The sequence below is a fragment of the Lynx rufus genome, unplaced genomic scaffold, assembly GCF_022079265.1.
Source record: "Lynx rufus isolate CCGP_SWC_20201006 ecotype Redwood Valley unplaced genomic scaffold, mLynRuf1.p SCAF_6, whole genome shotgun sequence".
NCBI classification, from domain to species: domain Eukaryota; kingdom Metazoa; phylum Chordata; class Mammalia; order Carnivora; family Felidae; genus Lynx; species Lynx rufus.
Genome location: NW_025814878.1, coordinates 134,553,830 through 134,625,918, shown reverse-complemented (window position 1 = coordinate 134,625,918; position 72,089 = coordinate 134,553,830). Strand labels below are relative to the sequence as shown.

General features: G+C 42.3%; 2 protein-coding genes across 2 annotated transcripts; one reads left to right on the top strand and one right to left on the bottom strand.

Annotated features, from left to right (window-relative positions):
• Nucleotides 1-23,017: 23,017 nt before the first annotated feature.
• On the top strand, nt 23,018-23,290 carry LOC124528909 (acyl-CoA-binding protein-like). The gene has a single exon (XM_047102770.1). It carries the CDS (start codon nt 23,043-23,045, stop codon nt 23,271-23,273), a length of 231 nt encoding a protein of 76 aa, XP_046958726.1. The 5' UTR covers nt 23,018-23,042; the 3' UTR covers nt 23,274-23,290.
• Nucleotides 23,291-33,296: 10,006 nt separating this feature from the next.
• RBM24 (RNA binding motif protein 24) lies at nt 33,297-45,474 on the bottom strand. Its single transcript, XM_047102854.1, has 4 exons — nt 45,166-45,474; nt 43,881-44,004; nt 42,412-42,466; nt 33,297-35,552 (listed from the first exon to the last, which is right to left on the bottom strand). Exons 1-4 carry the CDS (start codon nt 45,331-45,333, stop codon nt 35,189-35,191), a joined length of 711 nt encoding a protein of 236 aa, XP_046958810.1. The 5' UTR covers nt 45,334-45,474; the 3' UTR covers nt 33,297-35,188.
• Nucleotides 45,475-72,089: the final 26,615 nt, after the last annotated feature.

Here is a 72,089-nt window from a genome sequence, read left to right as displayed (position 1 = left end):
GCTTACTTATTTATTTTTGAGGGAGAGAGAGCTAGTGAGCGGGGGAGGGGCAGAGAGAGAGAGAGAGAGAGAGAGAGAGAAACCAAAGCAGACTCCGTGCCTGTCAGTGCAGAGCCCTACGTGGGGCTTGAACTCATGATCTGTGAGATCACGAGCTGAGCCAAAATCAAGAGTCTGATGCTTAACTAACTGAGCCAACCAGGCGACCCTCTCAGTACTTTTGATGTAGATGTAGACCTGTTAGATTCATTGATTCCAAATAGAGCAACAGTATACATTTGAGTTTTGAATGGTGAACATTCATCTTCTATTTGCAGAAGCAGAAGATTAGAATGGCCACTGAGAGCTCGAATTCCCTCTTGAAGTGTGCATCTCATGTGGTATTATAATGAGATCGTGCTAGATGGAAGGGGAGGCATCAGCCATGAGGGATGGAAATCAGGGCACGGCAGACTTTGAATTGTTGGTGATCCTAGCCTCCAGGGTTGTCGAATGAACTATCAAGAAGCAGCTCAAAGGTTTTCAATATTTCTGGAAATTTATTTGTAGATTATCCTAAATCTTGGGAAATGTTATCTTTTTTCTTTTCTCAGATCATCAAATTAATTTGTGTTTCCCAGATGAGCCATTCATTTTCTGAATTTTTCTCTTCTGACTGCCTGATCCAAGAGCTGCATAAACTCCCTCCCTTCATTGATAGTCCCTATAAATTTTTCATCCTGAAGTTCAAGTTGCCTTCTTACCACCAAGAGTAATGGTAAAGAAACTTCAGATGTAGCTCTCACATTCTGATCAAAGCTATTTCTCTCAAGGTGATTCATATTCTCAGAATTCCACAACTGTGCAAACATTTATGTCATTGCTAATATACCAGCAAAGCTTCAGCTGTACCAAAGGCCAGAAATAAAATTAGAGCAGTGAACTAATTAGCATTGTATGTACTAAGAGAGAGTGGCATTTAGCTTTTGTATTTACCACTTGAGAAAGGAAGGGTGGAGTGTGTCAAGTTTAAAACCCAAAGCATCGACAAGGTTCCCCTCAAATCTTTTGAGATTCAAATAGTATTACTACTGGGAACATGCAACATCGTCTTTAAGGAAGATGAAACTTGGCATCAGAGAACCAATTGTTCTGCATCTGGGGAAAAAAAACAACAACATGGAGTGCATTTTGGCTTTTGAGCTTTTCAGAGCAAGAAAATTGCTTTTCTTCTGACTGAGAGGCCGTAATTGTAGCTCTGATAAAAAGATGTCTCGAGACAAATTCTTCTTTTAAAAAGTCTTGATGACAGGTCACGATCTCGCGGTCCGTGAGTTCGAGCCCCGCGTCGGGCTCTGGGCTGACGGCTCGGAGCCTGGAGCCTGTTTCCGATTCTGTGTCTCCCTCTCTCTCTGCCCCTCCCCCGTTCATGCTCTGTCTCTCTCTGTCCCAAAAAAATAAATAAACGTTAAAAAAAAAAATTTTTTTTTTTAATAAAAAAAAAAAAAAGTCTTGATGAGATTGGTGACTGTTTACCCTTAACTTAAGATCGTCCACACCGACAAAGCTTTGCACAAAACTGTGTTGGTGTCCGTACTGTTTTTCTGCAGGATTTAAAGGCGAATGCTCTTTGGATGATGCTCCCACTCCTTTGATGTGTGTCTGGTTGAGGGGACTTCACGCCACAGAGGAATCTGTCACTTAAGAGGGTTTGTCTGTCTGCCTTTCAAAAAGCTTTGCAGAGGCCATCGAGGACGGGCATGGTAGAGTGGAATGGAAGTGGCTCTGGAGACTTTTGTCATCTATTTTTTCTCTTCTTTCTCATTTTTTTTTTCACATGCTAATGCTGGCTACTAAAAGCATCTTTCATTCCTTATGCCTAGCAACTGATTTGCTTCGGGAACAGACAATTGTGTTGTAGCGAAGGAGAAGAATTTTGCTTCCCATCAGAGGTTAGCAATTATTCTTGACTCAGAACAGCCTGGGTTTGAATCCAGCTCTGTCTTTAACAGCCACGTGACCTGGGACGAGCCATGCCACGCTGTTCTCAGTTTCCCCATCTGTAAGACAGGGATGATGACGTTAGTGCCTACCTCAGTGGGTTATTTCAGAGATTCAGTGAGCTGACTTTTGTAAAGTGCTTAGATCACAATTTGGCACTCGTACCTGTTATATATTTTGAATTAATTAATTAAGTTAAAATAATTGCTTTCAATTGTGAAGTCTAGAAACAAGCTAAATGTCCATCAGGAGGATGCTGGTTAAATCAGATACACTATGTTCATGTAGGAGTATTCCATGCAAGTATCAAGAACAGTGGCAAGTTCTCTTGTCTAATATGGGAAGATCTGGGGCGCCTGGGTGGCTCAGTCGGTTGGGTGTCAGACTTTGGCTTCGGTCATGATCTCGCAGCTCGTGGGTTCGAGCCCTGCGTCTGGCTCTGTGCTGGCAGCACAGAGCCTGGAGCCTGCTTCGGATTCTGTGTCTCCCTCTCTCTCTGCACACCCCCCTCCCCAATGCTCACACTCTCTCTTCTCACTCAAGAATAAATAGGTATTAAAAAATAATAATATGGGAAGATCTCCAAGGAAAAAAACCTCACATACATGTAATATGTGCATGGAAAATGTGAGGTCTAGAAGAACACACAGGTAACCATAATCAACAATTGTTTCTGAGTGGCAAAGAGAGACTTGGAGATCCAGAAGGCTTCTGTTTTGTTATATACCCTTTGTTCTACTAAACAAATTTAATCCAGTTTCAGTTATTACTTTTTCAATAAAAATGTAGTTAATTATGGTTTTATTCGGGAACAAAATAGTAATTGTGAAAGAACCTCACGTGAACTTCAATTTGTTACTTAAACAAATCAAGCCAAATACAAGAGGCTCTGGACTACTTTGCTGGTTTCATTTGCATTAAACACAATGTTAGTATTTTCTTTGGGAACTGAAAACTGGTACTGGAAATCCTCAACCCTTGTCCTCTTCTCCAAGGCATGATTTGGGGCTATGGCATAGTGAATAACTCACTATCATTGAGATGCATTTTATGACTTATAAGTATGGAATTGAACGTGCTTCAGTCTGTCTACGTTCCGTCAGGAGTTTCATTCATTTTTTGCAAGAGGTGGATCCTTGTTAAGAGGATGACGATAAACCAGAACATGAGTTGCTGCAAGGAAAACACAGAAAGCTAGTGATTCCTTACAAATGGATAGCTGGTTGCCCCAGACATTTTCCCAATCAGTCTACAGCGATGCCTATAATTTGCACCAATAGTCACCAATAGTTAAGGCATAGACTCTAGAGACAAGGGTGTTGATAAAGAGGAAACTATTATGTATGGAAGGCAAAAGGTGAGGAAATTGAAGTGAGGGAGAGTTGGGTAGCTACCATGAGTATTGATTTCATGGGTAACATCAAGCATTTATGCGGTCAAAATTAGGTTGGATCTTGGCTCTGACACTTATATGTTCATTGGGAGTTACTTCACACCTCTGAGATTCATTGTTCTACTCTGCAAAATGAGGGTAAGACCTGGATGTATGGTCATACACAACACCCTATTTTGCTGTATTTTCCCAGAGTCCAGAAGAGCACCTGGCATGTAGATGTTGAACAAATATTTGTTGAATAAACAAATGAGGTAATAGAAAGCTACTTGAATGTAGGAAGGGAAAAGTATATTATTAGTTTTCTTTTTTGGCTCCTGCAGGGCATTTGACAAGGTTCTTCATGGTATGCTCCCCATGAAGATAGAGGATTTGGGGCTGGAGACAAGGATTAGAATCTTCTTCACTGGCTATGATCAAGGGTACATAAATAGGTTATTGCCATTCTGGGGATGGGTTTCAAGACTTACCATGGGATTCTGCCCTTTCTACCCTATTTTTTTTTTAATTTATTTTAGAGAGAGAGAGAATGAGTGTGATTGGGGGGAGAGGGGCAAAGGGAGAGAAAGAGAGAATCTTAGGCGGACTCCATGCTCTATGCACAGCCCAATGCAGGGGTCAATCCCATGCCCCTGGGATCATGTCCTGAGCTGAAATCAAAAGTCTGTTGCTCAACTGACTGAGCCACCCAGGAGCCACATGCCCTTTCCACCCCATTAAACATCTTTGTCATTTACTTGAAGAAGAGTATAAATGGTATGGTTCATCATATATTTATATGACACCACGCTGAAAGACAGGCTATGTTGGAGAAAAGAATCAGAAGATTTTGATTGATTAACTTGAGGGACAGAATTAAATGAGGTTTGCCAAGATATGTTTAAAGTCTTGCATTTGGGTTCAAAAACTCTAAAACACATGAACGTGATGGGGGACACTGTGTTTAATCGCTGTGCACATGGGTAAGCCACAGAAGTTTTTGTCTTCAATAAAATTGATATGTATCAACTTCAAATATTGTGTATATCAAATAACTCGCTGAATCTTGAGTTGCATTGGTTGGAAGCATGGAATCAACTCAAGTTAGGGCATGGTCTCAATTCTTGGAGAGCCACATTCCACTCTCAGAATCCCAGTTCCAAAACAACATGTAAAAATTAGTTAGAGACTAGAGATGAGCGGTCAGATCGTGAAGGGACTTGGCACTCTGTGTGTGAGATTTGATTGAAGAAATGGAAAAGTTAGCCTGAAGGATAAACTTAGATGAAAACAAGGTATCACTAGACTATCACATAGGAAAGAAATTAGATTTTATCTACAAGGTCCCAACAGGTAAACTATCTTTAGTGGGGAGAATTAACAGAGAGGTTTTTGTCTCGGTAAAAAAAGGAATTTTGATGGGTGAAAACTGATGGGATAAGTAACAGTGGTTTTCTTCACTGTAAAAAAGAATGCGTGTCCTTTTAAAAAATCAGAAAGCAAAAAATGTTGAGATATAAACAGTGTTAATGTTTTTAAACCCCACCATCTGTTTAAACTCAAGCATGCTAGTACATTGTTGAAAAAAGTTTCAAGTTTAATAGTTCACCAAACTTGGCAGACGTTCATCCAGCGGTTGGTCCAGAGCTCCTCTGTGAAGTTACAGACAGGATGGCACTTAAATTAAATAACATTTTGGGTCCTTTCAAATTTGAGGGCCTTATATCTAATTATCCTACAAATGCAAGAAGCATCAATTCTATTGAGATCGTAGCTTCTATAACTGACCTTGGCTCGAGGCCGCCCGTGAATTTGTGTTAGCTCAATCCTTGGATTCTAACAGGCTTTATCCACTGCTGGTTAACTAGAATGGAAAGCCGATGTAGTTGCCAAGCAACCCAGATTTGGAGAAATATGCCTCCTTGTTCTAGTGTACCAGATAAGTGGATAAACAAGCATTCTTTTGAAATGACTCAATCTTCTCTTATGGGTATACTTATAAAATGAATGAGAGAACCAAGACAGATCTTTAGGTAATTCAAGGCAAAAATTTCTCTGAATAAATAATCTAGTAATTTAAAAGCCCAAATGGCTTGACCCATGTGAATAATTTCCTCAGTCTTTCATCTTAGTGTGTGAGTAGTACATCTCGGCAGCCGTTATGTTTCTCTGTGAGTGCACGGTGTATGGTGTAGCCACAGAGATGTAGAAAAGACGATAGACTCAGCGGCTAAGTGTGCAACTGTATTTATTCTATAATTTGGAGTGGACCTGTGAGTTGGAATATCTTTTTTTAGAATCTTGGACTACAGTCAGTAGCTGCTAACAAGACAATGAGGTCAGTTTCTGGCAGCAATGAAATGGCTGCTACCCCAACTAGACTGTGAGCTCTTTGAGGGCATTTATTTTTGTGTTTCACAATGTCCAGAAAGCATAGAATACTAGACATTAATTTATGATGATTACAGATCAAAGATGTCCTTGCCATAATGTATACTCATTTACATTTCCCAAATTTATGAGCACAAAATATACATATAATATTAAATAGGTAAAATAAAACACCTACCAATCAAGATACCCGACATAATGCAAGTGAATCCTCTGAATATATTTACTATTATTGTGCCACTGCAAAGCTTAAGCTGAGAAAAGAGCCTTTCATGAAACAGTGGTCAAATATTGATATTCATTTATCAAACCTTTTTCAACAACTCACTGCCATGCTTTAATTTAAAAGATGGTGGGGCTTCAAAATATTAAGTCCTTATAGCTCAACATTTTTCTTTTTCTGTTAACAATGACATGTATTCTTTTGCAATGAAGACAACCATCATGATTTTATAATGTAGAAAACCAAGTAATATTCCAACTATTCCCAGTAGAGAGATCGTCATTTGACTCAACTGTGCTACCCCAGCCCCTGTTGGTGCCCGCAGGGCAAGGCGTGAGACATATGGATGCAGCGGAAATCTTGAACACTGGGGCCGATGGCCCCTCCTTGTTCATCGCCTGCTCTAGAGTTGGCCTGGATTAAAGGGCTGGAAGCCTTGCTTCAGTCATGGCTAAAAACCGTGCGGTGGGTGTAGCTACAACTCCCCCCCCCCCCCCCCGCAAGCCACAAAACCTACTGAGCCCTCCCTACTCCCACCGCTAACCCACCCTCCACTCTTGTGATTTCTAGGGGTTCTGCATTGACAACAGCTTGGGGAGTCACCAGATCCAAAAGAAACAAGAGGAAGGAAATGAAGGACAGTTTTCTCGTAGCCTTGCAGGGCAAAGTGTTGGAGGGAGAAAAACTAAGTGGTCTCTTTAAGAGAAAGATCATGTCTCAGTCCCTTTTGTAGCCCTATCATCCTAGCCTGGTGCTTGAACTCAGCGGAGAGGTGAGGAATGTAGCCCATGGGGAGGGGACCATGGCTGCATTATCTCCATAAAAGGGTGTGAGGGATTTTTCAAGCTTATGAGGATCTGGGATGTAATTTTACTTCTGCCACTGGTTTATGGTCTTGGAGAAGTGAGCTAATCTGTGCTGTGATTCTTTGAGACACATAAGTAAGGTTGAGTTGCGTCCTCTTTACAGTGCCTTTGCCCTTAACCTTTTGGGTCCACATGAAGGCTTATGTTTCCAGAGAGACAGCAGCATTCTCCTGGAATGTTCGGTTCATATCATCAGTAGCACCTGTCAGCCCTTTCAAAGCTCAGATCCAAGATTCATAATTTCCCACTTCAGAGGCACCTCAGGTGCTCACAATAAGAAAGGAAGTAAGCACACAGAAAACAAAGCGCACCACTGACAAATGATCATGGGAACTCTGAAATCATCTTTTAGGCGAAAGTAGCTCTTTCCTATACTCTGGTGGAAGCCAGCCTGGAGGTATGCTAACAAGTATCCGATGCAACTCTGTAATATGTAAGAAGCAGCTTTCTCTTAGGAAGAAGATCCTTGATGGTGTTTAAAGGATTCTACTTACTAATGGAGGTGTGAAAACATTGACTTTCAAAATTTAAAGAGTATCTAGGTTTCTTTTAGGAAGATGTGCCAAGGCAAAATGAGAAGCACAGTACCATTAGGCTTTGTTTGTGTGCATATATCCAGGAGAATTTTAAAAATCCGATTAATTCTTAATTCAAGGCGTTGTCTTAGTAACTCCTATTCCAGGATGCTCCGTGCTTGCAACATAATTCATAGCTTCACCAAAGCAGGAGAAAAATAGAAAAAGACAGAACCTTAAAATACCTTTGCCAATTAAATTCTGAATTATTTTTGACTCAGAGAATAGTCAGTCATTTTATTTAAGCTGTTAAGGATGATAAAGAACACATTGATTCCTTATGTTTCCACTTATATTTCCATTACTTCAAAATCCTCAGTGTGTTTTGGATTTTCACTTAATCCCTTTTTACCGTCCAATCCAAGATGTTAAAAATAGATACAAAGACCAGCTTAGTATTGGATCTATACCCGGAAGGTTAATTCCAAAATAATGGAATTCATGACTTAAGTCACCAAATTCCCATAATCCCAGGGCGATCTCAAGAAATGTTTAAGATGCGAAGAGTAAATGGTACAGTGAACCCAGAAGTTACGTCCAAAACCAGCTAATACTTTCTCATTCATCCTTTGTAATGAGAAGTTCATTGCTGAGGGCAGAAAGATCACGATGATGGCACAGGTCCAGAGCAAACCTCAAAGATTTATTCAACATTCCAAAACCTGCCCTTGATTAAGCCTTTTCTTATATGGTAGGTTCTTATGGAAGGTTCTGTTCATTAGTAGTGAAAAGCTATTCCCAACTCACTTTTCCTCCATGTCCCCACTACAGAGGCTTCAAAGCCAAATACTCGCTTTTTGTAGCTTTTTGTCTAGCTTGGGATAATATGATAGCACAGGAACATGTGACAAGCAGAAGTCTGCTAGCGTTTCTTGGTAAACTTTCTGTCCCCATTAAAGGAATCCTAGCAAGACCTTTCTCCTCATTGCTGTCTTGAATGCAAGCATGACGTCTGGATCTTTGTCAGTTGTGTGGCCACCACGAAACCACAGTCCTAAGAAAAGACCGAGAAACATTCAACAACACATGTCACTGGATGAACACCAGCAGCCACCTGTTCCCAGAACTTTAATATGAAAACAAGGCCTTATTTGTTTAAGATACTATAGATCAGGTTTTGTGGTGTTTCCAACCCAAGCATCCTTAGCTAATAGAGTGTTATACATTCATCTTTTTGTAATTCCTACAACAACCTGCAAGGGAGCCATTATTACCCCTATTTTATAAATGAGGAAACTGAGGCACAAAGAGTTTACATTGCTTGTCCAAGGCTAGACAATGGTCTCACCACTTTGCTAGTGTTTCCAACTTTTTATGTAGGTTTCATTTCCTGACTAAACATTAATGCTTCATGCACTTATATCATTCTTCTACTCTTCCTCATATGTGTGTGTGTTTGTGTGTATGTGTGTGTGTGTTGTATTATTCCTACCAGGAAATTTAGGTTCTAGCCTAGTTTTACTACGGCCTGCCTGCAAGGCCTCTCCTCCACTCAGTTTCCTCTTCCATAACACGATGGGCTGGATTAAAGTTTGCAAGACTCTTCCAGACCTAAAGTCCTATGATGCTGTCATGTGCTCATAAGACTGTGAGCTTCACAGCACCAGGGATTATTTCTTTATTTGTTTTCAAGCTCATTGTTCTTCCCCTGGCAGATAGGCAGTCATTTTACTGAGTATGGATGGTCTAATTAACTTCCTCTCTAAGGACCTACAAAAGAAACATAAAAAGGATGGTCTAAAGTACCATGGGGAAACGTTATGAGGAAATATTAATTCAAGCTCATAAACTGGAGACTGGAAACAATGCTTCTTAGAAGAAAGATAACCTAGAAGTACAAGACTCGTTCATCTTCTCCAGGGATGTTTGTTGCGTATCTCTCAGGTGTCTGGTCTCTTTTGAGCATGGAGCTAGTTGGGATGTTATAAAAAGTTGGCATTACAGTCGGGAGGATGTGCATAAAAAGTTACTGTGCAGCACGGTGAGTGTGATGATAAAAGGACATTCGGGGGAAGAGAAAAGACCCAGGGAATTCAGCCTGACGAGAGGAGGGCAGCTCCACAGTGGAAGTGATAGAGAGCTGAGCTAACTTTTGAAGGATGATTATGGATTTCAACAGCAAGAAGATGGGGCAAGGATGACTCTTGCTAAGGAAATATGTCCAAATCCACTTAGGCACAGAAGAACATGTTTGAGAACCGAAGAATGCTGAAGTGTAAGAGCATGAGCGGGGGGTTTGGAGAAGAGTCTGGAGAACTAAGAATGGGCCTAGTTATAAGGGGTGGTAGCCAGGCTGAGGGGAATGGACTTATTTTGGTAGGCAATGTGGCCCAAGGAATATCGTCAGATTTCAAGCTTTAGAAAGATTACTTCATAATATGAATTTTGGAAAATGGCCAATGCACAGTAGCCTCCCTGGTCCTGGATATCCATAAAATGCTTCCCATTTATATTGTCTATGACTAAGAGTGATAGAAGGGTAGCAGAAGACCTAAAAGGAGAGTGTTGAAGGTTCCAGGGGTAAGATGATGAATTAAGACATGGTGATGGGGCACGAAAGGGACAATCATAAGTGATGTCGAGGAGACAGATGATAATGCTTGATAACTGATCAAATGATGAGGCAGGGATGCTGATGATCAAGAGTGTAACATTCGGGAACCAAGCACAGGGAGGAAGTTCTGTTGAGCCAGATGATGAGGTTTGCCTTGGACACATTAAATTTAGAATGCCACGCAGTGTCTGAGGGCGAGATATTTAGTAGAACACTGTACAAATATAGGTCTGGTGCTTAAAGTAGAGACAATCATGAGCACTTAGCACAGTGGTTCTCAGTCCTTTGAAAACCAGCATCCTCTTTACACAACAAACAGCAATGCCCCTGCAGTAAGTAAATAATATGCTTATATATATGTTTTTAAGAATCCAAACAACACCAGGTAAAGGAGAGGTAAAAAGGAAATCAGGGTTTTTTTGAAATAAAAACTTAATATCTAATAATCAGACATAACTACACTTACAGTGAATATAAAATATATATAAAATATGTATCTAAGATTATTTTCTGAAGGACACATTCATTTGCTCATTCCTTTAACAGCTGTTGGTTGTCATCTAGGGTACAAGTACAGTTTTAGGCATTGGGGAAACAGAAGTGAAATAAAGAGACCCAATCTCTGCTTTCCTGGAAAATTCTCTAACACGGCAAGACAGACAAGCAAATATAAAAGTAAATGATATCATGAGTTCTTACAGTGATGAGAGCTACAAGGAAATAATTTAGACTATTGGGATGGAGGGTGATTAGTGGGGGAGGGGGGTATCAGCAGTGACCTAAGATGGAGACAAGCTGGGTGTGTTTGAGGAGCAGAAAGAAGGCCAATGTAGGAAGAATGTCATATGTTAAGATGAAAACGTGGAAAGAAGTACAAGTCATATCATGAAGAGCCTTGAAGGTCAAAATAGGAAGTTGAAGTTTTGTCTTAAGTGCCATATGAAACCAATGGAAAATTTTAATCATCTGATTTACATTTTAAAAAGCGTGTTCTAGAGACTTCCAATTAGTGATAGCATGACAGACTAGATTTCCTAAATGAAATCTAATCTCATTAAAATGGGAAATGAATCCCTTCCATTAAAAACAACTCAAAATTCCAATGATTTTATATTTCTAATACTTTAAAAGTCTTGCAAACAAGTAAGGAATTTGCAGATGCCAAAATGAAATGAAAACAGGAATCCTAGGAGGTACATCCTTAGAACTGGCTTTTACACTAAGGATGTTTGCTCATCTGTAGTGATCTTTACTCTTTGTTTTGCTTGATGCTCAAGGCACACAGAAGGAGATGAAGGCTAGGGCCCACCCAAGCTGGGAGTATAATAAGAACCCTCCATATAAAGCTCAGTTCCCAAAAGGACGGATCTTAAAGAGTGAACAAGAAAAGAAACCACAGTGCAGAAAGACGAAGCAGGTGCTCCCATAGAATGTTGATGGGAATATAAAAGTTTTACCACTTTGAAAGATGGTCTGCAAGTTTCCTATAAAACTAAACATAATCCCACACTATGACCCAGCAATCCTATTCCTGAGGTCTTTACCCAGGAAGATGAAAACATACGTCCCCAAAATGACTTGTGTGGGAATATTGACAGAAGCTTTATTTATTGGAAACAGTTCAAGAGCTCACCAACACAAGAATGGATAAATAAATTGTGGTGTATGTATACAATAGAATACTAGCTAGCAATAAAGGAAGAACAAACTACAGATACACTTAACAGCATGAATACATTTCAAAAACGTTATGCTAAGTGAAAGAAACCTCACACAAAAGAGCACAAAATGTATGATTCTATTTACATGAAATTCTAGAATGCACTAAACTAATCGAAGGAGGAAAAAAGTCAGAACAATTGATGTTTCTAGGGTTAGGGATGGGGGACAGGTGCTCATTGCGGAGGGTAGGAGAAGACTTTCTGGTGTTATGTTAATGTTCTATATCTTGAGAAAACTGGAACTCATGAAACAGAAAATTCTAAATCCATCTATTTTGTGTAATTTAATTTTATTCTCCCAAAAGAAAGAACTATAAATAAATATTGACTCAATTAATAATCTACATGTATGCTGAAGTGCTTAGGGGGGCATGTACTTTCAAATGCATCCAAAACACTGTGGGTGATGGACAGATAAGGGAGTAGATGCGTAGGAAGATATGTAAATAAAACAGAGTGTAGTAAGTGTTCACAAGAAAATAATGGAAGAAGAAAAGAAAGTCTGAAAATGTGCCCATCTTGACTTTGAAGGTAGGTGGAAAGTAAAAAAGAATTCATAGTATCCCAAAGGAAGAGTTTAATTTAAATGGTCCTATGTTGGGCTCTTGGGTGGCTCAGTCGGTTAAGCATCTGACTTCGGCTCAGGTCATGATCCCGTGGTTTGTGGGTTTGAGTCCCACATCGGGCTCTGTGCTAATGGCTCAGAGCCTGGAGCCTGCTTCGATTCTGTGTCTCCCTCTCTCTCTGTCCCTCCCTTGCTCATGCTCTGTCTCTGTCTCTCAAAAATAAACATTAAAACATTGTAAAACTAAAAAAAAAAAAAAAAAAAAAGGTCCTTGGTTGTTAGTCCCCATAAGGCAACTGGGGACTTGCAAATGCAAGAAGAATGTAAGTTCAACCAGGGACTCAATGGACTCTCTTTGATAGAGTTTTAGAGATAATGAGCTCATAAACAAAAATCTCACAGAATGCAAGGAAACAGGAGGCTGTGAGAACCGGCAACCCCCCCCCAAAACAAAAACAAAAACAAAAACAAAATGCCCACAACAGATTGCCAAAACAGAGCATGTGAATGATCACATAGACTATGTTTAATATGTTTAAAGAAGTATGAGAGGCTTATACTTATGAGCAAAGAACAAGAAACTATAAGATTTTATCAAGTAGGTTACATAAAAGGATATCTAGAAATAAAAGGAAAAATAACATAAGGTTAAAACTCAGTGGATGGAGTGAAAGACACACAGACTAGGCACAACTGAAGACAGTGTGAGTTAACCAGAAGACATCTACACCACAGCTCAGAAAGAATGAGAGGCAGATAATATATAAAGATGTTAAGCACCAAGGCAGATAGAGAGGGAAGGTCCAACATATATGAAACTGGAGCTTTGTAAAAAGGCAGAGAGAGGAGAGGAGGAAGTTGTTTGAGATAAATGCTGAGAACTGAGAACAGAATTATTAAAATATATCAATCCTTAGACTCAGGCTACCCAAAGTATTAGCAGTACGATAAATAAAAAGAAATGCATAGCTCCACTATATCAAAGTAAAATTGCAAAAGGCAAAAAGAAAAGAATATTTTTAAAGCAGCCAAAGAGAAAAGGTAGATTACCACAAAGATATGGTGGTTAGATTTACAGGTGACTTCTCCACAGCAAGATTAGAAGCCAGAAGACAATGGAAACATATACTGAAGGTTTTTAGGACACAATTGTAAACCCAGATTAATACATATTGTGACACTATATTTCAGGATGAGTGTAAAATAAAGACATTTCCAGCCGTGTCTCTTCTGCTTACATTTCACCAACCAAATCAGTTTGGATGATTATGTCTAATATCAAGGTTTTGGGTGTGCAGAAGGAGAGGAAAACCAGAGACCTTGATGAGCATTAGTTACTATAGCATATAGGGCAAATTACATAGGTAGCAAGAACAGTAAAAAGCAGGGCAAATTAGAAACACAAAATTCAAGAGAGTAGCTACCTTTGGAGGAGAGAAGGGGACACGACTGAGGAAGGGCATACATGGAGCTTCAAATTTATTTATTTGTAATATTCTCTTTCCTAAGCTGTGTGATGGGTGCATTTGGTATTTGTTTTATTACATATACAATGTATAAATGCTATGTTAAGAATGACAGATATTTAACTAGACATAGTAAATATATAACTATATGACTAAAATATATATTGAAATAATACAAATGTTAAAATGTATGACTACCTAATATATAAAAACAAATATAGGGGCACCTGGTGGCTCAGTCAGTTAAGCATCCGAATTTAGCTCAGGTCGTGATCTCACAGTTCGTGAGTTTGAACCTCATGTTGGACTCTCTTCTGTCAGCATGGAGCCCGCTTTGGATCCTCTGTCCCCCCCCCCCCCCGGCTCTCTGCCCCTCCCCTGCTCATGGTCTCTCTCTCTCAAAAATAAATATACATTAAAAAAAATAAATACAGTTCAATTGTTAGTGTGTGTATATACATATACAGGTATTTGTGTGTGTATTCATTTATTTATATGGTTGATTGATAATAAAAAACGTCAGATCACTCTGGCTACTTTGCAGGGTGGAACTAGGGAAAGTAGTGAGAAGGCTGTTGCAATAAACCAAATGAAGCATGAGAAGAGCTTAGCCCGGAGCAATGGTAATGGAGATCAGAGAAAGTGGGTGAGTTCATGACACATTTTGGAGATGGAGACAAATGAGAAATTGGATTTGAAAGTGGAGGAAAAGACAGGAAATAAGAACTGCTAATATTTCAGCCTGTATTACTAGGTGGATGGAGATATCATTAATTGAGAACAGGATTAGGAAAGGAAAAGTTTGATGACTGCAGGCAAGAATTCTCTTTCTGCCTACTAAGGTTTGGATACCTACTAGATATTAAAAGTGAAGATACCAAGTAGACAGATAGCATTAACAGTTTGGGGGAGAGGTCAGGGCTTGAGATGTAAATTAGAGAGTCCTGGGCCTATAGTGATATTTCATCATTTGTAATATTAAAAGATATGAAATGTTTAAATGTATGTAATAGCTAGCTAGATACATAAATTATGATATTCATAATGGAACATCACATAGCCATTAAGCAAGGGCGTAGATTCACATAGACTGACACTAAAGGTGTTCAGAATATATTGTTAAACTTAAAAAGCACTTGGCGTGTGTATTGTATGATTTGTGTAAAAAGTAATCACATTATAATGTTTGCGTGTGGGTGGAAAATTTCCGGAAGATACATAACTAGGCATCAACAGTGGTTACTTGTCCAGAAGTGGGGTAGAGGCAGGATATGGGGAGAATGGATTTTGCTTACCCTTCTTTATTATTTTAAATTTAACTTTGAATATGTAATTTATAAGTAAATACCAAGTAAATACCTTGGTGATTTGTGGTGGTGGTTGTGTTTTTTCAAAAGGTAGTTCAGGGTAAGAGGGGAACAGAACCAAACTAGGGCCATGGAGTCCTGGTTTCCTCACTGGCTCTGTGTGTGACCTGGGACCACAGTCCTCTCTTCCACTTCGGCTTTAATTTTCTCATCAGTAAAGCATCATCATTGAGCAAACAGATCTCTGTATTCAAATTTGCACTGAGGTTAATTTTACCTTATGCTATACTCTATTCAGGCTTATTTGTTTATACACAAATCAACACGTGGATTCAAATATAGTAAAATCTTAAATTGTGAGTAACTTGTTCTGCGAGGGTTCCGCAAGGTGAGCAAACATTTCTAATCAATTTTAACTTGATCAACGAGTGATGTCTTGCCATACAAGTACTTTATGATGCTGAATGTCACATGATCAAAACTGAGCCAATGGTTCTTCTCTCTCTCTATTTGTTCTTCTCTCTCTCTTTCTTTCCCTGTGGGATTGTGGGTGATCATTTCCCATGCTCAGATGTTTGGTCTCAGGCTGCAGTCTTTGGCAGAAATCAATGATTTTCCAGAAAGTTGGAGGGTGCCCACAGCTGGGACTAGTGTATCTTTTGTCAGTTCAAAGCACCTATGGACAGTCCTTTGCTTTTCCTGACAAGAGGAAGCTTAGGAATGCTTTGCTTCATTCTAGGTCAGGCTGCCTGCCAATAGAGACCCTTTCCTCTGCTGCCTTATTGCCAGTTACATTAAATCCAGTGTATGACAAGAGTTTACTAATACTGTACTATAGTCAACATCCGTTAGTGATACTGAAAGTTGTCCCTCACAATAACCCTCCTCTTTCTTGTCTCCCTCACACCAGCCATGAAGGTTTTCAAGGGTAAATGCAGGTTAATTTGTTTATTTTTCTTTATATTTTGCATTTTACTTATTATTTTGTATTATATTACAGTATTGTAATCATCTTTATATGAATATTTTTGGGTTGTGGCACAAATCATCTGAGTTTCTATTATTTCTTATGGGGAAATTCGCTTTGATATACAAGTGCTTTGGATTACAAACATATTTCTGGAATGAATCAGGCTTGCAAACCAAGGTTTTACTCTACTCTGTTTTACATCATTCTGATCCAATCCATCCAATTCCATTCAATTCACCCTATATCATTCAATCAGCAGGGCATCTCCTACGTCCCAGACACTGTGTAGGTGACAAGACAATAATAAAAGGCTATCCTCACAAAGTGTCCTTGTAGTTGGGGAGGTAGTCATGCAAACAGTTGTAATACCCTGTGTAATAGTACAGAAGTTCTAGGGGCACCTGAGTGACTCAGTCGCTTAAGTGTCCAACTTTGGCTCAGGTCATGATCTCACAGTTCGTGGGTTCGAGCCCTGCATCAGGCTCTGTGCTGACAGCTCAGAGCCTGGATCCTGCTTTGGATCTGTGTCTCCCTCTCTGTCTCATTGCCTCTCCATCCCTCTCTCTCTCTCAAAAATAAATAAACATTAAAATTTTTTTTAAAAAAATGCAGAAGTTCTGGAGGTGAAACAAAGGAAGGAGTGATGAGCCTTTTCCGGGGAGACCAGACTCCATTGCAGTTTACCGATAATATCTGCTCGTCCTTCCTGAGAGAAAATTCTACTTTCCCAACTCACTGAAGGCATGGGTGGCTGTGAGACTTGCTTTTGCCACTGAAGTGCGAGAAGTGCAAAAGTTTACGAGCGAAAGTTTGAGAGCACTTTGTGCTTTGCCACATTTGTCTTCTGTCACTGACCAGCCACATTCCAGATGGCTTCCGCCATGTCATCCTGGAGTCAGCCAACCACGATGGCCTTGTAGCTTGAGTGGGATTCAAACTTGGTCATTCTCGGCCACTGAGATTTGAGGGTCCATTCGCACCGTCTGTGAGGGCTGACCGATGCTATTGGGCTGGGTCTTCCAAACAAATGTAAGGCAATAACTTAGTAAAACGTTAGGACCCAGGAGCACCAAAACCGTATCCTTTGTGGGCAGGGAGTCTCAAGATAATCCCAGGAAGGAGAGCACATCACACTGATAGTTCACTTTTGTTCCAGAGGATGGCGCATGTCTCCTTCAGCAAGTGATGAGAACACAATTTCTGTCATATTCCCCATTTTTAGTCAGTTGCCACGTAAACTTATACATAAATTAGCCATACTGTAAGCCATACTGTTCAGCCTTTTGAAAGGAGAGCAGGAAAAAGTCTGTTCCTTGGTCCAGACTGCTCCGTTGAATTTCCTAAAAAGAAAACACTACTGTCTGACAGGAGGTGGATGGCGGAGAAGTGGAAATGTATCTGGAAGCAAAGAACTTAACCAAGATATCAGGCTCTGGGGTTCTTGGAGCGCCTTCTGCAACTCCCAGATGGCAACCCAAAGCATTTCATTAGGGCTCTCATGACTTTTTGTTTTCTTACCTCTTTCTCTTTGCCCATGAAGCTGAATATTTTTCTAGGTAGAAAACAAGACAGCTGTTAATACTGGCATATTGAAGAAAAGACACAGCGTTTTAAATTCATGACCACTAACCTTTGCATTCCTTGAGAGCCACCTGGTAGTCCTAATCTGTTCCTGTCAACAATCCCACTCTCCTAGCCTTTTATTGTAGACCTTCTCCTCCCTCCTCAAAACATAAAGTCCTGGCACTCACGGAGCTTAAATTCTGGGGACACGGAGAGCCAGAAATGAATAAACAAGCAAATACATTTTTCAGATAGGTGATAGAGGTAATGACAAAGAATAAAGCAGGAAAAGGGACAGAGAATGATAGAGGTGGGCAGGAGGAGGTGGTGTTTTTGACTGGCTAGTTCGGGACGTTTCTCTGATAAGATGACATTTAAACAAAGAACAAGAGGATATAAGGGAGTTGGCCTTGTGGACACGCAAGGGAAGAGCATTCCAGGCACAGGGAACTGCATGTGCAAAGGTCCTGAGGCAGGAGCGTGCTTGCTGTGTTCGAGGAAGTGCAAGGAAGAAAGTGCAGCTAAAAGAAGTGGAGAAAGTAAGGGGAGAGTGGAGGGAGATGAGGTCAGAGGTGGCAGGAAGCAGCCAGAACACACAGAACTTTGTAGACCACGCTCACTTTCATCGCCCCCACCCTTAAGCAATGATTTTACTTCGTATTTCACTGAAAAATGGAACCAAATCAAAAGAGAACTTTTACGTCACCACCACACCTACTGGCCTATCTGTACCTTTATAGTTTGGCTTCTCTCCTCCTACCTTGGGAGACCGACCACATTCCAGCCTATTTGACCACCTGATCTCCATCTCTCCCTGTGGATGACATCGCTCCTGACGTTGTCCAGTGTCCTGTGTTGTTAATATTTTCCTCTCTACCACGCAATTCTTTCTTGCTATAATCTTCTAACTTAAAACATCCTCCTTTGACTCCTCCATTCTTTGCTTCTCCTAACAGAAACATTTCCTTTGTCTGTCTTGTCTATCTGTCTTCATTCCTTCTATCCCGCCCATTCCTGAACCCAGGACAGGCAGACGCTTGCTCCCACCCCCTTCACAAAATCTGTGTCAGGTCACCGGTAGCTGCCATGTTGCCAAACCCGTTGCTTATTTCCCAATTCTCGCCTTAGAAGCTGGTTGGTTTTACTTGACACAGTTCATCACTTCCTCCCTCTTGAGGCATTTTCTTCCTGGGATCTCTTAATTCCCCTTGGCAGCTGCTCCTTCTCAGTCTCCTTCGCTGGAACTTCCTTTCCTTCCCCACCTCTAAGTGTCAGGATGCTGTAGGGCTCAGCCCCTCAGTCCTCTTCTCATTACCCTTAACACTCATGCCTACATGGTCTTACCCAGTTCCTTGGTTTAATAACACTTTTAGTTTCGTACACGGTTCTCAGAGTAAGGAAGAATTTTCTACAAACTACCCTCAAGTCTCAAGGCTTCAGAACAATAAAGATTTTTTGTTCACTGTCAATTTCCATCCTGAGTCGGTAGAGGCATCAGTCATCCAGGGAGCCAGGGCAACAAATGTGTCCACAATCCCCTGGGCGGGAGAAGGAACCATGGTGAATTACACGCATACAGCTTAAAGCTTCCGCCCGAAGTGATGCAATCATTTCTGCCCTCAATTCATTGGCCGTATCGAGTCACATGGCTATGCTAAACTTTAAGGGGGTAGAAAGTACAGTCCTGTGACGGGCCTAGAAATATTGGTGAACAGCTCTAATGGTTACAATAATCCTCATGGTTTTCTCTTACACTCTGACTTCTCTGCTAAACTCTCGACTGGTGGATCAAAGTGCCTATTTGACATTTTCTCTCGGATACACAAGAGACAATTCAGACTTCGTTTTATCCAAATCAAAATTCTTGGTTTCTCTCTCACCCTCACCTAATATTGCCAGATTTGTTACTGCCTTTGGCTGACTTCTTGGGAAGTAGCAACCTCATTCTACCTGCTACTCAGGCCAAAACCTTAAAGTCCTCTGACTACTTTCTGTTCCCAGACCCACATTTTATCCATCTGCAAGTTTTGTTGGCTCTTTAATTAAAATATATACAGATTAGAATTTCTTCTCACCCATTTATTATGGCCATTCTAGTGCGGACTCCCATCATGTCTTGTGAGGATGATTGTATTAACTGTTTTCCCTATTTCCCTGGTTGCCTCACTGTATATATCCTATATTCTTCATGCAGAAGATAAAGTAATCCTCCTTAAACTTTGTCTTTTCTTGACTCTCCTGGCTCAGAACCTGTCAGTGGCTCCCTATCTCATCGCAGTAAAATCCAAAGTCATCATGGTCTATAAAGTCCTACAGCTGTTTTATAGAAGACACAATCAGGCTCTGGGCTGATGGCTCGGAGCCTGGAGCCTGTTTCCGATGCTGTGTCTCCCTCTCTCTCTGCCCCTCCCCCGTTCATGCTCTGTTTCTCTCTGTCCCAAAAAATAAATAAATAAATAAATAAATAAATAAATAAATAAAACGTTGAAAGAAGACACAATCAACATCTGACTCTCCTTCCAGCCAGCCTACTTTGTCAGGGTCAAAGTCTGCTCAGAAATACACTTGACCAATGTGTCAGTGATACCTGGATTTTAAAAAAAGGAAGGGAAGAAGAAAATAAGACAGGAAGGAAGGGAGGAAGGAAGGTCTATAATGTTCTGACTGCTTCCTGTCACTTCCCTGACCTCACCTCCTACTGCTATAGAAGGCTGAACTTTCTTCCTTACTCTTTTTTGAACACACCAAGCACATGCTTGCCTCAGGGCCTTTGCATATGCACTTTCTTATTCCCATAATGATCTTCCCTTAAATGTCCATATGGCTTCCACCCTCACATCCTCTTGTTCCCTGTTTAAATGTCATCTGATTAGAGAAACTGGTAATGTGCTACTATCCCCCTTCCCATCTCCATCACTCTTCTCTTTTTTTCTTTATGTTTTTTTTTTTTTTTTTTTTTTTTACCAAAAGTAAAAAGTATATTCACTTGATTCTTTATTTTTGGTCTCCCTTGCTTCCACAATGCCAAGTTTCATGAGTTATCAAAGCTGAGTATTCCTACATCCCTAGTGCCAAAAGCAATGCCTAGCACATATTAAACACTCAATAACTCTTTGTCAAATGAATAATTAAGAAAAACAACAACTAACGTATCTAGCTTTTATTGAATGTTTACTTCTTGTCTTACTTCATGCTTTACATTATTGTACTTTACGAGTATGATACTTATAGAGGAGGAAATAGAGACTTAGACAGGGCTTTAACTTCTTAAGGTCACTCAGCCGGCAAGTGGTGGTGGAGCCTGGTTTTAGCCCCAGGTCCGTCTGCTTCCAAGTCCATGCTCCTAGCCATCATACGCTAATGACCTTGTCCTGCTGTGATTCTGGCAAACTCCCTAGTGAACAATCTATTAATGGACTCTTAAATTAGAACCTCAAAGTAAGGCAGGATTAATAATTAAACGTCACCATAAAGAAGAACTAGACAGACCTAGAAGATTATGAGCTTTAAATGGAATCAAAAAACAGATTTGGAAATTCTGTTGTTTTTTAGTCCTCCATATTGGATGTAAAACCCAGATCACATTTTCATACTTAGTGACCTGATATAAAGCCCAACTCTCCAAAATAACTCAGTGCCCTTGACCAATCTTAAAGTCAAACAAGAGAATCCCTGGTCAAATATCTTCCTCCCTCCCTTCATTTTCTTTAAGGAGGTGTAATTGACAAACTGATAGTGTGCTTCTGACCAGACGTTGACCCCAACAAATTAGGATGGCCAAAAGGAGAGTCGTATGTTGAATGCATCTTCTAAAATTGCCTCTGATCTAAGCTATCTGGTGACGTAACTGGAAAGTTCAGAGAGTGCTGCGTCAGTCTGAGCATATTCTGTTTCCCTGGAACAAGGGCATCATTGGCTCTGTCTTCTACGAACAGCCAGCATTTCTTATTAATAGGGTTCTTTCTCCACAGGGCCATGGATTATTGATAGGGCTCATGGTTAGGCAAGGCCCCTGCCACCCTAGACAAACACGACACAGCTCCTTAAGCCTCAGTTCAACAGGCACAGATGTCCCCTCCCAGTGGCCCATGTGCATGCTTGCCCCAGGCACTGAGAGGTTGGCTGTTGTTCAACCTACCTATCAAAGGGAAAACACCTTTTCTCTGGCTAAATGAATAGAGAAGGAAGAGGGGAGGGACACTGGCAATTGTCATTGCCCTAGACAGACATCGTTACTGAACATCTCTCAAGTTGACCAGGAAGCTCTCTCTGGACCTCAAATTTTAATTGTAACCTATTTACACCTTCTCTTCAAGCTCTTTCTTATATCTTTCTTCTCTTAGTTTAGGCATTTTATTATGTGTAAAAATGCACTGAAACGTGCATGGAAAAATGCATGGAAAGTGCCTGTAAAAGAAAGTTGATTACCAAAGGAATGCTCATTCAATTATTTTTCCTAACTTCTTTTCATACATATTTTAAGAGCTGCTCTGTTAAGAGCACAGTAGGAGGGACTTGAAATAAAGTCAGAGCGTTACTAAAACTGGAAGGAAGCCATCCTGACGTTACCTAGCCAAACTCTTTATGGATGAAGAAACAAAATGACCAAGTCAAGTGGCTTGCTCAAGTACATCATAGTGACTTGGAAGGCATGGATTGAACTTGAAGCCTTTCACTTCTTAGTCCAGTGTCCTTCTAGCTCGATAGCCTGCTGGCTTCCTCTGGATGTGGGTTCCTGCCTGCTATTGTCAAGATACACTTTGTCTGTAGATCTAGCTTTTTTCCCTCTGGCTTCTATTTCAACTCTAGGAATTTGGATGCGCATCCTAACACCTGGCAAGTTGGTTATCAAGTTTAGGAAAAGTGTCAGTCTCCTAAAAAGTTGGGTTATAAATTACATGTGATAACTATTTCATATGTCCAATTGACATTTAAATTTTTATTTTAGGGGTGCCTTGGTGGCTCAGTTGGTTGAGCATCTGACTCTTGATCTCGGTTCAGGTCATGATCCCAGGGTCACTGGATCAAGCCCCACATTGGGCTCTGTGCTGACAGCATGGAGCCTGCTTGGGATTCTCTCTCTCCCTCTCTGCCTCTCCCCTGCCCATGCACACTTGCTCTCTCTCTCTCACAATAAACTTAAAAAACATTAAAAAAAATTTTTTTTTAAGTTGATTTATTTATTTTGAGAGAGACACAGAGAGAGTGAGCAGAGGAGAGGCAAAGAGAGAGGGAGAGAGAGAATCGTAAACAAGCTCCACACTGTCAGCAAGGAGCCTGACACATGGCTCAAACTCATGAACCACGAGTTCATGACCTGAGCAGAAACCAAGAAGGGGATGCTCAACTGACTGAGCCACCCAGGTGCCCCACTTAAAGAAAAAATTTTTTGACTACCGCTTCCTGTTCTTGGCCACCTCCGCGCACTCTCTGGAATCCTCACAATCCTGCCGGCACATCTTACGCTGAGTTTGACAAAGCTGCTGAGGATGTTTAAGCATCTCAAGACCAAGCCAGCAGATGATGAGATGTTGTTCATCTACGGCCACTACAAACAAGCAACTGTGGGGGGACATAAACACAGAACGGCCCGACTGCTAGATCTCAAAGGCAAGGCCAAGTGGGATGTCTGGAATCAGCTGAAAGGGACTTCCAAGGAAGATGCCATGAAAGCTTACATCAACAAAGTAGAAGAGCTAAAGAAAAAATATGGAATATAAGGAACTGGATTTGGCTGCCGGCAATGCCTTTCATATAAACCGATTAACAATGCCTTGTTTTTCTAATACTGTGGATGACGTGAAATGATGAAATTAGCCCATGAACCTAGATCCTGAAGACTCTACGGGACACGGCCCTAACAGAGTAAGGGCTGAAATGGTTACTGACGTGCTCTGAGTAGCTTTTATCTGTAGATCAGTTAAAAGTACATTTGTTACTTTAAAAAAAATTTTTTTTAAAGATTCTTTCTCCCTCTCCCCTGCTGTCTAAATAAAAAAATAAACAAATGTATTTTTACTTTATTTGAAAACTAATCAGTAATATATCAGAAGTCACCTCTTAACACAGCTATATCCCTAGGGTCCTGCCACTTATAACACACCAATTCCTACATTTCAAAAAAAAAAAAAAATGAGCAAATACAGCTGCAGAAAAAGAAGAGAACTTACTATTATTATTGTTATTAGATACCAGGATGAAAAAGGCATTAAATACAGATAAATGAATTCATATTGAAAATAAAAATTCTGTTAACGTGGCTGTTTTAAAGACGGCACCAAATACTTTTTATTTCTCCAAGAGGTGGGGTCTAAGTCCCCTGGCACTGAGTCTGCATGGGCCTTCCTGACTCACTTGGACTCCACGGAACGTGGCTAGGCCAGGAGAAGCCGGGCAGCTTGCACCTTGCTCCCTGCAGTCCTGGGCCATTGTGTAAGGGTGGACAACTCCAAGGCCGTCCCTCCGGAGGCACCACCTTGCCCCAGGCTCCAGCTGTTCCCGCCACCAGGCCTTCCAGTTGGCTTGGCCATTCTACTCACGGCTGCTCCTTGTAGAGCGACGAGGGCTTTTACCACTGTGCCCTTTTTGAATTTCTGACCCACAGGCAGCGAGCATAAGCAAGTTGCTGTTTTTTGTTGTATACTGCTAAGTTCTTGGCTGGTCCTATTATAGTGCCATGGACCCTGCAGCATTCATAGAGTTCAATGCTTCTTCTCTTCGTTCATATTTATAATTCTTCACACCTTGGTGCGCACTATGTTTATTCTACCACCCTTAGAGAATACTTGGTCTCATTCTTCTCGGCATTTGCATGTTTGTACGTTGTCTTATGCTTGGATTCGGGTCCGGATTAACGGGTATCTCCTCTGTGTCTGAAAAAAAATCTATAAACACGTCCTAGATATATCTAACTTGACATAAATGAAATCATGAAGATGATTAAAATGTCACGAGTGCCACTGCAAATGATTATTCTTTGGAATAATTACAAGAAAGACAACTGGTCTGTAAAACAGTGACAAGTTTCATTTTAAGAAACCGGTTCCCACCATTTTAGTTACTCCTACTTTATTCTATAAGAGATTTTAAAAAGTAACTTATTCAAAGATTTGGCAAAAATTAATAATGTCAAGGGAATGTTAGCTGCTACACCCTGGCTATCACATAGAAGCAAAAATCAGAGAAATATGTAGTGTCTGTAACAAGCCTTATGCATAAGAAATGCCCACAGGGGCACCTGGGTGGCTCAGTTGGTTGAGCGTCCGGCTTTGGCTCAGGTCATGATCTCACAGTTTTGTGGGTTCGAGCCCTGCATTGGGCTCTGTGCTGACAGCTCGGAGCCTGGAGCCTGCTTCAGATTCTGTGTCTCCCTCTCTCTCTGCCCCTCTTTCATTTGCACTCTGTCTCTCTGTCTCTCAAAAATGAGTAACCATTAAAAAAAAAAAAAACCTCACAGTTTGGGGGCACCTGGGTGGCTCAGTCAGTTAAGCATCCAACTTCAGTTCAGGTCATGGTCTCTCCGTTTGTGGGTTTGAGCCCCGCGTCGGGCTCTGTGCTGACAGCTCAGAGCCTGGAGCCTGCTTTGGATTCTGTGTCTCCCTCTCTCTCTGCCCCTCCCCCGCTCATGCTCTGTCTCTCTCTCTCTCTCTCTCTCTAAAATAAACATTAAAAAATTAAAAAAAAAAGAAATCTAATGCCTGATAAAGATTAGATTTTAGTGTTGATGTCATTGTAATAGAATAGGAAAATGGAATGCTATTACGACCAAAAAAAAAAAAAAAAGAGTAAGAACGATTCTGGAAATGAAAAATCATTACAACTTTAGTTTTTAAATTGTAATTGGTGGCATCCACTGGCTGCATGATTTGTCTGCCCGAGAGCTGAGGAGCACTGAGCTGATTCAGTTCAATTATACATTTTTGGAATGCCACAATCCCAATTCATCTTTCAGAGTTATAGAGCTTCTATCCTTTCAACACAAACTATTTCTATCGAGATCCGAACTATTACCTTATTAGCACTAGCTAGAAAGAGTTTGGTCTTTGTAATCTGGAGGTGTGTGTGTACACGGGGGTATCAGTTCAGCTGTTCTTTCTGGCAGACTATCATCGATGCAGATTTCTGCAGAATCCGTTTAGATACACCTATTGATTCTGATTGAGAAAGCAATCAAAATGAGTAAATCCAGCTTGGACAGACCTTGCCTATTGATTTTCCTCTCCTCCAAGAACCTGGACTTAATTAAGTATATAAAAAGTTCCCATTTGCTTCAGAGCACGGTTACCATTCTTTGGAATCATAATCTGAATAGCATACTAGCAACACAAAGACATTTGAACAAATTTGTCCGTATTTCCTGAGTTAACCTCAAAGGGAACTAGGGGATTACCCAAGACATCTGTACTTTTTGAGCCTTTTTTTGAGTGGGAATAAAGGAGTGACAATTGCCAGGCCAGAATCTTCTAGCTGTGCCTTAGCAGTGTGGGACCTGGAAGTTGTTTCTTTCTGCTTTGTAGAGGTCCTCAAGCCCTTATCATATAGTTTTTTTGTTTTTTGTTTTTTGAGAGAGCGAGAAAACATGAGTGGGGAGGGGCAGAGGGAGAGAAAGAGAATCCCAAGCAGGTTCCACACTCAGTACACAGCCAATGCAGGGCTCGATCCCATGACCCTGGGATCATGACCTGAGCCAAAATCAAGTGTTGGACACTTAACCGACTGAGCCACCCAGGCACCCCTTATCCTCTAGTTTTTAAAAAATCCTTTCCAAAGTAAGATTATTTTTCTCACTCAGAGTCCATCATGTTAAGAAAACCAGGTAACCCCATAGAACCACTAACATTCCCTTATCAGAGTTACCCGAGAAGAGACAATTACATGGATTATACAAGTTTGGAATCAACTAGAGGTGTTGGTAGTTGCAACAGAAGCCAAATAGTTTCCAACATGAAATGAAATTTCTCTCCAGCTTCTAGCATTTACATTTCTGTACGCAGTGGGGACGCCAGTTAACTTTTTATCCAACCGAGAGGGTGTTACATAAACTCTTCGGGGCTGCAGCCACAGAGAATCTGCATTTCTAAGGGGAGAAATTTCCTGTTTTGGATAATTAAGAGCCCTGTGGTTCTCTCTCGCTTTTCTTTGTGCAAGCCTCTGGGGCGTCTCATCTTTTCAGAAACGCACGGGTTGATTCATGGCGCGCAGGCTGTATGAAAGCCGAGGTGACATTTTTTTCCTGATAGATTGCAAGGCTAGTTTTGAAAATGCATTGTTACGACCGTTCCGTCCCTTCCCCACATCAGCATGCTGAAATGTCTCATTCTGAGAGAACCAAGAGACAACCACTGTGCCAGAAGTGGCAGCTGGGGAAGGTTTAAAAAAATACAGACAGATAAAGGAAGCAAGGGCTGAGAGGCAAGAAAGACAGCTGGGAGATTTAAGGGACCGTGGCCTCTAAGCAGCTGAAAGAGACAGCGGTCCAGAGAGAGACTGTTTGCGAGATAAGAGGCTTTGTGCAAGCTGAAGAAATATGCCAGAGATGATAAGAAATGCAGCTGTTATGAAAGCGTGAATTGTCAAGATTCTCAGTATGCCCAGATGGTAAGGACGGTCCACATGTGTGCTTCAGGGGACAAGCACAGTGACTTCTTCGGCCAGGCAGCTTCCCCTCTCAAACTCTGTCCAGCTGAGGACACAGTGCATTCCTCCTGCTCAGCCATTCCCAAGCTGCCGTGGCTCCTGTTTCTGGCATTACTTCTTCTCTTCCTCCTTCAGCTCTTCTCAGTTTTCACCGAGAGTCCAGCGAATAATGGCACAGGACTTGAACCACACACATTTAAGAACGACCTTCTGCAATTTAAATCCGATGTTGTTATCAAAATTGGCAGCGTTCGCTAAAAGTTTATAATCAATTGATATTCCTTGGCATATACCCTTCTTCAATTTTATAGTAGTTCATAACCATAAATCATACTATCTTTCCCATAAAAGCACAAGTGGATGGAGGTCACGATGATAAATAAACATTCTAATCCTTAGCAGTATGACAAACACATGACCGCAGAAATTAAATTTAAAATATGAGCACGGAGACACGTATGTTACACAATTCGTATTAAGGGTTTTAATTGTGCATGTAACTTGCCTTGGGATCCTTAGATTCGGTTTTGGTCCCTCAGTCTGTTGAACCCAAGGCATGTTTATTAAGCTTCCCTTGAAATTTCTCAGACAATTCCTGCAGACACGGAAAGAGATTAAAAAATAGCCCAATGGTGGTTGATCTTTGACATCATCCAGACCTGAGGTTCACCTCACATGTCAACCACCTTCAAGCGGTGCATTTGGAAGATTACAGTAGCTTCTCCGTTAAATGAAGATGGTTGTGCCGACCCCACGGCGAGGTGGTGAGGATTTAAGATATCGCATGCTGTACCTGGCTTAAATGGATGCCCAGCCAAAATGCAGCCATTTACAGTAAAGAAGTGAACAACGGGAGTAAAGAGAAGACTGTTCAATCTGAGGTTGACTATTACCGGTATTCCTTTTCCGATATGGAGCTACGGGATGGAAACGGCCACAGGGAACAGACCAAAGGATCCGTGAGGTTAAGGTTTTGTACTGACCCTCTGTGTTCTCGTGGGACTTCCGGCACTTAACTTTGGCTTCACATTGGCCGATCATGCTGTCCCAACACGTTCTCTTTCTACCGGGCAATGATATATGCCACGAGCAATGCCGAACACGGTCAATGACAGAGCATGTGGAGCGTTTTGAAAGTATTAGTGATGAAGTAGGTGTAGTGTGAAAATTGGCATCACAAGATTTTTTTTACACACGGTGCCCCGATTGTAAGCAGACACACGTTAGCACAGTTAGATGTCAGGCTAAAGGTCCACAGAGTGAATTCAGCTGTGATGGAGAATGAAATCAAATTTGTTCAAGGCAATCCTGAAGACTTTCTCAGCCTGTCTGATATCTTCTATCCCCGTTCTTTCCAGTAATTCATACTGATGTGCAGGAACGTCCCCCCCAACTAATTCAGTGGTTGCTTGCTCATATGTAACAGATGGAGGACAGGGAATCAGTGGTTCTGTCTTACGAACCCCAGGGGAAACGCAAAGCGTTCGCTAGGAAGGGAAGAGTCAGGAAGCAGCACAGTGAGGTGGCGTGCACACAGGATGTGGTTTCCGGCCACCCCACCTTGACATCCCGGTACAACCAGGTCCATGCTGACATGGTGACTTTGGCAAGCTGCTTACTGCCTTTGCACTCTTCCATCTGGAAAATGGGGATACCATCACCCGCCTTACATTGCTATGAGGATTAAATGTAAGTACCCGGTGCGTGCTATGTGGTTAGTGGTGCAGGCTTCTTCCTGGCGTCCCTTTGCAAACTTGGCATTATTTCTACAAAGGCCCATCAACAGGTATCTGCCAGCATCAGCACAGAAGCCGCACAGCACATGCAAATACCGATATTATGAGCTTGAGGCTCAGCCACCAATGACGTTTTACTTTTATTATTTATTTTTAAGTAACCTCTACACCCAACATGGGGCTCAAATTCACAACCCCAAGATCAAGGGTCGTACGCTGTAAAGACTGAGCCAGCCTGGAGCCCCACAAATGATGTTTGAATACACTGGAGGAAAGTATACTGGATAGCAAGGTAAATACACTTTCTCATCCTCCTTTTTTTCTGACTCACTTGTCTGCTTAAAACGGGGAGTGACGACAGATGAAGAATGCCAAGGTTCCATGTTCCTGGAGGGGCAAGGTCCATGGCGAAGCTTCATCTAATCCCACCATGTTTGCCTGTTTCTAAAAGTTTTCCACTACAAAGAGTAAACTCAAACTTTTTAACATCCAAACCTTTCCAAGTTCAAAAACTCAGCGCTTGTCCTAAATGCCTTTTAGCTAGAAAACAGAAACCCATATATCCAATTATGGTCTGTTTACCGACTGCCCCCTGCCCGTCCCCAGATGAATGTCCTCCATCCAGCAAAGTCACCTCTCCCCCTTCCCCATACGTGGTCCCTCTAGTGGCAAGTCCTCGCCTCACATGGTTCAATCCACATGACCCTCACTGCATCATCTCACCTCTTTTGGGAATGCTTTTAGGAGATGCTTTTGAACTTAGTGCCTTTTTTCTTCATTACTTTCTTCTACATCCTTTTTACATCCCTCTTTTCTCAAATGGTAAAATATACATATGTGAGTGTAGGGTGCAAATGCGTACTCTAAGACTCTCCAAAGGCACCTGCCATATCTCTTGTACCTCACACACCTGCAGTACAGGTGGCAGAGCCAGGAGTCAGAGTACGTACCCAGGAAGCAAGTTCATACTGGTTGGGACTGTTGGATGAACACAGTTGGTTTTTTTTTTAAATTTTTTTAATGTTTATTTATTTTTGACACACACACACACACACACACACACACACACACGGTGTGAGCGGGGGAGGGGCAGAAAGAGAGAGGGAGACACAGAACCCAAAGCAGGCCTGATGTGGGGCTTGAACTCACAGACCGCGAGATCATGACCTGAGCCCAAGTCGGATTCTTTTTTTTTAATTTTTTTTTTCAACGTTTATTTATTTTTGGGACAGAGAGAGACAGAGCATGAACGGGGGAGGGGCAGAGAGAGAGGGAGACACAGAATCGGAAACAGGCTCCAGGCTCCGAGCCATCAGCCCAGAGCCCGACGCGGGGCTCGAACTCACAGACCGCGAGATCGTGATCTGGCTGAAGTCGGACGCTTAACCGACTGCGCCACCCTGGCGCCCCCCAAGTCGGATTCTTAACCAACTGAGCCACCCAGGGGCCCTGAACACAGTTTTAAAGTAGAGAGAAAACACACTTTCTACTTGGCAAAACTAGATTTTTGTATTTTAAACTCCTTTTGGAAGTCAGTTCCAGGTATTTGCCCTTTTATGAACACGTTATCTAGAAAAAAGTAAGGTTTGGTACTCAATCCCTATGGTAATGTAATCTGAGTTACCTCCAACAGTGGCAGAATGGAAAACAAAGCACAGCCCCCAGCTCCCTTCAAGTATATTATAATAGCTCAATGGTAGCATCCTGGATCTAAAGATCTATGGCATCCATCTTCCAGGAGACAAGTGCCCGGAAAAAAGGGGACTTTATAGACTCTTTCTCTGAAGAAGCTGGTCAAGGGTCAAGGATGACCAAATTCTGCGCCATAAGACTTAACTAATTTATGTTATCAAAGCTGTGAATGTATATATATCACTTCCCTTATCTAAAATTCCTAAAGTGCTTACACATGCTTTGTCTGATTTCTTCCTCATTGCGATTTACGATTAGGGTTTCAGAGCCTGGAATTTAAAGGACTTGGCTAACATCATTATCGAACTTCTGAAATTCAACTCAGAACAAATACCCCAAATGAAACCTCTTCTGTACGAAGTGCTTAAGCAAAACAAGTTAGAATTTCCATGGAAACGGCCCGGAACTCTTGAAGGAGAAGAGAGGACAAAAGTAAGCATGAAAATGCATTTATTTATTTTTTGGTTCCTCTTCACCTCTGCCCCTCCAAACCTCAGGCTGTCATCTTAATGAACGCTTTCAAGCCTCAGAGGGAATTAAGAAGAACAATATTTGACAGGACTGAGGAAGGAGCTAAATATAGTTCCCCTGTGAGAGAAACGTATTCGAGACTCTTCTCTTCTCCCCTTCCTTCCCCTATCTGGGCAATCTTTCTATCTCTCAGCGTTATTTTTGTGCCGCTCCTGTGGCACAGCAGTTTTAGCTGTTACTTGGTTGGGACTGAATAAACATAACATCTTGAGATACAGTTTTGTCCTCCTTTGGAAGGGTCATTCAATACAAGACCTTGGAGATCAATTTCCAGATTCATATTGCATATACTCCTTCAGTATAATTTCCATTTGCCTACTACTTGAGAATTTTCAGAACGCTCTCATATAATTAATTCACTTAATTCACTGAACAGAGCCACCGTGTTGGGTACTATCAATTCACGTCTTACGAGGGTAAAGTGCTTCAAGCTCACCCCGCTAGTGAGTAAGGAAATCAGGACTCAGCTGGTTCTTTGTTTCTCAGACCCACTGGTTTCTGTGCCTCTACCAATACAACCAACCTGCCTGACCACGGTACACACTAGGTCATGGCTACTCTCCCCTCCTTATTAGACACCGAGAACTTGTATTTATTTTTAGAAATACACGCTGTGGGGTGCCTGGGTGGCTCAGTCCGTTAAGTGTCCGACTCCTGATTTTGGCTCAGGTCATGACCTCATGGTTTGTGGGATCAAGCCCCGTGTCAGGCTCTGTCCTGCACAGCGCGGATCCTGCTTGGGATTCTCTCTCTCCCTCTCTCTGCTCCTCCCCTGCTCTCTTTCCTGCTCTCTCAAAAAAAAAAAAAAACATTAAAAAAAGAGAAATATATGCTGTGGTATTACAAAGTAAAAACCTTACCCTGTCTCCAAGTGCTAATATTGATATTAGTATAGATCAGAAACACCCCCAAGGAAGGTACAACCAAGCATAGGTGGGCTTTTGGTTTTCTTGAGTACGGCTATTTTAGACAAGCTTTTTCCAGAACTGTCTGACGTATTCTTCACCGATAGGTCAAATAATGTTTCATTCTAAAATACAACAACCAACATATGGCTTATTGAGGACAAAAGTGACCTTTCATAAATCTGAAAAATTGAATGTAGAACATGTCTTTTGAGTAAAATAACCCTTGATGCACTGACTGAATTAAGTAGCTTAGAAATTATTTTACTGATCCAAGATAATACCTTGAAGTGCAATAATATCCCAGCCTGGGAATAAGTTGGTCTCTATTTTTCTTCGGAAAATTAAAAGCAATTAAAATTTGAGACTGTGTTGGCCCTAACTAGGATATTGGTTATCATAAAGTGGAAAGCACAATAGATTGTTATCACAACTTTCTACTGCTCGTAATTTTTGCAAAGTAATGGAATTCAAGAAAAGATATTACATCACAGATTTGGTAAGTACCGAGACCAACTGACCAACAACAATCTATTCCATAATTGAAGTACCATACACCCTTTAAGACAATCAATATGGCAGTCAAATGAATTTTGCCATCAAAATTATTACATGCTGCCACATCATTGTACACAGAAATTTAAAAATGAAAACATTCCAACAGGTGACTTCCTTTTTGGTTAGCTTTTACCATAGTGTATCACAACTACTACCAGTGACCATTTATCAAGAGCGTACTATAGATTTGGCCTTGGACCAAGCAGCTGATACACTTTATTTTAGTTAATATCTAAATAAGCATGTGAGACAGGTATTACTGTCCCATTATGGATGAGAAATCAATGAAAACCTCACCCAAAAAGTCGATTACAGAACACAACCCGCTCCATTCGTATTATTAGAAGATGGTAGAGTCTAACACCAAGCTTCAGTTTACCCAACTCCAGCTTCGGATGGACTGTCCCCCTGTGCAGCCCACTCTTTCAAGTGACCTTCATGTAAGCAATGTTCAGCGACACGAACAGTCCTTTAGGATTCAGTTGGGGGAGGACCTATACCGTTTGCTCAATGCAAGGAAGACCTGGGTTAATAAAATGTACTTAAAAGGTACGAACACAGGGCATCTGGGAAGCTTTCTGCTCACTGAAAATGTTACATGTAAACCATGGCCATGGGTGCTAGTTGGAAGGAGAAGCTGTTCTAACCTTTATGACAAAATTAGAAACGATCGATGCAACAGAAGTTTTTAAAAATTATATTTAATACAAGTGAATAGATTAGAAGATCTGAAATGTTATAAAGCAATATACACAATGAATAAATAATTTGCACAGGAGAGTCATGTCTACATTACATAACACTGTCTAGTATGGGAATACTTAAAGTAAATCCAGTGATAATGGAGAAAGTCCATAAAAATGCTAACCTGTCTTCCCTTGTATGAAATTGTTCAAGTATAAAAATCCAATACAGTGTAAAATAGTATTCAATTTAGTTTAAGAATAAAAATTGCAAGTATTGCAGTTTTGGAAGAAAAAAGTAAAGCAGCATTTAAAAACTACATAAACTACAGAAGAATAGTGTTAAACTAATGAAGTACCAATAAATGAGATCTACACGAGCAAAAATTAAGAGAAGGAAGCATGAAACTAGCAATATATCTGCTTTAAAATAAAACCTAAAAACTAAAATAAATTAAAATGTGTTAATGTCAGAGTACTCTCTTATACAGTGCACATACGAATTTAAATAAATCCAAGTCAACATCTTTAGCTGAATAGGTTAATATTTAATATGCTACATCTAGACCTACTAAATAATTTATGCCATGAGATGAATACATAATTTTACAGTGTCACATCTAAAGTTCCTTTCTTTAGAGTGCAGCATAGTAAAACTTAAAAATAAATATCTTAAATAGCGTTACTATTAAGGCACAGTATAAACCACATTATCGGTAACCTTTGAAGAACTATCATCTCAGTAACCTTGTTGTTTCGTGTACTGTGTTCACTAATAAATAGTTTTAAATATGACTCTGAAATAGATACTAAAAAGTGTAAAATTATTTAAAAAGGGGGAGGGGGTAGGAAATACGTGTCCTTAAGACAGTTCTTAAGGGTTTGGAGTCTGCAAACTTTGCCTGCCTTTAATCGTAAGCCACGAGTCAACACAATAAATAGAAAGAGAAGGCTGTTGTAGTAAAAGCCTGATCCTATTTCAGAATCAGAACTGCTGACACCAGCAGATACAAGTTTCCCAAAATTGAAACAGGATGGGGAGAGGGATTAGAATGTGACAAGCTCATCAAACAAGCACAAGTGATGTGTTCTTTCCAGAACTGTGTGTGTTATTGATTGTCTGTACAGCTGCTGCACCCATTAATTCCACATCACTTGCCCCACAGTCCCGCTCATCCACAGGATAGATGAGAAAATAGCTTTGGTGCCTGTCCACCATTTCACCCACTGCCACGCTCCTAGGTTGATTGTTCGATGCCCATGTTTTGAGACGGTAAGAACGTTATCTTCTTACCTGAAGAAGTTCTAGAGGCCCTCGTGACCGCTAAAAATGACAATCAGTGCGTTCACCGTTTTTGTGGTGTGTGTGTGTGTGTGTGTGTGTGTGTGTTTGAAATCTGCTCTTAAAGGTAATTCAAGCTACATATTGCTCACTCTGCATTCCCTGGTTCGACTAGATTCAAATAGCATCTCCTAAACTTGTAAAAGGCAGTTTGCTTCCCTGATACTATAAAAAGAGCAAAAAAATAAAAAATCCCGTTAGAAAAAGTGAAGTTCCATTGTTTTGCCCCTGCCACCGTCGCGTCGTCGCGGCCTTTCCTTTCCTCAGGCTCTTTGGGATCGATTTCCAAAACTGCGCCCACTCCCCTCTCTCTCTCAACTACGACACTTACTGGAGTAGGAAAAAAAAAAAAAAAAGAGGAGGAGGAGGAGGAGGAGGAAGAGGAGGAGGAGGATTCTGTTTCACAATAGCATAGCGCTTTTTTTGTTTTTTGTTTTTGTTTTGTTTTTCTTAAAGCTGGTAAGTCAACGTGAACTCGCCTTACCTACTACACGTCGGGCAACTGTGTGTGGGGGGGAGGGGACGCGAGGCGACCGCGACCAAGCGGCCGCGCTACTGCATGCGGTCGGTCTGCAGCTGCTGCGGCTGGTACTGGCCGAAGGCGGCGGCGGCGGCCGCGGCGGCGGCGGCGGCGGCGGCCGTGCCGGGGGCGGCGGCGGTGATTGGCTGCTGCACGGCGTAGCCGTAGCCCCCGGCGGTGACGTAGCCCGCGGCGGCCGGCGACGCCGCGTACGGGTACTGGTCGTAGGCGGCGGCGGCGGCGGCGGCGGCGGCGGCCGCCGAGTACTGGGCGTACGCGGCGCCCGTGTAGTCGATGTAGGGGGTGGTGGAGGCGGCGGCCGCGGTGGGCTGCACGTGCGGGATGACCACGCCGGGCTGCACGAAAGCCTGCGGGTACACGTAGTGGGCGGGGATCCTGCGGAGAAACGGGACACCGAGTCAGGCGCCGCTCGCGTCCCGCCCGCCAGCGCGGCTCGTTCAGAGATCAGACAGACTCCGATTTAGTGGTTATTACGAGCATAGGGTTGCCACAATATCTCCTTTCCAGTGGTCGGGGCGGAGCGCTCGGGCGGTAGCCCGGAGGCGCGGAGCGCCCCGAGAGGACTTGAGCGACAAAAATCGGATGACACCCCTCCCTGCTGCCAAGTTTGAGTTATGATCGTTTCGAGGGCCAATACTTCGATCATTCGGCAGAAGTTTGCAGACTAAATCGAGGTTCATGAGGGCTTACGCACATGAGAGGTATTTAACACCTGCTAAATTGAGGAAGGCTTTGGAGAATTTTGTGATCGGTTCATAAGACTGCGTAGCAAATAGGAAAATTCTCAGCTGTGAATATAGGACTCCAGAGGTAGTCTGTGATCGTCCAATTCCGTAGGTGGAGGGGCGGGGGGGGGGTTGGCCGAGTTCCCCACATTAAATTTCCACAAAATCCACATGTTTATTATCATGGCAACCCTACTTGAAATTGCTATGCAGACTCAGCACACATTAATCTCTCTGCAACCTCAGTCACCCTTATTAAAAATAATAATGATAAAAGAAGCAGGCGACAAAAATAAAAAAAAAAAGGAGTTTAAAAGTTCACAAGTGTGGTAAACACAGCAGAATCACACTTCTCAAACGAACTGTAGTGCAGCTCACTCTATCACAAGAGGCTGTTGTGGGAAGCTACAGAAATGCTATTAACATTCACGGCAGTGATTCCCAAAGAGATGTGCAGCACGCTTTTTGCCTTTCTTTCTCTCTTTCTCTCCGTAAAATTCATAAGGACACAAGGGTCAATCAAACCTGTTTGACTATCAGGCACCTGAAGGTCAGCCAGCTTGTTTATCTCTATGCAAGACAGACAGAAGGGGTTTTGGGGAAATGATGAGGTTGAGGGAAAAGGTAGGAATAGGGAAACACAACTAAATAGTTCCAAAATTCATACAAACTTAAAAGGTTCACATAATAAAATGAGTAAGGAAATATTTGTTTGTGTGCAAATACTCGTTTCATCTTCCAAATCAACCAATAGATTGGCGTATTTGTTTTACATCTGCCCCTACTCATACATAGTTGATCCGAATCAATTGTATTATGTATTATCCTGTAAAAGTTCAAGAAACAAAATCAAGTCCCTTTAAAAATTATACGTTCAGAGATCACATCAAGACACACTCCCAACGATCTTACTTAAAAGTTAATTTGGTTAAAAAAAATAAATCACAAGAGGTATTTAAAAAAACACCATGCATTTCAGCTCTCACTCTTGCGATTCATTACTGCCCCTTTCAAATGCTACCATGAATATCTGATTTATTTTCATCTTTCTTTAAAGCAATCTCCATCAAAACCCCCTATATTTCTAAAAATATGACACTATGATGCCATCTGGTTGTGGGCAAAGCCAACTTACAGGAAGTACAAGCAACAGTTAACAATCTTTAAAGAATTTTAAAGAACTCAACGCCGAAAACTTCACATCGAGATTTTCGAAAACAGACTTTGCTTTGCCTTTTCGGAGTTTTACTGAAAGTACTTATTAACGAACATCCATGGAAAAGATGAATTTATCGCAGAGGGTGGTGAACTCTGACCCCAATGATAAAAATACACTCAATTTTACTAGACTCGCAGCTCTTTCCCAGTGCCAGGAGAAACGACGTCATCAAGTGTTTCTGAGGACACTTAGACATGTTCTTAATTGCTTGTCAGAAACCAGACGCACGGTCATGCACATACTCAAAACTTGCCTGTAGGTCAGGTGACTGGCTCCCTCACAGCGACAGGTGTGGCTTTATGAAACCCTGTCCTTGGAGGCCTCCGTGTCCACAATGTGCAGACACGGCTAAGAGAGCCTACCCTCTCATGCCAGTTTACATGTGGTGATGGACAGCAGGGGCTGTGGCAGGGCTATTTTTGATCCTGTCATGCGACAAGGGTTTCCAGCGGGTAAAATGTCTTTATAAGGCCAAAGTAAAACATCTATCAGCAGCAGAGGCCAGCCAGTATGAACCTCACTGATACTGAAACATTAACCCCTGTACTCCCAAAGCTCTGAGGACAACATGATGGTGACCAGGGTCCTATCTTTGAATGAAGGTGGTGACGGAAAATAAGTTTAGCCTACAAACAGGCAAGATAAAAATGTGCGTGCGTGCGCGTGTGTGTTTAGAATGCACTAAAGATAAGCAGCGTTTCCTACGGGACTCTTGTCTCTGCACTGATTTCACATTAATAGCTTTCATTTGATAGTGCCAACCAATGAGAGTGTAGAGTTCCCAGGACTATCAGAATCCAACATGAAGTCTGGCAAGGGTTAGGAATATGTCTGGAAGGCACACCAAACCCCAGAATCGTTAGAGGCTTAGGAGAAGGAGAACCCAGAAGACCACGGAGAGCCTAAAATATCTCAATTCAGGAAGGAAAGCAGGAAAGGACTGAAGGGAAAGGTGATGCTTCTGAAAAGGATCTTGCATTAGGAGGGCTTTTGTTAGTCTGAGGAGCCCACGAAGGTGATCTGGGAGTCTCTCCCCCAATTAGATATCTACCGGTGTCCGTTCCCTCAATCAGTTGTACCGTGTGCGTCCCTAGCTAAGGTTAGGAAAGCACAAGGGCAAGGCAGATACCTCGGGCAATTTCCAAAGAAAATGGACTACATCATTCCTTCTTTTTCAGGTCCCTCTGACATCTCTTCGTGACTTTGGACATCCTAACTGGTTTCGTCTTCCAATCTATCACCAGACTGCTGGCACAGTCTTCATTTCATTCACTTGTCCATAGGACTCGGTGGCCCCTAAGGTCATACCAAACTAACTGCAAATTTCTGAAACGTTGGCATGCTAGGCTTTTCATGCTTCTGGCTCCAAATTATTTCTTCCAGTATTTCTTTCCACCTTTCCTTGGATCCAGGTCAGCTGAGCTCCTCAGTGCTCCTTGGACAAGCCCCACGTTTCTAGATCCTCACCTTTGCTCACGCTGTCCCTTTGCTGGGGATGCCAATCGTCACTGCCATCTCCACCTGTTGAAATCCAAGTCCTATCCACCCTAGCTCTAGCACTCACCAGCTATGGAGCCTTCGGGGATTTGTTTCACTTTCTAGTCTCACTTTTCTCAAACGTGAAATGAATCTAGTATTTCTAACCGTGAACTGCCGTGCATGAAATAACATTATCTACGCAAAGAGCCTAACAATGGTGAAAAAAGTGGGCACTCAATACAAGAGTACCGAATCCTCCACCATCCTTCCACATCTAGGTCAACTTCCACCTTTACCATGAAGACTTCTTGGGTCCCACTAACCTGCTGTCTCTCCTCCCTGTCTGAAGCCACAACCCTTCTGGGGGTTTCTCAAGTTTTCTTACCAGAGTACAAGGGAGAATGGAACTGTGTCTTTTTTGGCTATAGCTTGACGCAGAGGAAAGAACACCGCTTTTGAGGGAGGTCAGGGAAACCATGATTCTGAACCTGGAAACCAGACTCTGTGACTTACTAGCCCTGTGGGAAGTTAATTAACGTCTCTGTATCACAGTTTCTTCACCCATGGAAAGGCCATTTGAACAGGCTGACACGAACAGCCTGCATCAAATAAGTATTGAGAATTCTATTATATGACTTACGTAAATCTTTTATTAGAACTGGGTCGTACAGCAGATGTTCACTTAATGGTACTGTCTCCCCTGCCCCCCTTACTGGACAGTATAGTCTCTGGTACAGTGTTCACACGACTGGCCTAAAACTCAGCACTTAAAGGTACACTGAGTAAATGTTTAAGGGTATTTCAACCTGATCTAACCTAGCCTAGAATTTTCTTTTTTTAAGTTTATTTATGTTGAGAAAAAGAGCACGAGCAGGGGAGTGGCAGGGAGAGTGAGAGAGAATCCCAAGCGAGCTCTGCACCGTCAGCGTGGAGCTTGATGTGGAGGTCAAACTCGCAAATCGCGAGATCATGACCTGAGTGGAAACCAAGAGTCGGGCACTTAACTGACTGAGCCACCCAGGCGCCCCTACCCTAGAATTTTCTACTCACAGACCCATAATCTTTCCTTTCTTATCTTTAATAAGAAAACGCTTCTTTCAAACAGAAAAAAATATATAAGATATTGTTTAGCAAATGTACACGTCTCTACACATCTGCCCACTCTGTCACATCAGAAATTCTTTCAAGCCAAGGTTTTCGCTTGAAAAGCCCAGAGTAATCTGGGGGCCATTTAAGGACCACATAAAGAAAAATAGTTCAGATGCTAGAATTTCAAACAAGGAAGATTAAAAATTCTCAAGCTTCTTTCCAGGCCTAAAATAAGAACATGTGGCATTCAAACAGAATTTAGAATGACCAGGTGTGATTTGTTGGGTACAGGCTCTGGGAACTAGAGCGGTGTTAAGAACCCTTTAAAACAGAAAAGAGAGGACTCACTTGGTCCACCTGGTGGAATGCTATCTATTTCTAATAAGAATCTCAAGTTCAAACAATTTATGCAAACAGTAATAATCACCATCCTTTATAAAGACAGCTTCATATTAGCAGGGATGAAAAACAAAACATCACTATCAAAGCATGCCTGACTTAAACTTTCCATAGGACATTTTATTCTGGTTGCTCTTATTTTTCTCACACTACTTTCTTTCTCAAGGATCTATGCAGACTACCACAGCCAGTCCAAATTTCTAGGTCTGGCTCCCAAGACCCTCCATCAATGGTCTGGTTTCTCCACGCACTAAATCTTTTCTCTTCTGTCCCTGTGCTTATGCTCGCTTCATCCTATACCCCTCAGGCTTGTCCCTTCTTCCTCTTACCTGTCCAGGACATACCCACTGGTCCGAGACTAGGTCAAGTCCCATGAAGCCTTGTCCAACCCCTCCAATTCACCTGTTTTCTTGCTATTCTGAATTCCTTTTGTCCTTAAAACAATGCCAAGTAATTTAGCAATTAATAGTTCTTGATTGGCTTGTGTTAGTTTTGCTTCCCAAACTACAGTCTCCCTGTTTTGTATCACCCACTTGGCACAGGAAAAACACAACAACATGCTAATACCTGTTGATGATTTAGCTATATAACTGTGTCGAGAATCTTATTATGAGATCATGACTCAGTTCATCATCACTTCTTAATATGTATGTTCTCCTCCCCAATCCCACCTTACACAAGGTCTAGACCAATGAAGGGGAGAACCCACAGAAGCAGCTGGACCCATCAACCCACAATGCGTTGTCAGTGTCCAGGATGGTTGGGATGAGGCATCTGATAAAAAGCTATGGATATATGAAGGCCCTTTCTCATCATAATGGAAATAATACTCTTCCTCAGTTTAAAAAAGTAACGGTGGTAAGGTGAAGTATCCATATGTTAAAGGGAGGGTTATAAGAAGGTGGTCATGGAAAATATAACTTGACCTTTCCAAGTCAAATGATGATTACTTGTCCTGGGCTACTCTTGGAGACACATGTGGTAGAACTCTATCTATGTAGATGGAATCTGACCTTCCAGGTTACACATATAGATACTTAGGTGCTAAGCCAGAGAAGAAACTATAGCTGAGGATAAAATACTCCTTGAACAGTTAGAATATTTAAAAAGGAAGTTGAAGTCTGGGGCACTAGAGTCCCAGCAGTGTCCCTCAGGTAGAATATAGCCAACACAGACTCTACGTGGTCTGCCTACATCTAGGTGGTGGGGGGGGGGGGGGTCACCCGCTTAATGATGTCTGAATGGAAGGGAAATAAGGGAGCTCGGATGAGAACAGCTGGAAACCCCAGAGCCCAGAGAGACAACACAAATATGAGCAGCCTGTTCAACTGAGTTAGGGTCCGAAAGGTGAAAAGTGAGTGCTGCGTGACTCAAAAAAACTGGCTAGTGTCCGTGAAACCTGATGAGTGTTGCTGAACCTTTAAATTAGAAGGCCTAAAAGTGGATACACATTGCAAAAGAAAGAACCCCATTCCCAGAAAACTCCCCAGTAAAACAGAAACTTAGGACATGCAAGCGATGAATCTGTATTCTTACAGAGGGAAATCACACAATTTAGCACTCACTACAAAAATATGGTTAAGTGGAAGTCACAGGCTATAGCTTAAAAGCAAGAAAAAAAAAAAGGCCCTTTGCTTCCCATGGCAAAGTCAAAAGTCAACACTCCTCAACACCACCACCAAAATCAAAACCACAAAGAGCCCCTTCCCCGAGGAAAAGAAAACACTTTCACTACAGCTCTTTTCAATTAAGTAAAAAGCACACAGTTTAGCTATCAACACTTCATTACTGTAATAAATAAAATACAGCACACGGAGGTCTATTGACTATTGTGAAAAAGAAAACACCAACACCAACATCCATGCATCGTTAATCACCATCTGAGCTTGTGTGTCTGAGTCTACTGGTTACAGAGTTTAATTCCAAACAGAACTATTCCACCTTTTATCATCGTATCCTTCTGATCAGTTAGCTTAACTGTGTACGAGCCCTGTCAGGTTAGAAAGAGATAAATCAAATTGAGTCAAGTTGAACAGCAGTAACAGTGCCGGGACACAATCGTCTCGTACACAAGTCATACCTGGTACTTTTGTTTTGTTTTGTTAATCATAAGCTCAAAATTTGTCTGGTTGGGAGGCTGCGTACTTGGTCAGTAACTTGACTCATCTAAAAATATATTATCAGCATCAAAAATATACAAACATATATAAATAGTATCACAAGGAACGTTCTGTGACATGATGGTCTTGTCTGTATATAACAAAGAGGCAGGTTAACCAATGATAGCTATCAAAACTTAGGAGGGCCGGATTCATGGACTTACCCAAAAGGTCTTTGTATAAGGGCTGGATGAAGTTGTTGAACACCAAAGGCAAAACCTAACAATAAAACAGACCACATTCTCGATTTGTGCATGGTTAGGCATTTATTCCTCCTACATATAAAATGCAATCACAACTTTCACTTAGAAAAGATAACCATTCTTTGGATACTTTACAGAAAAGTACAGTATATATATATAACTTATAAACATATATATACATATATATATGTCCTTTTTAGTAATGTTATCATTGATCCCCCCCCCCCGCCAAATTTTAATAGGCTACAAGTGGACACTAAAAATTATCTGCAAAGTTTAGTTGACAATCATACAGTAAGACCTTAGAAAATTAGACCAGGGAAAAATTCTTGTGGAATGAAACCAGACACAAGAGGACTTGATAATGAAGTTATAAGTCACAAATATTCCTGCAATTCTGAATCATGATCCGTAAAAAGTCTAATTTAGAACATGCTGGACAATGCTTTGGAAGATTACAGATTTTACGGATTATGGTATTAAAAATTCCCCCAAACCAAGTCTCCTTTTCTGGATAGCACACACGCAGACAAACACGTGTTTTTGAATGTTCACAGATATTGGCACATGCACTCACTTTCTTGACAATCTCATTTCCTAGCAAATCCATTTGCATGAAAGTGTCAACCTCTTTCCAAAATTTCAGATGGAAAGATTTGAGTGAAGAGAACAAGATATAATGAAACAAAGTTGCTTACCCAAGAAAAAGATTACCATTTGGTCAATAGTTCGGCTCTTAATTATGTGTGCTAAGGCAAAGGGCAGTGTTGTAAATAATCCAAAAGGTCAAATTTTCACATGGACAAAAGCCTGCTTGCCCACTGATAGCTGCTAGCTGCGTGACGTTGGAATAAAACACTTCCCATCTCTAAGTGTCAGCGTCTTTATCTGCAACACGAGGGTCCAGAAGTACATGACATTTCCCCATTTTTTAAAATTACTAATAGTCTGTGATTTTATGTGAGAGGGTGAGACACCACCCTCACCCCTATGCTTCTCTTGGGTCAGTGCTTTGGGTTGGATCTCCCACTCTGGGCACAGGTCAACCGGTGGTAGGAGAGACAACACTAAGCAGGGAAGGATAACCTGCTGGAGTTGCCATATTTGGCCCCCACGATCCACACGCGAATTATCTACAAGTGGCTGAAAACTGGAAAATAGAGTCCACGGACTGACTGTATGTCATACCTGAAACAGAGGAGTCAAGCCTGAGTCTGGGTGGGTACAAACTGCTTAGACCCCCAAGATTCATGTTTGCACAACGTATGTTTCCTTCAAGAGCTGTTTACGACTCTCATTTAATGTCTTGGTACAATACCTAGCCACGGTTCCACTTTACTGAACACACCGGCCACGTCTTCATTCTATTCAGAAGTGGGTGTCCCAAGTTGGGGGGAGAAGGGGAGGAGGGGAGGAAGGACATCTCTCACCTGGTTGCATGATCCTTGGTTTTGCTCCCAAATATGCCAGATTCACATTGGCCTTCCTGCCATCAATGATGGGGTTGGGATCCTTGCAAGCTCTTTCCGCAGCAGCTCGGTCAGCCATGGTGACCTTAGCAACATACACACACAGACACACATACAAAGCCTTAAATCAACCCCTGAAGGAAACCAATAGTCACGATGGAGAAGTCATTCATGATAAAACTAAGGGGGTTCTTAAACTTTCTTTTCTTTCTTTTGTTGGAATTTACTCCTTGATCCCCCGTCAAAGAAAAAAAAAGAAAGAAAGAAAAAAAAAACAGAAAAGAAGAATGAAAAGAAAACAGGAAGGAAGAAACAAGCCCCTCTCCACACCCCCAAGGGTGCTAGCAGGGCCTAGCAGGGAGTCGGAAGCCTGAATTCCATCTTAGAACTCTCGATCCTCCCTCCCTCCCTCAACCGCCCCCCACCCCGCCCAGGTCCCTACCCAGCCTAGGAGGCACTGTTTGCTTTAAAGAAAGTCCAGAGTCACATCCGCCGGGTGCTCCCAACCACCAGCAAGCACTCCTTAACGACAATAGCTATTGTCCTACTCTGGAGCTCCCAGCTCTCCGGCAGCTGAATTTGCACGCTTAAATCCCCAGGGGGCTTAATATGCTCTCTTTCAGTTCAGCAAAGAGCCACAGGATCATCGTTTTAAAGAACCCATCTTTGCATTTTAAAAAAAGTATGTGTGTGTGGTGGTGGTGGGGGGGGGATGGCATCAGGAGTAGAGCCCTAGACCTCATGGGGTGTCCCCTCCCCGCCCCAACCGGAACGCCTGAAGACACACGCATTTTTACAAAGCAACAGCGCGCTTAACGCCCGGCCTCCAACCCGGGAGGGCGATTCCGAGGGGCTGCGGCCCCTCCCTCCCAACCCCGCGCACCCGCAAACCCAGCACTGGTTAGTTCTCTCCTTCCACCCCCGCTCCGCCCGTCCCCTGACACCGCGGGGCGCTGGATCCCCTCGGAACCCCGCGAGGCAGGAGCCGGCCCTCCCTCCCCCGGCAACGCCGCGCGCAAACTTTCAGTTCAGCCGGGGGCAAAGGGGCAGCGCCGCCCGCGTCCGCGGGGTTCCTCGCGTTGTCACGCCGACCCCCCCCGACCCCCCGCTGCGAACCCCGACCCCCGAGGCCCTGCGCCGCCCAGAGCCTCTCCTCCCCCGCGGTCCTCGGTTTCCCCGCCGGGCTCTGGGTCGCCCCCACGTCTCCCTCCCCCACCTCCCCCCAGCCCCCAGCCGCGCAACTTACAAATCCGTAGCCCCGGGACTTGCCCGTCTGCCGGTCGGTGATGACCACCGCCTCCTCGATCTCGCCGAAGACCTCGAAGTACTTGCGCAGGCTGGCGTCGGTGGTGTGGTAGGGCAGCCCCCCGACGAAGATCTTGGTGTACGTCGTGTCCTTCTGGGTCGTGTGCATCTTCGCGCCCGCCCCGCGGCTCGGGCTCCGGCTGCGGCTGCGGCTGCGGCTCGGGCAGCGGCTGCGCCTCCTCCTCCTGCTCCGCGTCTCCCGCACCCTTTCGCGGCCGCCGGGGGCCGAGGGCGCGCCCGGGGGCGAGGGCGGCGGCGCGGCGGGGGCGAGCGGCCGGGGGCGGCCGAGGGCGCGGGGCGCGCGGCTTCCGAAGTCGCCAGCAGCCCCGGAGACTTGACTTCGCTCTCTCCTCCCGCCCCCCCTGCCGGTCGCCGTACAAATTCTCCGGATCGTCCGGGTTAGGATCCCGTTCTATAGAATGTGCAAGCGGTTTCCACTCACCCGGCTGGGAGGCCAAAAACGAAAAGGAGAGGGTGGTCCTCGAGCGAAGAAGCGGGTGCGTTTAGAGGTAGATTTTTTTTTTTTTTTCCTTCTTGGAAATTAGGTAGGTGTCTTGGGTGGGGCGTGGGTAGGGTCGGCGGAGAGCGCGTCCGGGCGCGGAGGTGGGCGGGCGGGGGGCGCGGCGGCGGGGCCAGGGGTGGGGGAGTCCGCGCCGCTCGGGGCTCCGGTGGTGTCCCTCCCGCCGCGGAAGCTGGAAGACGAGTGGCGAGGACGGCTCTCCACCTCTCTGCTCCCTTCCCCCGCGGGCCGGGGGTCGGCGCCCGGCTGGGGAGGGGGCGGGCCGGACGCCTGCGATTGGCCGCGGCCGCACCTGGGGTGCCCGGCGCCGCCGCCCCCCAGCTGTTGGGAACAGCTGCTTCTCTCCCGGCGCGGCGCTGGGCCGCGGGGCTCGCGCTCTCGAGCCGGCGCTGGGGCAGGGCTGGGGACGGCCGGAGGCGGCCTTGCTCTCGGCGTCGCCTGCTCCAACCCGTCAAAGTCCTGGGGACTCGGCGCCGTCCTAGCGGGGACCCGGGGCGCGCAGACTGCGTCCGAGGAGGCAGCTGCGTCGCGTTCCAAAACGACGACGCGAGCTCTGTGCGCTCGACCGCGGTGGCGGGGCCGGCGACCTGGACGGAAGCGCTGGGGGCCCGGAGGCCTGGGGCGGTGCGTGGAGAGGCCGGTTCCCTCCCCGGCGCGGGGGGCCGGCGAGCTTGGCCAACGACGCCCGAGTCTGATACTCTGGGGTCTCAGGGTCCCCAACCTGCCTTGACCCGGAAGAGCCAGTGCTGGGGAGAACTAGCGAGGCAGAGCCAGAGGGGAAACAAAAAACAACAAAACAAAACAAAACAAAACACCAACAAAAACAGAACAGGTCTAGTGTTTGGGTGTGCTGGAAAGAACCACAGCTTTAATTGCTCACGGCCCGGCCAAGCTAGGTAACCGTAGACACCACCTTCTATTTCAGAGGACCATAAATTAGTACTTTAGCCCTTACAGTGATCGAATTTGTGTTTCCTCCCTACTTATTCCCCCCTAACTATTTGGGGAGATTGGTACAGATTTCTCATTGTAAATCCTCTCTCTTTTTTTCTTTTCCCTAAACAAAGGATTAATCTTATTTCCTTCTGTTTGAATTGCCAGAATGTTTAGTGACTTGACCTCAGCTGTTTTATCAGGATGCACTGTAACTGTAAAAGGTGTAATTTTTGAAATCGACTTGTTACATAACCACTGGTTTCTACCAGCAGACCTTTAAAGCATTTGTAGAAAATACAGACTTCAGAACAACCTGTGTGTGTGTGTGTGTGTGTATAATATTATTATTCTAATATTATATATATTTTTCAATATCAGCTTTTTGCAACTTCTTTTTTATCAAGAGCACATTCAATTAAGCATAAAATCCTTGTCATAGTTGAGGTTTGGATGAAGGTATTTCATGTGAGCAGGATGTTTCATCCACCACGGTTTGGAACATGATTTGCTTTTAAGTCATTTCTGTCTACCAGGAGTGTCTGAGAAAGTCCATACATAAGTTGCCCCTGGGCTGTACCATTTATTCCCTTTAAAGCAGGTCAGTATGTTAACCTATTAGGGAAACACATACTTCTGTTTCTCTTTCCAGGGCACCTTTGCAGTCAGTCCAAAAGGATGAGATACACTGCATTTGCCGAAGCTAACAGGAAGGCAAATATCCTGGTGCTTTTCACCTTGTCGAATTCTGCAGGAAGTTGGCCTCTTGAGGTCATGAGTTTCTTTAAGTGTGAACCCCCAGTGGGTGATGTGGAGAAATAAGAAATCTACAGTTGTTTTTTTTTTTGAAAAATGTTTTAAAAATCCAGTTGAAGAAAAATAAGGTATTTTACAGGCATATGAGAGCCAGAAAGGGAAGTTGTAAATAGTATCCTTTCCTCATTGCTTAAGTAAAGTACAAGTTTAAAAGGGACTCTGTTACTGGTATGATGAAAGGTAATTTTTACAAGTTAGAAAAACAGGGGCGCCTGGGTGGCTCAGTTGGTTGAGCGACCGACTTCAGCTCGAGTCATGATCTCACAGCTTGTGAGTTCGAGCCCCGCATCGGGCTCTGTGCTGACAGCTCGGAGCCTGGATCCTGCTTCACATTCTGTGTCTCCCTCTCTCTCCGCCCCTCCCCTGCTCACACTCTGTTTCTCTCTCTCCAAAAGAAATAAACATTAAAAATTTTTAAACAAAAAAAACATTAAAAGTTAGAAAAACAAAGCGGGCCATGAGACAAAGGAGGCGTGTTCTTTAACAGTTAACTTCCATCTTGCAGGGTCACTGAAGAATTGCTTGTACTTAGATGAGGCTCAGGCAAAACCCTCTGTGAGAGGGGAAGCTACTGACAGAAGGCTGAAAGGGAGGGGTGACTTCGGCTGTCTCAACTCTCGTCGTACCTAGATGAGGAGCCCACCACCGCAGAGGGGACTGTGATCATATCAGAGATGGAAGGTGTCTGGGATATAGCCAGCAGCTTGGATGTTCACTAAGTAAAGTAGTGAGACCTACAAGGCAATTCTGATCCCACGTTGGGATCGCTGTGTCATAGGACTCCACTTCTGGAAATAAGACGCTTCCCTGCCATGGTCCCAGAGAAAAAAAATGCAGCCTCCCTTCCCACATCCCGTGCAGCCCCTGACTGGTGTGCTTGTAGTTTTTTCAATCGAGCCGTACATATTTGATAGCTCGGCTTGAAACTTTGTTTGTTCTGTATCATGCCTCAGTATTCCTGATTTTGAATTGCACAGATCATTAAAACATTACTGATCATCTGGTGTTACATGATTGACCGAGAACAAAGGTTAAGAAGAATAGATATTCCGGGGCTCCTGGGTGGTTCAGTCACTTGAGCATCTGCTGCGGCTCAGGTCAAGATCTGGAGGTTTTTGAGTTCGAGCCCCCCATCGGGCGCTGTGCTGACAGCTCTGAGCCTGGAGCCTGCTTTGGATTCTGTGTCTCCTTCTCTCTCTGCCCCTCCCCTGCTCGCCCTTTGTCTCTCTCTCTCTCTCTCTCTCTCAAAAATAAATAAACATAAAAAAAGAAGAATAGATATTCCTTATTTTCTAAACCTATTTAAACAGAAGCCATAATCCATACACAAGGCAGTCTGACAAAGCGCCAAGTGCCCCCCACACGCAGGCACTGTGCTCGGGCTGGGCATTATTGACACTGGGTTTTGTTTTAACATCTGCCCAAAGGTGGGCACGGCTACAAGGGCCAGAACCATTCTTGGGGGGATTTGTGAACCTGAGCCATCACACCGTGTAGCCTTGGGGTCATAAAGTCTTTCTGAATTCAGACCTTCAAGGTTATTAAGTACCAAATATTTCTGTACAATTACCCATTACAAAGTCAAGTTTGAAAAACAATGCTTGAGTAATCCTTTTGCTTTCTCAGCTGCTTTTGGCAGAGAATACTTGGATAGTCCAGACCTTGTGCAATATGATGTGTTCTTCTTTGGAAAGAAGGAACCATAAAATACTTTAAAAGTTATAAATAGGTTCCAAGCTTGTCATATCCAAATTAGTCCGTATGGATGGCCCCGAATCCTTGGTTCCTACTCCATGGCAAGATCGATATTATTTTATTACTTACAGTAAATGTGTCTGCTTCGTTCAGACTCTTTATTTGGCTGTTGAAGGACAGAACGACACGGACCAGTTTCGCATTCATTTACCTATTTTCTGCCCTCGCCCCCTTAAATTAATCATGGGAATCAACTCCAGGGCCAAGGCTTAGGAAGACTTTTGAGAAAACAGAGTAATATTTCATGAAGGTAGAGAAGCAGTGTTCTGGCTCATGAAGGCCCCTTGCCCCAAAGACAGCAATGCTCAGAGAGTTAAGTCTCCTGCATGTAGGATTGGTCTTCTGGATGTCACTGTGTTTCGTGCCAGTCAGTGAGATCCTCCAGAGTCCTACACATACAAACACTGAAGAAATATTGCTGAAGAGGGTTGGTATATTAAAGATATCTACCTGCGGGGCACCTGGGTGGCTCAGCCGGTTAAGCGTCCGACTTCGGCTCAGGTCACGATCTCGCGGTCCGTGAGTTCGAGCCCTGCGTCGGGCTCTGTGCTGACAGCTCAGAGCCTGGAGCCTGTTTCAGATTCTGTGTCTCCCTCTCTCTCTGTCCCTCCCCTGTTTATGCTCTGTCTCTCTCTGTCTCAAAAATAAATAAACGTTTAAAAAAAAAAAGATATCTACCTGCAAGCCTGATGGGGGGAAATATACAGTCTTGATCAGAACTGGCCACGAACAGTGTATTTAGGCCAGGCACTTGTTTTGTTTTGTTTTTGTTCTTAAAAAACAGATATATGGCTTCAATGACATGTTTTGTTTTGGCTGATTGGAAACGTTTACCTTCTTTTGAGAGTCTGTGTGAGCATCTGATGTAAAACCAATAGGTTTTCTGTCCTTTGGAGAAGCCCCATGATCAGCTGTATTTCTGTTTCTCTGGGTGGGTCGGTAATTTTCTCTTCATAACAGATAACAAATGTGGTAATAGGTTACGCTGCTATTTTAGTGTGCAGAAGAATTGGCAGTCAGAAACGTAGTCAGTTCAGCTCACATCCACCTCTGGGCAAATTCTATTCATGCTGCATTAAGCCACATCTAAGCTGGTAAGTAAAGTGAAATGGAAATTTGTAACTGTTATTCAGGCATTAAAGTCATAATGTCTCTTCTACATCAACATCCAGAAAACAGAAAGCAGGCTAGGGTTACCTGCAGAATGAGGGAAGGGCAAAAATCAAAGTGGGGGGTGGGGACAAAAGAGTTCACTGCCAACTTTGCCCTGCCCACAAACAGCCTCTCTCCGAAAGGAAGGGAGAGCATGCAAACATGTAAACCCACCGGGTGCTTCTCCACATTTTAAATTCAGAAAGTACTTTGGTTTTAAGTCTTTAAACAGTGAGCCTCGGAGCCGCCAAGTTATTTTTTACGGAGCGGATGATACTCTCCAAATGTATTGAATGACTCTCTCTTGATGACAGATTCATTCTAATGATGTTGCTTGTGTGCTCAGCAGAGGACACGGTGTGGTGGAAATAGCCCTGGATCCCAAGACAGGAGACCTAAGGCCCAGCCCAGACGGTCCTGGGCCACCTCCAAGTCCCTTGTATGATTCACTCCAGTAAAAAGTATGAAGGTGGTCAGAAAAACCTACGACAGTCTTCCCTGAGCAGACGTGTCCTAGAATGCAGGACGCTAGTCTGACCCTTGCTTTACACGTGTGTTTTAGAGTCACCTTGGATTTATGAGACAGCCCGACGTTAACACTCAGGTGTTATTTACTTTTTAATTTAAACTACTTGAGAGCATTTTGTAAGACTGATATTTTCTCTGCTAACAAAGGAAAGACACGTTCATGACAGAAAATTATAAAAACGCCTAGAGACATACAAAGAGGAAAATAAAAACCACCCACAGTTCTATTCAAAATAATGTAACATTTTAGAGTGACTAGTATGAGGTCATTCCTTGTACATAAATATCCACATATAAGTGAACAAACATGGGTTGCCCTTTACATTGTTTTACTGTGAGCTTTTTTCACCTAATAGTAAATGGTGAATATTTCCCCCTATAATTACTTTCTTCAATTCGTTTTCAATGCCTGAAAAGCATTTTATTGTGTAATGCTTCATGCTTTGTTTAAGCAATCCCCTTTGGTTGGGCATTTTTTTTTTTAATTTTTTTTTCAACGTTTATTTATTTTTGGGACAGAGAGAGACAGAGCATGAACGGGGGAGGGGCAGAGAGAGAGGGAGACACAGAATCGGAAACAGGCTCCAGGCTCTGAGCCATCAGCCCAGAGCCCGACGCGGGGCTCGAACTCACGGACCGCGAGATCGTGACCTGGCTGAAGTCGGACGCTTAACCGACTGCGCCACCCAGGCGCCCCCTTTTTTTTTTTTTTTTGGTTGGGCATTTATGTTGTTTCCAACTATCCCCTATAAAGGGCTCTGAAATTAACATCCTGTAGACAAATCTTTTTACACACGCTCTTTTAAATAAAGTTTATTTATTTTGAGAAAGAGAGAGCACAAGCAGGAGAGGGGCAGAGAGAGAGAGAGAGAGAGAGAGAGAGAGGGAGAGAGAGAGAATTCCAAACAGGCTCCATGCTCTTAATGTAGAGCTTGATGTGGGGCTCAATTCCACGAACATGAGACCATGACTTGAGCTGAAATCAAGAGTCAGATGCTTAACCGACTGAGCCACCCAGGTGCCCCTTTTTACACATTCTTGATGATTATTTCCTAAGGCTGGTTCTATAAGGGACTTCATTTTGTCCACTGCTAAATCCCCTCAGCTCCGAGAACCGTGTTTAGCACAGAGAAGTGCTCAAATATTTGCTGAACAAGTGAATAAATTCTTACAAGTTGATGTATCAGAGTGAAGGATATGGTCATATTTAGATCTTTTGAAACATATTGCCTTCTAAAAGGCACTATCAGATTTTATTTCTACTAGCAGCATATTGACATCAGTGTTCTAGAATCTTCACTGACACTGCTATATAAGATAGAATTCTTTTTTTCACAAGTAAGAAACATCCTGGGGTGCCTGGGTGGCTCAGTCAGTTGAGTGTCTGACTTCGGCTCAGGTCATGATCTCATGGTTTATGGGTTTGAGCCCCGCCATGGGGCTCTGTGCTGACAGCTTGGAGCCTGGAACCTGCTTTGGAATCTGTGTCTCCCTCTCTCTGCCCTTCCCCTGCTGGCTCTCTGTCTCTCTCTCGAAAATAAATAAACATTAAAAAAATTAAAAAAAATTAAAATCCTAAGTCACACTGACTTGAGTAATAAAAATGAATTTTTTGTCTGATACAAATTGAATTTCAGAGGCAGGGCAGGGCTTCAGGTGTGGTTTGACCCCATGCCACCAAGACTATGACTTCATTTGTTGAGATCTTCATGGTCCTCGGCTGGTGGTTGGTTGGCTTTGTTTTTCCGCTGACTCCCTGAAGGTCAGCAGGTAGCTGTCAGCAGCCACTAAAGCCATGAATCTTTTTTGTTGCCACGCAGGGGAAAACATCTTCTTTTTGCCCAATTATCAAATAAAAGTCTTATCTTCTTTAGATTGTATCATTTTAGGTTGTGTGCTCACCTGTGAACCAATCTTAGAGGCCAAGGTATGTGATTCGCTAATTTGTTCAGGTCTGGGCTCCATTCTGTTTTCCCATCATGGAACGAATCTCTCAGGCACAGAGATGAATAGACCCTGATTTGCTCAGACCCTTGATGGCTCATCCCTGGAACTGGAGAACCCTACCCAGCGCTATGGTCGTGAGATTCTGGGTTCTTTTGGGAAGAAGAAATGGTAGAATGAATGCTTTGGAAACAATAAAAAATGATCCTGAATGTTGGCATTTAATTTTTTAAATATATGTATTTTTCTAGAGTCAAAATGCCTCTTGTTGCTTAATTTTTGTTTCCACGTGTCTATGGACCATTTGTTTTTCTTTTTTGTTCAAATTTTTTTATGTTTATTTATTTTTGAGAGAGAGAGAGAGAGACAGAACATGAGCGGGGGAGGGGGAGACAGAGGGAGGACACAGAATATGAAGCAGGTTCCAGGCTCTGAGCTATCAGCACAGAGCCCAACGAGGGGCTCAAACTCACAGACTGTGAGATCATGACCTGAGCCGAAGTCAGACGCTTAACTGGCTGAGCCACCCAGGTGCCCCATTTGTTTTTCTTTTGAGACCTGACTTGACAAAAAAAAAAATTGTTTTTGTCCTTTTTCCTTCAATTTCTAAGAATACTTTATTATTATTTTTTTTAATGTTTATTTATTTTTGAGAGAGAGAGAGAAAGAGAGAGAGAGAGAGAGACAGAGACAGAGTGTGAACAGGGGAGGGGGAGAGAAGGAGGGACACAGAATATGAAGCAGGCTCCAGGCTCTGAGCTGTCACTACAGAGCCTGATCCGGGGCTGGAACCCATGAACCATGAGATCATGACCTGAGCCAAAGTCAGACGCTCAACCGACTGAGCCACCCAGGTGCCCCTCTAAGAATACTTTAAAGAGCTGTTTTGATAGACCCATGCCATGTTAACTCATTTTGGAGTTGAGAAAACTAAGGCCTAGAGAGAAATGGCTTCTTGAAAAGGAAAGGACTCAATGGGGATTCAAGTTAAGTTTTTTGTACCTTTGAAAAAAATGTGTTAAATTTAGATATAACTTAGATATGCTCAGTTGCAGAAATTTAAATGTATGCATGTACACACTCATATGACCACTACCCAGATCAAGATGTAGAACATTTCCATCAATTCTAGAGATTCCTGTGCTGTCTCCCAATCAGTAACCACCCCACCCTACACACACACACAGACACACAGACACACACACACACACACCACCACCACCACCACCACCACCACCATTCTTGCTTCTCTCCTCGTGGATTAGTTACTCCTGTTTTTGATTTTGATATTTACACTTTTGTGTCTGGCTACTTCTGCTCGATTCACAAGCATTGTCGGAAGTGTTAACACCTTTTTCTCAGTAGTTTAAGGAAGCAGGATTCGGCACAAGGGGATATTGAGCCACCATGCAGTCTCGATAGAGTTTTCAGCCAGCCCTGAGGGGAGTTCTGAAGCTGGGTGATCCTGCAGGGTTCAGGGAGCTGTGACTTTATACCTTCTCAGTGACTGGTCACCGGATATGCTCCCCAGTCCCCCGCCCCAGGAAGGAGGCATGACCTTGGGCCAAGCAGTCATCTTCAGCCCAAGTATTCCCTGTATGGGATGGCCAGTTGGAGGCTTCAGGCGGCTGTGCTTCCAGCACCTGGTATAATAAGGGGAACGTGGACAGTGAGTGCATCACGTGTCCTTCGTAGGTGCCTCTTGGATTTTCTTCATATAAGTTATTAGACCGCTCCTCCAGGAGTCTGGTGCTCGTTTTCCTGAAAGGACTTAGAAGTGAAAGGTTAATGGCATCAACTACAGCTTCGGTGGCTCCAGGGGCACCTTGGAGATGCAGCTGATACCCATTTTCACCTTCTTCGTTGTTCGAGATTCCACTCTTCCTCCACTAGCATGCCACCTAGTCGTGCTGGTTTGATCCGAGTTCTCCAGACATGGATATTGGATATATGGATGTATGGCTATGGATATAGATGTGTGTGTGTATATGTAAATACACACATATCTATATTTATATCTATATCTATCATCTATCCTTTAAACACTTTTCCAAAATACCTTCCAGCAACATCTAGACTAGTGTTTGACCAAACAACTGGGCATCATGGCTTAGCCAAGTTAACACATACAGAAAATAAGACGAGGTAGTACCAAGAGGCATCCAAGCGGATCACGTGCCCGGGTAGTGTAAAGCAGCCTTATTTCCTCCTGGTGATTACATCAATCACCTCTATCAGGGTGGCGACTTGTCTTCTTGTCTGCTGGTCCCTCCACATAGGAGCTCACGTGGCAACAGTAACTTAGAGTTCTATGTGACTCTTGCTGTGTCCCCTGGAATAGAATTTCTCTTTGGAACCAGGATTCTATACACACAAAGCCCAGAGTCATAGGAACAGGGATCATAAACCTGCCAGAGTCACTGGGGGTGATGATAATCGGGGCCACTTTTGATTTCACCCAGTTGTTCCCAGACTCACACGTTTCGCCTCTGGGGAACTGTGGTATAGTAAAAAAAAAACAAATAAATAAGTATTTGGTCTTTGTGTTCAGCTCCTGCAGAGCTCTGAAAACCCATAGAGTTTACTGTTTTTTGTATGCTAATGAAATGACTGGGGTGGGGGAGGGAGGCTGGATAGTGTCAGGATACCCTTTAGTCACTAGGAAAACCTGTATTGATTCAAGGGTAGGAACTTTCAGCCCCGTCTGCCCTCAACATCTAGGGAGGGAAGAGGGCTGGAAATTGAGTTCTATCACCAAATGGCCAGTGATTTAATTGATCATGGTTATGTCATGAAACCTCCATAAAATCTTCTACACAACAAGGTTCGGAGAGCTAGGGAGAGTCTGGAGAGGTCCTGTACCACTTCCCCTGCCCCCTACTTTGCGCATTTGTGGGTTTCTGAGTTGTATCCTTTATAATAAACTAGTAATTGTGATAAGTAAGGCACTTTCCTGAGTTCTGTGAGCCTGAGGGGGTGCTCATGAGAACCCCTGAATTGTAGCCTTTCTGGCAGAAGTGTGGGTCACCAGGGACCTCGTTTGCTGCTGGTAAATGAGGTGGAGGAAATTTTCTAAGACTGAGCCCTTGAACTGTGGGGTCTGTGCTAACTCGGTAGGCACTTACCTTACTGACAGATCAATTCTATTTTTCAATGTTGGAATTTAGAATTTTTTTTTTAGAGTTAGTGCTTTTTAATTATTTTCTTACTCCTGCAAAGTAGTCATCATTCTGAAACATGGATTTTGCGGAGTCTCAAATGAATGACTGGAGTGTTCATTAAGGTCTTTTCAATTTGAACGAGCTAGAATAGTAAGATCTTTGTAGCATTTTGCAGCCTCTGAAATCTTTGCTTATCGATTACCACTCCAACCCCCCATGACAGGTTTTTAAACAAATATAGGCAGTCTTCCTTTTTAAATATGTCCCGTAGCTTAAAATCCAAGACTTTTTTTTTTTTTTTTTGCAGATTTTTGGGCTCTTTATCTTTAGTTCTCCCTTATTTGGTACTTGTCCCCCCAAATCTCAGCATTCTTAGTAGACTAGACTCCGAGATCTCGGTTTCTTCTGTCCAATGAAATTGACACTTTGTGCTTGGACCCCATTTCCTTGGGCCAAGGATTGGAAAATAACTTCAGGGAGAGATCTGGAGTGAATGTAAGACTCATGTCATGAATTCCCATTCCCTCAAGATTCGTACCCATGAATCGCTTGCTGTCCAATGCCTTCTAATGGATGTTGTGTATATTGTGTTTTGTCTTTATAGTTCTTCCTTAGTGATGTGGATTTAGTGATACCAATTACTTTGTCGTGGCCTGAACCAAAATTCCTTTAAATCAATTATGAATATAGAAACTTTTGGTGAAAACTCCCTTACACTAAGAATATTAATGTATTTCTTTATTTTATTATCATTATTTTTTAGAGAGACTGAGAGAGCATGTGTGCGAGCAGAGGGTAGGGGCAGAGAGAGACAGAGAGAGAGAGAGAGAGAGAGAGAGAGAACCGTAAGCAGGCTCCATGCTGGGCGTGGACTGACATGGGACTCAATCTCACAACCCTGAGCTGAAATCAAGAGTCAGATGGTTTAACCAACTGAGCCACCCAGGCGCCCCTGTATTTGTTTACTTTTTAAATTCATCAGACAAACATGTCTTGAGGCTTGTTTTATGGCAGTTATTGTACTCATGTTAGATTTCCAGCAAACTCTTACCAAAAATGCAGGAGATTTTCCTTTGTTTGTCTGTTTTCATCCAGAAAAATGTATCAGAGTAAATAAATATCTTCTTCACACTTCACTTTGCCTTAGCCAAAAGACAAGAAACTATTCATTTTCATCATCAGATTTTGAAATACCAAAGCAATGAAAAAATCATGAGTTTATAAAAGTCAGCTTCCAGATTGATTCCCTTATCCATCAACTTCTGAGCAAGTTGTATAAAATTGATTTCATTTTTAAATTTTTTTTTAAGTTTATTTATTTTTGACAGAGACAGAATGCGAGCATGAGCTGTGGACGGGCAGAGTGAGAGGGAGACACAGAATCCAAAGCAGGCCCCAGGCTCTGAGCTGTCAGCACAGAGCCTGACACGGGGCTCGAACTCATGAACTGTGAGATCATGACCTGGGCCGAAGTAGGATGCTTAACCGACTGAGCCACCCAGGGGCCCCTATTTTTTTTTTTTACGTTTTTATTTTATTTTTGAGAGAGAGAGAGAGAAACAGAGCATGAGCGGGGGAAGGGCAGAGAGAGAGACACACACACAGAATCCAAAGCAGGCTCCAGGCTCTGAGCTGCAGGCACAGAGCCTGATGTGGGGCTCAAACTCATGGACCATGAGATCACGACCTGAGCTAAAGTTGGATGCTTAATCGACTGAGCCACCCAGATGCCCCAATTTTAATAGAGCATATTTGTATTAATGACAAGGCCCGGGAACAGTGTGAGTGAACTAAGATCTGCAGCACAAAGAGACAAAATTACAATGCACATATGTCTTTCAAGAGAGCCATAGGCTCAAAGTGTAAATCTTCACTGCTTCAGACTTCTTTTTTTTTTTTTCCCTAGATATGTAGGTTTGTTCTCTGCAAATGTAGTTCTTGGCCTCCAAACATAGGAGTTTTGTGCTTTATGATACAAGCCTTTGCGACCATTGCTTAGATGTACATACGTGAATTTTATAAGACAACATGGGAGGAAAGGACCAGAAGTGTCTGGCAAAGCCAAGTATACCTCCCTGTTCTGTCAGCACTGGACTGAGGAGGGACACAAAAATAGTGCTATATATATATCTAGATAGATAGATAGATAGATAGATATTCTAGACATGTGGTTTTGCCAGATAATTATAGTGTTCTTATGTTGGTTTGGCTTTCTCTTTTTGGGTGAAGATTTCTGGGCCTGAAAGCATCATTCCAGATGTTTTCTCTGATATCTTAATATTGATTTTGCCTTCACCCAGCAAAATTCCTGCATAACCACAGGTATACGTCCTTGTTGTGAGAGGCAACTCCAGAAGTTTGGAACTAGATGGGAGAAACAGCAGAAGCAGGGTAATGACCGGTTGACGGACGGCAGGAATGCCAGGGAAGGAAATCAGGCGGTCTGTCTATATACTTAAAGTACTCCAGTTAGAAAGTAATTCTTCAGGTTCTGACAAAGAGGCGAGTGCCGATAAATTAGCTAAAAAGCACATGGAAGAGTCAAACACGATCAGGGTTTCTGTCAGATTCTCACAGTGGTTCTGAGGGGAACTTGTGCAATCAAGAAGCCCTTCTGTACTGTTTTTGTTTGTTTTGTTTGTTTGTTTTTGAGAGAGAGAGCACGCAGGAGCCTGGGAGGGGGGCAGAGGGAGAAAGAGAGAGAGAGAGAGAGAGAGAGAGAGAATCTTAAGCAGGGTCCACACTCAGTTTGGAGTCTGACTTGGGGCTCAATCCCATGACTCTGGGATCATGACCTGAGCCGAAATCAAGAGTTGTGCACTCAACCGTGTGAGCCACACAGGCACCCTTGCACTGTGTTTTATTACTATTATTTTTTTAAGTTTCTTTATTTCTGTGAGACAGAGAGAGAGAGAGAGAGAGAGAGAGCTAGCATGAGCAGGGGAGGAGCAGAGAGAGAGAGGGAGACACAGAATCCGAAGCAGGTTCCAGGCTGAGCTGTCAGCACAGAGCCCGATGTGGGGCTCGAACTCACTAACTGCGAGATCATGACCTGAGCCGAAGTCGGACACTTAACCAACTGAGCCACCCAGGCGCCCCTCTTGCACTGGGTTTTAAACCATATAAACAGTAGGGGCATGATCATGTGGTTCATGAGTTCAAGTCCTAACTCAGGCTCTGTTCTGATGGGCTCAGAGCCTGGAGCCTGCTTTGGGTTCTGTGTCTCCTTCTCTCTCTCTGCCCCTCCTCCACTGTGCTCTCTCTCAAAAATAAACATGAAAAAAAAAAAAAAGAAAACTTTAAATCACATAAACAGTAGAAGTAATGTTATAAAGATTAATATACATGTATATATATTTATAGTTACAATTAAGAGATCTATTTTTTGTATGTACAAAGGAAAGCAATTTATCTAATTATCTCCACAAAAACACAGTGAAATAACCCAAACATTTTATGAAAATAATTTACTTTGGTTATCTGTTCTATTTCTGTTTCTATCACCAAATGAATGTACATGGCCCCCATTTGTATATGGAACAACGACAACTCTCAACTTGCACCAAAAATCCATCTCAATGTAGTATGTCATAATTAAAGCAATTTTCTTTTAACCCTGAAGGGCAATTTAAGAGATGAATCAGTGGTATAAAAGTTATTTAACTTAAGGAACTAACTGCACAGTTGGGTTATTTTTCTCGTCTTTGAAAGATGTTTATAAAATATTTTTCCTCACAGCTTCAAAAACAGATTTCTTTTTCTAATAGTATTTTTCTTCCAATTTCAACTTTCCTTTTCTTTGTCTTGTGTACTTATGGATGAAAACTATCATTATTTTTTTATTAGAAAAAAAGACCAAAAAGTAATTTCAAGTGAAAAATGCAAGTAAATATTTTCTTAGGATATACTGTACTTGGAAAACAATATCATGGTACCATGTCCCAAAATAAATTAGCGTAGTCCAAATATTATATACATGTATGGGCATTAAATATTTACCTGTTCTTTTTTTTTTTTAATTTTTTTTAACGTTTATTTATTTTTGAGACAGAGAGAGACAGAGCATGAACGGGGGAGGGTCAGAGAGAGAGGGAGACACAGAATCGGAAGCAGGCTCCAGGCTCTGAGCTGTCAGCACAGAGCCCGACGCGGGGCTCGAACTCACGGACCGCGAGATCATGACCTGAGCTGAAGTCGGACGCTTAACCGACTGAGCCACCCAGGCGCCCCAATATTTACCTGTTCTTGAAAATATGTTTGTTATTTATATATATACTTTCTATATACAGTGTATATATTTGTATTTTATAAATATTATATTTTATTATGATTATAAAATATATATTACATAAATTCTTCTTGTTAGTATTGCCGTATCATTGTCTCAGCTGTATTGGTAAATTTGGGAAGAATAAAATATTTATAACTGGTAAAAATCTTTCAGGTTTGGAGATTTTTTGAAATGTTAGAAAACCCTAATCTACCCTTTAGTTTCCTGGAACCATCCTGGATACTTGCCACAAAACTCTCTAAATGCCAAAATGCATTGGTTAAAGATCTCCAGAACTACCCTAATATCCTACTGATCCATTAACAAGATGGGTTAAAAAGATAGGTTGTTCTACTTCATTTCTTATTGGTTTAAGGAAGAGAAGAACTTTTCTGAAAAATGGTTGGTGTGTATGATTTCTCTGCCACTCTTTTATTAATCTTAATTAGGTGGACATACTTCAGTTATTTTAAATCTTAGCTCAGCAAAACCTTGTTAAACTATTCTAACCAGGAGGAAGGGAGTAGAACATGAAGATTTCAAAAGCATTGAAATTTTAATTAACTATAAGTAGCAGCTAAAAAGGAAGAAAGGACTGCTTTCTCCTCACTTTGAAATCAATGAACTGCTCAATATTATCCATTTATACATGTCAAAACCAAAGGATGAATCCCACATAAAAGGATTCTATCTGGAAAAGTTGTCTGTGATAGTGTAAACTCTATAAAATGTGCAATGTATTAAGAGGGGTGTTCAGAACTTCCAAAATATCGTATATTTTTCTTTGTCAAGAGGAATCAAAGGGTCTAAACATCTAGTTTGAAAACATACTGGTAGAGGAAAAGTGCTTCAGGAATGGTCGAATAAAGACCTTTGAAGTTATGTTCTCACATGAAAACAGCGAGAATATCTGCAAAAAATAGTCAAAATCAGTGTTTTCAGAAATTGGAAATTAATCAGACACTTGCAAAAATTTGAGGAGTGTTTATTGAAGACAAATGGGTGGATTTTGGTAAGAACAATGGGCTTTGTGGCATTGTCTCTTACTGGAGTCTCATCTTCTTCTGTTACTTAGTAATCTCGAAAAGCAATAGTTTTGCAATCACAGCAGGCGTGAGAAACAGCAGCCAAGTAGCCACTGGAAGGGGCAAACTGGTGTTAGAGCATCTCCCAAAAGCAACATTCCCAGAAAATTGTCATTATTTGACCTTTCTAGCAGCTCCCTGAAAATCTCCACTCACAGAGCTTGCCTTTATCTGACCTCACACAGAACTCACCCAGTGCAAACAGCCTTTTTCCTGGGGCACTTGTCAAAAAATTTCAGTGGCAGTTGGTTAAAATGGTAGCTTCCTGAGGCTGTGGTTACCAGTAAGGACTAAAAAACTTTAAAGAAAAAGCCTGGAAATGAGGGGAATCTGAATTCCAGTAAGGACTAAAAAACTTTAAAGAAAAAGCCTGGAAATGAGGGGAGTCTGAATTCCAGTCGCTACATTGCATTATTTTAAAAGCCCAGTTTTAACGAATTTCTGACAAAAAAAATTATGGGTCATGCAAAGAAATGGGAAAGACTATGCACAGGGGGAGAGAAAAGCAGTCAAAAGAAACTGTCCCTGAGCAAGCCCACAAGTCGGCCTTACTAGGCAAAGACTTCAAATCAGCTCTTATAAATATTCCCAAAGAACTAAAAGAAGTCACATCTTTAAAAAAAAAAAAAAAAAAAGGAAAGTATGAGAATGATGTCTTACCAAATAGAGATTATCAATAAAGAGACAGAAATTATTTTAAAAGCATCAAATAGGGGCTCCTCAGTGGCTCGGTGGGTTAAGCATCTGAATTTGGCTCAGGTCATGATCTCACGTCCGTGAGTTCGAGCCCTGCGTCGGGCTCTGTGCTGACAGCTCGGAGCCTGGAGCCTGCCTCGGATTCTGGGTCTCCCTCTCTCTCTGTTCCTCCCCCACTCATGCTTGTCTCTCTCTGCCTTTTGAAAATAAATAAATGTTTAAAAAATTTTTAAAGCATCAGATAGAAACTCTGGAGTTGAAAAATACTAACTGAAATGAAAAATTTGCTAAGAGCTCAACAGCAGATTTGAGATGGCAGAAGAAAGAATTGCTGAACTTATGGGCAGAATGGAGATTACCCAGCCTGAGACACAGAAGGAATAGTGAAACAGGGAAAATGAACACTCAGAGACCCATGAACGCCACAAGCATACAAATGTATGCACAATGGGAATCCCAGAAGGAAGAGTGAAAGAAAAGAATAGGAAGAATATCTAAAGAAATTATGGCTGAGAAGTTCCTACAGTTGATGAAAAATACCAATCTTCATGTCCAAGAAACTCAATAAGCTCCAGGCAGGAAAACTCAATGACATCACCACCTATACACATGTTGTAGTCAAACTGTCAGAAGCCAAAGTCAATTGTAATACAGTACAAATACAACACAAAATCAACTCTGTTTGCATGCACTTGTAATGAACAATCCAAAAATAAAATTAAGAAAAACAATTCTGCTTATAATAGTATCAAAAATAAAATGCTCATGAATAAGTTTAACAAAACAAATGCAAGAGGTGAACATTGAGAACTGCTAGGGGCATCTGACTGGCTCAGTCAGCTGAATGTCTGACTTTAGCTCAGGTCATGATCTCACGGTTCATGAGTTCAAGTCCCGCATCAGGGTTGCTCCTGTCAGCGTGGAGCCTGCTTCAGATTCCCTGTTCCCCTTTCTCTCTGTCCCTCCTCCACTTACACTCTCTCTTTATCTCAAAAAAAAAAAAAAAAGAAACTTAAAAAAAAAAAGAAAAGTGCTAAACATCATTGAAAGAAATTAAGGAACACCCACGTAAGTGGAAAGACATCCTATGTTCATGAACTGGAAGACATAATATTAAGATGACAATACTTTTCAAACTGACCTACAGATTCAGTGAAAATCTCTTTCAAAATTCCAACTGCCTTTCGTTGCAAAAATTGGAAAGATGATCCTAAAATCCGTATGGAATTACAGAAGACTCAGAATAGCCAAAACAATTTTGAAAAAAGAAAGCAAAGGAGGAGGGGGCTCATACTTGTTGATGTCAAAAGTTACTCCAAAGCTATAGTAATCAAGAGTGCGTGGTGCTGGCATATTGCTAGACGTGTAGATCAATAGAATAGAATTCAGAGTCCAGAAATAAGTCCACACATTTATACTCAATTTTTGGCAAGTGTTTCAAGAATATTAAATGGGAAAAGAATGATCCACATGCCTGTCAACTAAGCGATGGAATTATGGATAAAGAAATGTGGTACGTCCATACAATGGAATATTGTTTCTCAATAAAATGGCACCAAGGGCTGTTACATGCCACAACACGGATGGGCCTTGAAAATATTATGCTAAGTGAAAAAAGCCATGTGGAAAAGGCCAAAAACTGTATGATTTCATTTATACAAAATAGGCAGAGTGGACAAATCTATAGGAACAGAAAGTAGATTAGGAGTTGCTAGGAGGAGGGATATGGGGGGGTTGGTGATTACTAATGGTTTTGAGGTTACCTCTTTGGGTAAAGAAAATAGTTCAAAATTGGGGTGCTTGGCTGGCTGGCCTAGTCCATAGAGCATGCAACTCTTGGTCTTGGGGTTGTGAGTTCAAGCCCCACATTGGGTGTGGAGCCTACTTAAAAAAGAAAAAAAGAAAAAACCAAAATATTTCCAAATATGGTAATCGTGATGGTGGTACAACTGTGAACACACTACAAGTAATTAGCTGTACACTTTAAAGGGGTGAATTGTGTGGTATGTAAATTATACCTTAATTAATCCGCCATTAAAAATAATACATTGAGAAAGCAATATCCTTGCGAGCATGAGTCTTGTTTGGAAGGGATCCACTTGGGTTATTGAATGTAGAATGGCAATCAGAATTGGCTATAGCATATGGTGAGTCTTTAAAACCAGTAAGTGGGGCACCTGGCTGGCTCACTCAGTAGACCAGGAGACTCCTGATCTTGGGGTTGTGAGTTTGAGCCCCACAGGGGATGTAGAGTTTACTTAAAAAAATAAATAAATAAGTAAGAATATTTTATATAGAAGAATGCATTATCCCCATGGGCATTTGTATTCATCAGGTTTTTGCCAGAGAAACAGAACCAATAGGAGATACGTATATATATCTATACATATATAAAAGGAAATTTATTTTGAGTAATTGGCTCATGCAATTTTAGAGGCTGAGAAGTTCCACAATCTGCCACCTGCAAGCTGGAGACCCAGGATAGCTGGTGGTGTTATTCATTCTGAGTCCAAAGCCCTGAGAACCAGCGGAGCCGTGTATAAATTCCAGTACAAGGGCAGAAGACCAACGTCTCAGCTTAAGCAGGCAGGTAGGAAGGGAACGAACCTTCCCTTCCTCCATTCTTTCTTCCATTCAGGCCCCCAATGAATTAGATGATGCCCACCTACACCAAGGAGGGTGCTCTACGTCACTGAGGCCACTGATACGCTCATCTGGAAACACCACCCCAAACACACCCAGAAATAGTGTTTAATCTGGACACCTCATGGCCCAGCCAAGTTGACACACAAAATCAACCACCACAGCATCATTCTGATGGTAAACAATATGCTTACTTGAGTGGTACAGCCATGACTTACATCATTTCTTGACCTCTTTTTCTGCAATCGCCTAGGAGCCAGTTGGACCGGTTGGACAGTTGGATTGTCGTCAGTGCTACCAAACATGTCTTTGAGGGTAGCCTGTTTTGTCTACAACCGGTTAAAAATTATTCATAGCCGCGCTTAATGGGTAATGTGGAAGATTAAACCAATCAAGCTGGATGATACTATCTTATGTTACAAATGAAGATGAAAGGCTGTTTTTCTATAATGCTCACAACCTGTCGAGGCTGCAGTAGATCAGTCGCAGTCTACGAACTTGGGTGTACGAGGCGTGTCACTTTCATTAAAGGACAGCGTTAATGCTAAGCTCACAGAGGGTGCTGACAAACCACCTGGTTCCAGTCTTGGCTCTGCCCCTTACTGGCCATCATCAAAACTTTGTTAGTATTTCTTAAATTTTGCCCTGTTACAAGGGAAAGTCCCAAATAGAAATGCCAAGAATGTTTCAAGTGATGGTAGCATTACTGGGATTGGTGAATAGCTTATCATGGCAACTACTCGGATCGCACTTATTATCATACCTAAATTTTAGTACGTTTGTAAAAGTAGTCTCTTTACTTTCTGGTCATGTTTTTATACAGGATCACAGATGTGTAGAGATGGAACGGATCTTACAGATCTTATGATAAAAGTGAGACATCAGATACCGAGTCATCCCTTGACTCTCCTGAGGTCACACCAATATTAGTGGCAACAGTAACTGGAAAGGACAAGTAGAGGTCAGGTGTGTGGGTTAATGTGGGTCTTGTTCCCATTCTCCATATACTTCTTCAATAAGAGACTACACTTGACCTTGAGCACTAGCTTTCCACTTAATATGGTTTCTCCAACACATTTTTTAGCTTTATGTTTGGGGACTTCCCATTTTCTTTTTGCCCATTATTTTCAAGTCTAATGCTTAAAAATTGTTTACTGGATCTCTGCTGTATTGACTTTTGAACAATTTTTTTAATGTTTATTTATTTTTGAAGGAGAGAGAGACAGAGCATGAGCAGGGGTGGGCAAAGAGAGAGGGAGACCCAGAATCCAAAGCAGGCTCCGGGCCCTGAGCTGTCAGCCCAGAGCCCAACGCGGGGCTCGAACCCACGAGCCGTGAGATCATGACCTGAGCTGAAGTCGGATGCCCAACCAACTGAGCCACCCAGGGCGCCCTGGGAAGCCCGATTTTAGAGCCTGGCCAGCCAGTATGAAGACTTCGGAGCCACTGTCAAGTGTTGACCGGAGCTGTGATGTGATCTGACTTATCTCCTTAAAGGATCTATCTAGACTGTAGGGCGATGCATACAAAATCAGGGAGACTCTTAGGAGGTGGTCACAGTTATCCAGGGGAGAAGTGATGGAGCTCAGACTCCGGTGACGGTAGTAGTTAGTGGTGGGAAGTAGGGAGACTCTGGAGATAATATTGCAGGTCGAAACAATAGGATTTCCTACCGACTGAACATGGGATGTCACAGAAGGAACGAACGTAGGGGTGACAGCAAGGGCTTTACTTGAAGAAAGTGCTTTATGAATAGTATCATTGTCACGGGCCCTCTCTAAGCGACTGGCAAATCGGTGGAGTAGAAACACGTTGGACGCCATCCGTCCTACCGATTGAGCTGCACCCGCTGTTTCCCGACAAGACGTAGCCTGGATGCACAAGGTAGGCAGACGGAAAGCCTGCCCCGTCTGCCCTTCCTTTGCAGCTTCCTTGTTGATGCATCTTTTACCTTTGCCACAGGGAGCGGTTGAAGGCATCAAGCTGTGCCTTGATTTTAGTAGAGGCCGCAGAACAGAACCGACCTGCCAGCTGTGGCGACCGCCAGGCGATGAATAGCCCTGATCTTCAGTCTGGGACATTTTTGAGGAGCTGTGTGTCCAAAGCTCTAGGGACTGATTGTGATTACCTGGAAGAGTCATTTATGTATTTATTTTAAGGTTTATTTATTTTTGAGACAGAGTGTGCAGGCGGGGGAAGTGCAGCGGAGGGGTGGGAACCGAGGATCTGAAGCGGGCTCCACACTGACAGCAGCCAGCCCAAGGGGGGGGCTCGAACTCACGAACCCGCGAGATCATGACCTGAGCCGAAGTCGGATGCTCGACCGCCTGAGGCACCCGGGTGCCCCTTGAAGTGTCGTTTAAATAACACACTACTGTATACTTATGGACACAAATTACATCATGAACTACTGCTTTCTCGGGGATCCTAAAGACAGCCAAAGACTACCATGTATGATGAACAGATTTTTATGGAGACATTTTATTTTATTCCACCTATCAGGATAAAGAGCGGGGCAGACGGCTTTCCAGCTTACCAAATGTTACCAAGCCCTGAATGCTTCAGCCTCAAGTAATTATATCCTTTTTATTTATTGATAAACACCAGATGCCTGTCATGTCAGAGATCAGAGAATGTCAAGGAGTCATTCATTAGGCTCTACGACAAAGCCTCCCTCATTATGCTCTACCTCGTTCATTCCAGCTAAGCCTTCGCGTCTGAGGACCTCTGTCTCTCGGGCCTTCACAACAGGGTATTCAACTCAAATGGCATGTCTTTGATAGTTGAGCGATTGGTGGCATTGTTAATATGCGACCGCCTTTCTCCCCAGTTATTTGCCCTGACGTGGGGGAGCCAGGATTCAGATGATGTTTGAAAAAGAGAGCAAAGATAATAAAAGGTATTATAATTAGTTCAGAAATCTAGAAGTAGCCCTTGAAACACTTTGCTCTTCCTAACTATAGTTTACAGAGACTAAATTTAAAGTTGATTTGCATCTTCTAAACCTACGTGAGCTAGAGAAAAGGGAGTCTTATTCAGTGTGACATATGGCAGGGTGATAGTGTTTGGGGATTAAAGAGAAAATATATTGTAGCCTTTCCAGTAAAGAAGGGCCCTGCTTTTGGTCTAAACACATAGGATAAGAATGGTGATGATGATTGTAAGAGAAAGACCAAAATAATAACTAGTTACTTAATACTCGTGGAATATGAGCGCATTGTTCTCTACGCCCTCCCCCTATATGAAGGCCCTTAATCCTCCTACGAGGTGTGTATTATTAGTATTACTACGCACGTTTTGCAAATGAGGAAACTGACACTGAAAGAGGGTATGAGACTTGCTCATGGTCACATAGTCAGTAAGTGACAGAACTGGGATCTGAATCCAGAAGGTCTGATTCCACACTTTTAACTTCTATATGATGTTACATCACATAAAAATGTCAACCACAAAATGATATATTGCTTAGCTTGATAGAAAAGGAAATGCCTTGGTGCCAGAACAGAGAAGAAACTCCAAGTTGGAGCCACAACAAGAAGCAGAAGAAGAGAAGCCCCAGGGAATAGCAGACCCGAATACAGACCCTAAGAACTGAGCGGGATTTTAACATCCACACAGGGAACTGGATACATAAACTTGCACTTTTGCAGGGAGGGGAGCTTGGGACAAAGCTCTTTATCAAAGCTGGGAATATTGGAGGCTTCCCTTGGGTATGAAAGGGATAAGAAAAGCTTTGCCCCCAAACCCAGAAAGCTAAAAAGAAGGTTGATGTCTTCTTAGGGCGATGGTGAGTAACGATATTCATAAATGCGTGAGCCAATCACAATGCAGGCATGAAGTCCACACTTTTATCGCCCGCAACGTAAAGGAACATGAAGCTTAAAACTAAACATAATCGTTAGACTCCAGTCCGTGAAAACACTGGGACTTTCATGGAAGGAAACACACTGGGAGGGAAGCCCAGTGTGAGCCCCCAGGAAGAAATTACAGACCACAAAAAAAGAAAGGAACTGTGTGAGGATAAGTCAACAGATAAAACACGTAGTACTTTAGGTACGGGACATCAGAGACCATCTGAAAAATGCTGTAGTTTAAGTGTGTTTAAAATTATTCAAGAGACGAAAGAAGAAAGAATGCATTGCAAGATAGGATACTGTGAGTTAAAAAGCAAATTTTTAAAAGAACCAAATAGAACTTCAGGAAGTGGCAAAATGAAAATAAAAACCCAATGGATAAGTAAACGAGATTTGATACAGATGAATGGAAAACATGGCAGTAGATAGAGCTGATGAATTCATCCAAAGAGGGCAAGATATGGGGTAGGGGGAATACTTCCAAAGAATAAGAAATGGAAAATCAGAGAGGTTAAGGAACATGGAGGAATGAACCAGAAGGCCCAGCATATAGCTAATAAGAGTTCCGGTTAGAAGACACATTATATGAAGAGAGGCAATATCTAGAGAGATAGTAAATGAATATTTCTTTTTTTATTTGTAGTTTTTTAGGATCTTATTCTTAAGTAATCGCTACACCCAAAGTTAGGCTCAAACTCACAACCCCAAGATCTAGAGTCATAAGCTTTACCGACTGAGCCAGTCAGGCACCCCTAACTGTATTTTTCTTAAAGCAAAGAAAGATTGCAGATGCATACCAAGTTGGGAACAGAAGAAATTCAAATAAATCCACACTTAAACACACTGGAACAAAGACCACCAAAGAAAAACAGAAAATCTTAAACATAGACTAGAATAATGTAATAGAATGTTACAACAGGACTCTTCTGTCTTGACTTCTGCAGAGGCCACTTAAGGCCAATAGCAAAATAATAAGGAGCAAGTACTTCCTCATTACAAAGAGAGGTAAGTAAGTACCTATGCAACTCACAGTCAAGGACAGAAGATTACGCAAGGCCACGCATGCCGGGAGTGAGGGATTACCGGAAGCCATCTGAGACTGCCTATCACGGAGTTCTTTATATATCTCAGCTACATGTCCTTTGCTGTATCTATGTATCACAGATATCTTCTCCAGCTCTGCAGCTTGCCTAGTCTCTCTCTCTTAATGACATCTTTTGATGAGCAGAAGGTTTTTTATTTTAATGTAGTCCAGTTTATGGTTAGTACTTTTTGTGTCCTCTGTAAGAAATCTTTGACTACCGCCAAACTCATGAAGGTGTCCTTCTATGCAATCTTTCAAAAACGGGTTGGCAAATTTTTATTGTAAAAGTCCAGATAGTAAATATTTTGGGTATTGTGTCCCAGTCACTGTTACAACTACTCAACACCATCATTATAGAATGGAAGCTGCCATATACAATGTGTGAATGAATGGACATGCTTGTGTTCCAATAAAACTTTATTTGCAAAGCAGGTTTCAGCCTGATTTGACCTATGGGTTGTAGTTTGCTGACTTCTGGCCTATGTGCTCCCACTGTTAGCGCTGTGATAATTTTTGTGTGTGTGCACACACTCTTTCTTTCAGATAGATGGTGGATAGATGGATAGATGAAAGATAGATAGATATAGATATAGATAGATGATAGAAAGATCGATGGCAGATTGATAAACCGATGATAGATAGATAGATATGCATATATTTTGCTGAATCATTTAAGTTGTATAAACCGAGGTGGCTGACTGGCTCAGTCGGTAGAGTGTGGGACTCTTGATCTTGGAGGCACGAGTTCAAGCCCTGTGTTGGGAAGAGAGATTACTTAAAAATAAAATCTTAAAAAAAAAGTTAAGTTGTATAAGCTGCATACATTATGACACTTCATGTCTACATTCCTTAGACCAGTTTCCTGATCTTTTATTTTTTTCTTTCATATTGTTCACAATGTTTAAGACCATTTGTTCAGCAGAATCTCATTCAATATGGATTTATCTGATGGACTCTTGATGTTTGTATTTAGAATCAACATTCTCAGTAGAATATTTTTTATGTGATAAAATGTGTGCCAGGCATCACAGTGGGAGACAGGTGATGTCATTCTGACTTACTGGTGATGTTAATTCTGATTACTGGGTTAAGATCACTTGTTTGCCAGATTGTAAATTTTTCTTTTTCTTTTTTGTAATTAATAAATAAATCTGTAGGTCCATACTTTGACATTGTGTAAATATTCTGTGTGCCAACAACCTTTTACTCAATGATTTTAGCATCTCTTCATCTTCTTGCTTGAATTACTGCTGGGATAATTTATGCCTCCTTTTTTCTTGCCTACTACACTAGCTAGGAAATATAATACAACATTCAGTAAGTGTTGATAGTAGGAATCTGTGCCTCTATCCTGACCTCAGAAGGGAAATGTTCATTATTTCACCATTAAATATAATGTTTGCAGTAGTTTTGTGTATTTTTCCAGCCATTCTTTATCATCTAGGGAGCATTTTTTTTTTTTTGGTTTGCTTTTTAAAGAATCATGAATGGGTGTTGGATTTTACTGAATTTTTTTCCTGCATCTATCAAGATAATTATATAATTTTCCTCCTTTTTAATGTTAATACTGTGAATTATATTGATTAGATTTTCAAATTTTAAGCCAACATTCTTGGAATAGAAACTTATTGTTTAATTTCCAGATATTGAAACATTTTTAGTTATATCTTTATTAATTCCTGGCTTAATTCCACTATGGTCAGAAAACATATGTGGTGTTTTAATCCTGAGTGATTAAAATCTCTGAATATTAATGAGACCTGATTTGTGGACCAGCATATGGCTAATTTTGATAGATGTTTCTCATACACTTGAATACACACATGTATATGTAGTCTACTGTTGTGGGGTAGAGTGCTCTATATCCCAAATGACACAAGTGCATTAATTGTGTTGTTCAGACTCTCTATGTCCCTACTGATATTTTCCCCACGTGACCTTTTAGTTACTGGGAGGGGGTTGCTAAATTCTTCCATTATGATTGTGGACTTGTCTCTTTTTTTCTTTATTTCTGTCAAATTTTTATTTATATATTCTGAAATCATGTGATTGAGTGCACAAAAACTTATAATTATTATATAATTCCTCCCCTATTTATCTCTATTAATATTTTGCACCTTAAAGTTTACTTTGCCAGGTGTTGGTATAATGATACTGGCTTTCTTTTGCTTCGTGCTTTTATGGTATTGATTTTTATGTCTTTGACACACAACTTCTTTTTGTTCTTAGAACGTGTCTCTTATAAGTAAGTGGTCTACTTATAATAAGTGGTCTACTTAATAAGTGGTCTATTGACCTTTAATGTGGTTAGAGGTACAGATATGCTGCGGTTTATATTTACTATTTTATTATTTGTGCCCTATTAGTTCTGTATGTATTCCGTGGTCCCGCTTTCCTTTCTTTCAGTCTTTTGGACTCATGCAG

Coding starts and splice junctions, on each gene's coding strand:
- LOC124528909 (XM_047102770.1), top strand. CDS start 23,043: ATGTTTAAGCATCTCAAGACCAAGCCAGCAGATGATGAGATGTTGTTC.
- RBM24 (XM_047102854.1), bottom strand. CDS start 45,333: ATGCACACGACCCAGAAGGACACGACGTACACCAAGATCTTCGTCGGG. Junction 42,467..43,880: donor ACCAAGGATCATGCAACCAG/GTGAGAGATGTC, acceptor TTTTATTGTTAG/GTTTTGCCTTTGGTGTTCAA. Junction 35,553..42,411: donor CTTATACAAAGACCTTTTGG/GTAAGTCCATGA, acceptor GTTTCTCCGCAG/GATCCCCGCCCACTACGTGT.